Source organism: Chiloscyllium plagiosum, chromosome 31 (genome assembly GCF_004010195.1).
Source record: "Chiloscyllium plagiosum isolate BGI_BamShark_2017 chromosome 31, ASM401019v2, whole genome shotgun sequence".
NCBI classification, from domain to species: domain Eukaryota; kingdom Metazoa; phylum Chordata; class Chondrichthyes; order Orectolobiformes; family Hemiscylliidae; genus Chiloscyllium; species Chiloscyllium plagiosum.
Genome location: NC_057740.1, coordinates 24,388,550 through 24,460,638, shown reverse-complemented (window position 1 = coordinate 24,460,638; position 72,089 = coordinate 24,388,550). Strand labels below are relative to the sequence as shown.

General features: G+C 40.6%; 1 protein-coding gene across 2 annotated transcripts; it reads right to left on the bottom strand.

Moving 5' to 3' along the window:
• Positions 1–38,352: 38,352 nt before the first annotated feature.
• Positions 38,353–69,696, bottom strand: tbxa2r (thromboxane A2 receptor). 2 transcript variants are annotated; one of them, XM_043721174.1, is made up of 3 exons: positions 69,512–69,696; positions 46,020–46,867; positions 38,353–42,400 (listed from the first exon to the last, which is right to left on the bottom strand). In XM_043721174.1, the coding sequence occupies exons 2-3, from the start codon at positions 46,842–46,844 to the stop codon at positions 42,149–42,151; spliced, it is 1,077 nt and encodes a 358-aa protein (XP_043577109.1). In that variant the 5' UTR covers positions 46,845–46,867; positions 69,512–69,696; the 3' UTR covers positions 38,353–42,148. The 2 variants fall into 2 exon arrangements, with proteins under 2 accessions (XP_043577109.1, XP_043577110.1); XM_043721175.1 differs by lacking the exon at positions 69,512–69,696 and adding an exon at positions 68,951–69,084.
• Positions 69,697–72,089: the final 2,393 nt, after the last annotated feature.

The window sequence follows — 72,089 nt, the reverse complement described above, 5'->3', positions numbered from 1 at the left end:
TCAGCATCTTGCATGGTAAATACTGATACAAAGCAAGTATGAACTATTCTTACCTTGCTCTGCACCTCTCAATATTTTTGTCTCTAATAATGTCTACCCTTACTTTATAACCCACTATCTATGCATGCCGGTAGAAGATTTCTGGACAGACTTTACATCAATCAAAGCTATATTCTCTTTTTGTCAGCCATTGTGGGTGAATCTTCTGGGCCTGGCTGGAGTGGGTAGAAAGACTAATAGGGAGGATGGCCAATTGGGAGCTTAATTGGGAGCATGGTCAAAATTCAGATTTCTGATTGTAGTGATTGGAATGAGATCAGCCAGCCAGACCTCATCGAATATGAATTCCTTGATTGTGGCTGTTAATCTGGTCTAATCAGGGAAACCATATTGCATGATATCCATCTGGCTGACATTGCTACAATCACTATGCTAATGTCATGTTGAAGTTTTGCTATTAAGTTCTCAAAGCCTTCCAGGCAGGTTGTTCTCTGATGAGCGAAGACAAAAGAGGTTGAGACTTTACTCATGAGAGATTGGAAGACTGGGAAGTGATCTCATTGAAACATATTGGATTCTTGAGGAGCCTTGTCAAGGTAAGTGCTAAGAAGGTAAACACAGATTCATCAACTGCTCATTGTATGACAAGCCGTTCATCCCAGGATCATTCTTCTAAATGTCTTTCGACCCTCTCCAATGGCAATACACCTTTCCTCAGATACAAGATGTTTCCTCTCACAGGAGAGACTAGGGCCAGAAGGAAACTAAAGGGACATCAGTTTAAGACAGAGATGAAGGGGAACTCCTTCTCTCACATTCCAATTCTGAGAACATAAAACCTTGAAGCAGAATTAGGCCATTCAACTCATCGAATCTGCTCCTCCATTTGATCATGGCTGATATGTTGCTCAACCCCATTCTCCTGCCTTCCCTGTGTAACCCTTGATCCCCTTTACTAAACAAGAACCTATCACTGTCTTAAATATACTCAATATCTTGACCTCCACAGTCCTCTGTGGCAATGAGTTCTACAGATTAATCACCCAATGGTGGAAGAAATCCCTCGTTGTCTCAGTTCTAAAAGTTTGTCCCTTCTCTCTGAGGCTGCGCCTCTCTCCTACTAGTGAAAACATCATCACCATGTTCACACTATCTAGGCCACTCAGTATTCTGAGTGGTGCTGGAAAAGCACAGTAGGCCAGGCAGTGTCCAAGGATCAGTATCAAGAGTGTGGTGCTGGAAAAGCACAGCAAGTCAGGCAGCATCTGATCTCCAGCATCTGCAGACCTCATTTTCTCCTCTCAGTATTCTATACATTTCAATCAGACCCCCCTCATCCTTCTCAGCTCCGTCGAGTATAAACATAGTATCATCAACTGCTCCTTGTATGACAAGCCCTTCATCCAGGATCATTCTTCTAAATTCTTTGGACCCTCTCTAATGGCAGTACATCCTCCCTTTGATACAAGGCCCAAAACTGCTCAAAATATTACAGAAGCATTCTGATCAGAGCCGTATCCAGCTTTAGAAATACATCTCTGCTCATGTGTTCTGGCCCTCTTGAAATGAATGCTAACATTATATTTGTCTTCCTAACTGTCAACTGAACCTGCATGTTAACCTTAAGAGAATTCTGAACTGGGATTTCCAAGTCCCTTTGTGCTTCAGATTTCTGAAGCTTTTCCCCATTTAATAGAATATGCCTATATTCTTCCTACCTAAGTGTCTTGCACTTGCCTACATTGTATTCCACCTGCCACTTCTTTGTCCACTCTCCTAGCCTGTTTAGTTCTATCTGCAGCTTCCCCACTTCCTCCACACTAGCTGTCCCTCTTTGTGTCATCTGCAAACATAGCAACAATGCCCTCAGTTGTTTTGTCCAGATCATGAATGTATAATGTGCACAGTCATGATCCTATCACACATCCATGTGAAACTCCACTAGTCACCAGCTGCCGTCCTGAAAAAGACCCCTTCATCCCCATTCTTTGCCTTCAACCAATCATCTATCCATGCCAGTACCTTGCCGCTAACAGTGTGGGCTCTTATCGTATTTAACAGACTCCTGTGGGACACCTTGTCAAAGGTCTTCTGGAAATCTAAATAGATCATGTCCAGTGGTTCTCTTAGTCTAACTTCGTTGTTACCTCCTCAAACAATTCTAACAGATTTTTCAGGCATGACCTCACCTTGACAAAGTTATGTTGACTCAGCCCTTTTTTTACCATGCATTTCCAAAAATTCTGCAATCTCATCCTCAATAGTGGATTCCAAAATCTTATCAATGTCTGAGGTCAGGCTAACCAGCCGATAGGTTTTTGTTTTCTACCTCCCTCCCTTCAATAACAGAGGTGTTACATTTCCAGTCTTCTAGGATTCTCCCTGACTCCAGTAATTCCTAAAAGATCACCACAAATGCCTCTCCAACCTCTTCAGCTATCTCCTAGTGGGCGGCACGGTGGCACAGTGGTTAGCACTGCTGCCTCACAGCGCCAGAGACCTGGGTTCAATTCCCGCCTCAGGCGACTGACTGTGTGGAGTTTGCACGTTCCCCCCGTGTCTGCGTGGGTTTCCTCCGGGTGCTCCGGTTTCCTCCCACAGTCCAAAGATGTGCAGGTCAGGTGAATTGGCCATGCTAAATTGCCGGTAGTGTTAGGTAGGGTGTAAATGTAGGGGTATGGGTGGGTTGCGCATCGGCGGGGCGGTGTGGACTTGTTGGGCCGAAGGGCCTGTTTCCACACTGTAAGTAATCTAATCTAATCTCCTTTAGAAACTTGAGGTGCAGTCCATTTGGTCAGTGTGATTTATCCACCTTCAAACCTTTCAGCTTCCCCAGCATCTTCTCCTTTGTGATGGCAACTACACTTACCATTGGCCCCGACTCTCTTGAAGTTCTGATATGCTGCTGGTGTCTTCCACTATGAAAACTGATGCAAAGTACCCATTTAGTTCCTCCGTTTCTTTGTTCCTCATTACTACTTCTCCTGCCTCATTTTCTAATATTCACTCTTTCCACCTCAGCTTTTAGACATCTAATAAAGATCTTGCAATTTTTCGTTTATATTACTAGCTAGCATACTCCCATTCTATGTCTTCTCCCCCTTATTGCTTTTCTTTAGATATTCTCTGCTGTCCTAAAGGCTTCCCAATCCATTGGCTTTTCTCTAGTCTTCACCACATTGTATGCTTTTTCTTTCACTATTATGCTGTCACCGACTTCCCTTGTCAGCCACAGTTGCCTCATTTTCCTGTTTGTATGTTTTATCTTCCTTGGGATGAGTTTCTGCTGTACTACCTGAATTACCCCCAGAAATTCCTGTCATCTGTGTTCCAGTGTCTTCTCTGTTTGACTCCCCTTCCGGTCAACTCTGGCTAGCTCCTGCCTCATGTCTTTGTAGTTACCTTTACTCAATTGTAACCATAATATCTGATTTCAGTTTCTACCTCTCAAACTATATCATAAAATCTTTCATATTATAGTCACTGCCCCCAGAGGTTCATGCATCTTGAACTCCCTGATCATGTCTGTCTCATACACATCACCAAATCCAAAATGGCCTGTTTCCTAGTGGGCACTACCATAAAACACTCCAAAAAACATCATTGATATTCCATGAATTCCTTTTCTTGAGATCTGCTACCAACCTAATTTTCCCAGCCCACCTGCACATTGAAGTCCTCCATAATTATTATAATAGTGCCTTTTCTATCTCTGTTTATTTCCTGCCCCACATCCTGACTGCTGCTCAAAAGGCCTGTACATAATTCCCATCAGGGTCTTTTTCCTTTGCAGTCCCTCAACCCTACCCATACCCATATCGATTTAATTTAATTCCCTCCTAAGGCAACCATGCCCCCTCTGCCCATCTATCCTTTCGATATGTATCCTTGGATATTCAGTTCTGAGCCCTGATTCCTTTGCAGCCACATCTCTGGGGTACCCACAACATTGTACCTTCCAATTTCAATCTGCGCTACAAGCTCAATTATCTTGTTTTGTACACTTTGGAACTCCTTGCCACAGAGAGCTGTTGGTGCAGAGCCCTTGTATGTATTTAAGGCTGAGATAAATAAATTCTTTGTTCAGGAGAGGAATCAAAAGTTATGGGAAAAATGCAGGAAAGTGAACGTGAGGAATGTCAGATCAGCTATGATCCTATTGAACGGCACAGCAGGCTCGAGGGGCCAAATGGCCTATTCCTGTTCCTATTTCTTCTGGTTATGTTCTTATGGTCTTCAAACTGTGATGATAGGGAACCTCTTTTGCATCCATTCAAACCCAATCTATTGAAATGGGCACATGCTGTTGACTAAAAGTGAAAAAAAACACATGTTCACAAACCCAACTAAATATCCAAGGCATGAACCTGACAGAGCAGACTTCTTCCTGGAATCTCTGGTGAGTCGACATTTCTTCAGTTGCATGGATCCTTCCTGACTAAGACATCTCTTTGCTCATACTGTTAGAATTCAAGGAATGCAGATTGCCCAGTCTATCCAGAAGTATCTTACAAGCCATTCTAGTTGTTTAGTGTTAACAGTGCAAGGGAGGTGGACTGGATGACACCCCCTGCTGGTCAAAGGAAGGAAGCCACTTTGGCTGATGCCAGAAAACCAGCATGGGGCAGGCACAAGGAGTTACACGCTAATCAGGCTTTGCATAAAAGTAACTGATGGCAAAGGGTTGAATTTAAAGTCATGGTTGTTAGGGGCCCCAGAATTATCTTGTAAAATGGAAGTCAGCAACTATAAAGGGCAAATGGAAGAGTCAGAGCAATAGGGGCTGTGCAATTTTACCAAGTGACCATTCCTGACACTTTGTGGTATTGATGCATCGACCAGTGTGTGGTACATCAGCTCACGTCAGCTCCCTGGACAGTGCGAGTGCACGTCTGCAGGACTTGTTGTCTGTGGACATAAAGAGCTGGACTGAAATCTCTTGAGGAATCTGGCTACATGATGCCAGGGAATTCCGTGCAGCCCCACAGACATGAGGGAACGAAGCGGAGGCAAATTGGATAACGCAAGAAACTTGGCTCATTGCAACCATAGTGAGTTGCACAAACCCTGACATGCCTTCCTGAGAAGGACTTCGGTGAACTGATGAATGCATCTTTGGGTGACCGAATAGGAGATGCCATATAAGTCTTCCATTGTGGTTTGAAAGGAGCCAGTACTGAGGAAGTTTAGATCTGCTGTGCCATTGTAGATGTGCCTGCAGAAGGTGACAGATGTGGATGTTGACAGCCATAGCTAACCAAAGATGCCTACAGCATTGGCATTCCCTCATCTGTAGGTCGTTGCAATGCCTTCAGTAGACTCTCTTGTAGTACGCTGCTCAGCAGCACTCCCTCAATTATGCTTCAATATCTCCAATTAAGTGTGGTCTTGTTCATGGTTTCCTTTGACCTTCCTGACCTTCCCGCTGAGTCAACATGAATCAGTTCCCCATGCCCACTCATGCACCAGCTGTTTACCAGTATTCTTGCTCCATCTCCCTCATCCTTGTACAGGTCCTAGACTTGGCCTCCTTGTCCCTGTTGTATAAGATAATGATTCTGAAATCTCTTCCTGTCTAACCTATCAGTTCCTTCCAAGGTCTTAAAATTCTCAATAAAATTATTCTTAACACAACAAACTTAATTCATGTAATCTATCCTTATAATCTAACTCTTGGTGTCTTGAGGACTTTGTGATGGATCTGCAATATACTCCTTCCAAGACTAGTTTAGATTTTCTACGTTAAAAATCACACAACATTAGGTTATAGTCCAACAGGTTTATTTGGAAGTAGTAGCTTTCAGAGCGCTAATGCTTCCAAATAAACCTGTTGGACTATAACCCGGTGTGGTGTGATTTTTAACTTTGTCCACCCTAGTCCAAAACTGGCACCTCCACATCATGGATATTCTAAGGTGGCATTCCAAGAACAACACATATTAGCCCAGATGTGTTCTAAACAAGATATTATAGATTTGTTTTACAGCTTTGTCTCCTTTCTATTGTTGATCTATAAAGTCTTTTCAACCACTTTTTGTACCTAACTGCTACTGATTAGTGATCTGTGAAAATGGAACTCTAAATCCTAAACCATTTAAATGATTCTTGGATCATATTTGGTCCAAAGTAAGGTCATTTATTTGTCATACATTTGTTTGTTTATTCATTCATTTCTCACACTGTCATGCATTGAAATTTATCTGCTAAAGTTTTGATTGCTCATTTCATCTATCAATGTCTCTTTGTAATTTTATGCTTGCATTCAAGTGATTTATTATTTCATTAATCTTGGAGTCATCAGTAAACCTGAGTAAATGACTCTCTGTTATGTTAACTAAGTGATTAATAAATATACAGACTGGACTTTGCAGTCAGCAGGACAGCAAGATGCTTGCTGCTTACCTTGAAGCAAACTGTCCACAAAGGTCAAGTGACCTCTATGGATTTTCTTTGTCCCAATTTTTGTTTGAATCTGGCATCCAATCAATGAGACCTCCAGCTGTCATGCGACGTTGATGTCATCAGAGTAAGCAACCAATTACATTGCAGAACTCTTACCCTAAGGCACAATCTTCTTTAAAAACTGAAAAACAGCACCTGCAGTTCTACCAGAAACAAAAACAGAAATGCTGGAAAAGCTCAGCAGGTCTGGCAGCATCTGTGGAGAGAAATCAAAATTAATGTTTTGGGTCGAGTGACCCTTCCTCAGAACTGGACTTAACAGTAACTTGACTGTGACTTAATAGTAGCTGTTCTGATTTCTCTCCACAAATGCTGTCAGACCTGTGGAGCTTTTCCAGCAATTTCTGCTTTTGTTTCACATTCTTCTTTACTTTATAAATGAAGGTCCAGAAAGGTTGCATGTTTGAACAATGTACACATAAGAACATTCTTGATGTTTCCAGCTGCGCATCAAACAGATATTTCTACCATATTCACCCTGAAGTGGTGAATTTTGTTTTGGGAAAATTATATTGCAACGTGGCTCATAGCAAATCAGGTTTAAAGCTGTGTGCTTTCGGTGAACTTTGTGCACAAAAAAACAGATTGATGGAGAGGCAATTGAACTTCTGTCAAACAGAATACATTTGGATTATGACAAATAGGGAATCAGTTCGTGAACCTACATTGTTGGCATTAAACATCAAATCATGTTTTCAATCTCATTTTATAAGGGGAATAATTTTAAGACCTTGAAATTCCATCATTAGGATAGATAATGAGACTTTAAATAATAAAATTATAATAAAAACAGAAAATGCTGTAGAAACACAGCAGGTTTGGAGAGAAACAGAGTTAATGTTTGAAGTCCGGTGACTTTTCTTTGGACAAAGAAGGGTCATATTGGACTTGAAACAGTTGATGCTGCCAATGTGCTGAATTTCTCCAGAACTTTATGTTTTTGTTTTATTTCATTTAATTTATTATTGTCGCAGGTACCAAGATACAGTGAAAAATATTGTTTGCGTGCTAACCAGACAAATCATACCTTACACAAGTGCATCTGGGTAATGTAGGGTATTTCCAGTCATCCGCAGTAATTTGCTTTTCTTTAAATTTCCAAAGCTTCCAGTTAAAACATGTGTAAGCCAAGAATACACAACTGAAAGCAGCATTCTCAGTGAGTACAGGAGTGCTGCAGATGGAGGTAATGGCCAAACACTGCGAACATCTGCCTTTTATAATGCTTACCTTTGAGTGTTTCACCATTTTTCTATTCTCCGACATGAAATGCAAATGTATGTGTGCCACTGACAATATTTTGTGGGATTGAGAGGTAAGGTTCTAAATGTAACTCACTATATTATTCACGTCTTCAATGCTGTAGCAACAACAGATTATCAATTGAGTCACTTTTTAAACCACATTCTTCAGAAATATTAGATTTTAACTTGGAGACCTGATTTTGAATGCTGGCATTGATTGAAATAAATGCATTTTTGGTTTGAGGCATTTTGTAAACATTTACTGTAAGAAACATGACTTATCTTACTTAGTGTGAATTGTATTTATGTCATCATTTTCTTTTTATTGTTTGTATTTCCACCTCTGGTTTGCAATTCCAATGTAATGAATAACATGACTGCAATAAAACTGTTTAATTCAAAACATTGCAGTGATCTTATGTTTGGAAATATTTAAAGCAGATTGAAAATTATTCCAACCAATTAAAAGAAACCTTACATAATTTATTATAGATACACCAGAAAATATATCCATTTTTCACACAAATGTTCTTGTGAGGCATAATCTATTATTAACATTAGTTGATTAATGCAGATTTGGATTTAGTTCCATTGTATCTGTTAGTTATGACTTTTGAGCACATCAAGGCAAGGGAACACAACATTGTTCCATTTCAAGCATTCTATTATTGGCATCAAACAGTATGATACAGGGCAACAAAGTGTTCCACATTCTGTTACAATGTTGGCATTTATTTCAACAGAAAGTGAGGACTGCAGATGCTGGAGATCACAGCTGAAAATGTGTTGCTGGAAAAGCGCAGCAGGTCAGGCAGCATCCAAGGAGCAGGAGAATTGACGTTTCGGGCATGAGACCTTCTTCAGGAATCAAGAGGACAAGAATATAAAAACAGGAATGTATTCCTGAAGCTTTATAAGGTTCTGGTCAGACTACATTTAGAGTATTGTGGGCAATTTTGGCCTCATACCTTAAGAAGGATTTATTGGCCCTGGAGTGGGTTCAGAGCAGGTTCACGAGAATGAACTTTTGAGTAATGTTTGAGGACTCTGGGTCTATACTTGATGGAATTTAGAAGGATGAGGGGGGATCTAATTGAAGCATATAGAATACTGAATGGCTTGGGCAGAGTGGATGTTGGGAAGATGTTTCCATTAGCAGGAGAGACATAGCTTTAGAGTAAATGGAAGACTGTTTAGAATAGAGATGAGAAGAACCTTTTTCAGGCAGAGAATGATGAATCTATGGGATTCATTGCTACAGAAAGCTGTGGAGGGCAGGTCATTGACTATATTTAAGACAGAGATAGATAGGTTCTTGATTGTCAAGGGGATCAAAGGTTAAAGGGAGAAAGCAGGAGAATGGGGCAGAGAAACTTATCAGCTGTGATTGAATGGGCTAAATGGCCTAATTTCTGCTCCAATGCCCTTTGGTCATATTGTCTTGGCTCAAATCTCAACAATGCATCCCCTAATTCTGCATCTGCAGTATTTTGATTTTCTTTAGATTTCCAAAACTGCCAATTAAACCATAGAAACAGATGGAATTCAGTTTCCTATATCCTAATGTCAGAGTACGATTGGCAAATAGAAGTTGTTGCAGATTTTCACTCAGAACTTCTCAGGCTCATCACACACGACACCTATTCAACCTGGCAGAAAAGATACATTTTGATTAATTTTAGAAAGTCCGAATTGTGAACATCTAACATCTGATCTATTGCATTATCCAGTCCTCCACCACAATCATGTTGGTAACTTTCCTCTATGGGATCGACAATTTTTAAAAATGGCAACTTTGATTAAAAATGTCATAGTATCATGAGGCTGGCACATTCTGGCATGAGGGAAAACCCTCTCTCTGCCTAAACAAGAATAATTGGTTTTGGTGCTCCGTCGACACTTCCCATGCACTCCCAATGTGTTCACTGGTCGCATGAAGGCCAATTTTGGACAGCTGGCAGAGATGTGGAGGAGAACTAAACAAGGCTCAAGGACAGCCTAGAACCGTCTGTGGAGTCAGGAGTAGTACCTCTGCTTTGCTACTCTGACTTTGTGGATAGATAAGCTTAAAATATGGAGAAATATCCAAAATTAAAAGACATGATCTGGAGGTGCTGGTGTTGGACTGAGGTGGACAAAGTTAAAAATCACACAATACCAGGTTATAGTCCAACAGGTTTATTTGGAAGCACTAAGTTTCGGAGTGCTGCTCCTTCATCAGGTGGTTATGAAGAGGCGACACCTTGAAAGCTAGTGCTTCCAAATAAACCTGGTGTTGTGTGATTTTTAAACAAAGTTAAAAGGGTATGTTGCGCTTACCACACAGTATGTTTCAACTCTAATATCTTGCAAAAAAACTGTGAGTATTGCTATCACAACAAAACACACTATAAACTAATACTTTACTCCACAAAGCTATCCGTGCTTTAAGTTAACTCTGGATGATCATGTCCCACCACACTAGAATCTGGCCTTGTCCACGTGGTGAAGTTGTTTGATCTCCTCCCAATGATCTCAGGGTTGCCTTCTCTTCTTGGTAGTTATTCTCCACTTATTGTGCTCCAGTTACCGTCCTCGAGTTATCATTCTTGAGGGTGGTATTGCAGCGAATTATACTCCAAAATCTCCGCGTCCTTTTTGGGAGGGTCTTGAGTGTTCTCCAATACGTTGATCGGGCTTGATCACCCTGATTGATCGGACCCAACCAGGAGTTGGCATGTTGATGGCAGAGTGGCCCTTGGGCCTCCATTCCTGGACATGTTGGATGCAAGTAGCCTTCTCCAAATAAGTGTGTGAAGCATCAGTGTGTCTGGTACAAACCTCGATGTTTCCGATTGTCCTCAGAAAGATGTCCATTGCCTCCATTCAAACCTAAATTCAAGTGGGTATTATAGGGTCTGCAGCTACCAGGTTAGTTGCAAATTGTCTGGTGGTGCCTGCAGCCTGTCTGGATTCTGCAGCATGTTTATTTGCACAGTCACTTTAGTCAAATCTGGATTTCATTTTCCATCATGCTTTAATTAATGTCCATTTTTTGTAACTCCATGACAAGTCTATCATTTTCCATCATAAGTTTATTATTTTGAGTGGCCCATCAGGTCATAGGTGGGTCGTAAGGAACCCTGGCCATGTTGTATGTAGAATTAAAAAGCTAAGTGGAATTAATACAATGTCCCATTTCTGCTCCATTGGGCAACTACAAATGTCCATAAAGTCTTTAAATGATCAACAGGCCTTTACTAACACACTCAAGGAGCTTGTTGTCTGCTTGAGACAGTATCCAGGACACATGCACAACGGCATTAACCAGATGTGCTCATAGCACAAGCGAAGACACCTTACCCTTTTTAAATACAGTATTGAATATAATTCATAACATAGAAACTCTAGTGATACTAATAGAGGAACTTTTAAATGTTTGTTTGCAACTCTTCTGCCTATTTTTCTAACACAGGTTATTCATTTTAAATTAAACTTAATCAGGTTAACATTTTCATTATCAAAAGCATTTTGGCCGTAACACACATTAAGCAAGTATACACTCATATTTCCACATTCTAATATAGTTGGCTTATGAACATGCTTCATACTGTTGCTAGCTAAGTGCCATGCCAAACCATGGCTTCCCACCAACTACTCTTTGCCAGTCTACATGATCTGTAACAAGACCTAAAGAAAATCAAGTGATAGTTTTTATACCCGGACACACAGAATAATAAAGACACAGAGGCATCTCTGCTGTGTTGAGCAGACAGCAATCACTGCTGTGAATACAGGGGAAAACTTTTTTTTGCATTTGCAACTGAGCAGCATACTTTTAGGAAATGGTTCTCTTTTTGAAGTCATGGACTCATCGTGAATTAAGGAAGACGGAGTCATTGGAGTGGGCTTTACTGTTGGAAATTGGTTCAGGAATACTCAAAAGATTGAATGAAATTCGTTTCAGAGAACTAGAACACTTGATCTGGTGTGGCAGTGAGAAAGGCACCTGTTGAAAGGTTGGAGGGAATTGGAAATTTAGTCTTCATGGCTACATATCTTCCTGGGATGATGGAAAGTAAAATCATTGTCATAAACTATTTAAGATGCATTAGTCAATTGAAGGCAAATACTTTTCCTTTAATCTGATGTTCTAATTGCCTGTTTAGGAATTTCTGGTCAAATTGATTTTTGTTTGTTTGTTTTAAGATTTGAAATTTTGACTTCATTTAAAAATCAGCTTCTGGGAAAAATCATCTTTCATCTTAAAAGTTACTGGTTTTTCTCATGACTATACAGAGCAGCCAAGGTCTAATTAAAAGATGAAGCAGGCTTGAGGAGCCCTGTACATTGCTCTTAACCCTATGTTCCTTCTGAAGTTATTTTTAAAAGCAGGGTGGAAACAGATAATACAGGCAATGCATGTTTTACAACTTGTGACAAAACTTCAAGTGGAATCTTCCCAGCCCCTGAACAACATAGGCAAGACAGCAGTGTGGGGAGAGGAATGTTCCTCCTGCATGATGTTTGAGGTGAGGGATGACATTAGTGTCCCATCCAAGTACATCTGCAGGAAATGCACCCAACTCGCACTCCTCCAAGACCGTGTTAGGGAACTGGAGCGGGAGCTAGACGAACTTCGGATCATTCGGGAGGCAGAGTCTGTGATAGATAAGAGTTATAGGGAAGCAGTTACTCCTAGGCATGAAGAAAGCTGGGTAACTGTTAGAAGGGGGAAAACAGTCAGTGCAAGGATCCCCTGTGATTGTTCTCCTGAAAAAACAATTATACTGTTTGGCTACTGTTGGGGAGGTGACTTACCAGGGGCATGCAGAGGGGTGCAGGTCTCTGGCACAGAGTTTGTCCCTGTTGCATAGAAGGGAAGGAGGGAAAGGAGGAGAGTGTTGTGGACTCAATAGTGAGAGGGTCAGATAAAAGGTTTGTAGGGTACGAATGAGACTCACAGTTGGTGTGTTGCCCACCAGGTGCCAGGGTCCGTGATGTCTTGGATCATGTTTGAGGTCCTGAAGGGAGATGGTGACCAACCCCAAGTCATGGTCCACATAGATACCAACAACATAGGTAGACAGAGGGATAGGGATTTAAGCCAGGATTTCAGGGAGCTAGGGTGGAAGCTGAGAACAAGAACAAACAGACTTGTTATCACTGGATTGTTACCCATGCCATGTGATAGCGAAGTGAAGAACAGGGGGAGATATCAGCTGAACACATGGCTGCAGGGATGGTGCAGGAGGGAGGGTTTCAGGTACATGGATATTTGGGGGTCATTCTGGGGAAGGTGGCACCTCTACAAACAGGACGGTCTTCACTTGAACCAGAGGGTTACTAATATCCTGGGTGGGAAATTTGCTTGTGCTATTCGGGTGGTATTCGGGTGGAACAGGATGGTCAGTAAGGGGGACTTTAACTTTTCCACCATTGACTGGAAATGCTATAACTTTATTACGTTGGATGGATCAGTTTTTGTCCAATGTGTGCAGGAGGGTTTCCTGACACAGTATGTTGAAGGGCCGACAAAAGGGGACACCACACTGGATCTGGTACTTGGTATTGAACCAGGCCAGGTGTTTGCTTTAGTGGTAGGTGAGCACTTTGGAGAGAGTGACCACAATTCAGTTATGTTCAGTTTCGCTATGGAAAGGGATAGGTACATGCCACAGGGCAAGAGTTGTTGATGGGGGAAGGGCAATAAGCGATTAGGCAAGACTTAGGATGCATAGAATGGGGTAGCAAAATGCAGGGGATAGGAACAATCGAAATGTGGAGCTGGTTTAATGAACAGATATTGCGTGTCTTTGATAGGTATGTCCCTGTCAGGCAGTGAGGAAGTGACAAGGTAAGGGAACCGTGGTTTACTAAAGAAATTGTATCTCTTGTTAAGGAGAAGAGGGAGGCTTATATGACGTTGAAGCGAGATGGTTCAGATGAGGCGACGGAGAGTTATAGGTTAGCGAGGAAGGATTTAAAGAGAGAGTTAAGAAGAGCAAGGAAGGGACATGAGCATTCTTTATCAGGTAGAATAAAGGAGAACCCTAAAGTTTTCCACAGATATGTGAGGAATAAAAGGATGACTAGGGTAGTAACAGGGCCTGTCAAAGGCAGAAGTGGGAAGTTGTGAGTGGACCCTGTGGAGATTGGAGAGGTGCTAAACAAATATTTCTCGTCTGCTTTCATTCAGGAAAAGGAGAATATTGTAGAAGAGAAGACTGAAATACGGGCTATTAGACTTGTAAGGACTGACATTATTAAGGACGAGGTGATATCAATTCCAGAATTCTCTGGGAAGCTACAGAGGAGATGGCTGAGCCTTTGGCCTTGATCTTTGAATCGTCATTGTCTGCAGGCTTAGTACCAGAGGACTGGAGGATTGCAAATGTTTATGTCCTTGTTCAAGAAGGGCAGTAGAGATGATCCAGGTAATTATAGACCAGTGAACCTTATGTCTGTTGTAGGAAAAGTTTTGGAAAGGAGAATGAGAGATAGGATTTATAATCATCTAGCAAGCAACAACTTGATTGGAGACAGTCAACATGGATTCGTCACAGACATGTTGTGTCTCACAAACCTCGTTGGGCTTTTTGAGAAGGTGACCAAGCATGCGGATGAGGGTAGGGCAGTTAACATGGTGTACATGGACTTCAGTAAAGCCTTTGATAAGGTTCCACGTGGTAGGCTATTGGAGAAAATGTGGAGGCATGGGATTAAAGGTGATTTTGTTGTTTGGATTAGAAACTGGCTTTCTGTAAGAAGACAACGAGTGATGGTTGATGGAAAATATTCAGCCTGGAGTCCGATTACTAGTAGTGTGCCACAAGGATTTGTTTTGGGACCATTTCTGTTTGTCATTTTTATAAAAAATTTGGACGTAAGCATTGGTGGATGGGTGAGTAAGTTTGCAGATGACACTAAAGTCGGTGGAGTGGTGGACAGTGAAGAAGAATGTTGCAGATTGCAGGGAGACTTGGATAAACTGCAGAATTGAGCTGAGAGGTAGCAAATGGAGTTCAATGCAGATAAATTGTGAGGTGATTCACTTTGGGAAGAATAACAGGAAGACAGAATACCGGGTCAATGTAAAGAATCTTGGTAGTGTAGGTGTGCAGAGGGATCTTGGTGTCCATGTTCATAGATCCCTGAAAGTTGCCATCCAGGTTGATAGTGCTGTTAAGAAGGCATATGGTTTTATTGGTAGAGGAATTGAGTTCCGGAGCTGAGCTGTCATGCTGCAACTGTACAAAATGCTAGTGCGGCCTCACTTGGAATATTGTGTACAGTTCTGGTTGCCCCATTACAGGAAGGATGTGGAAGCATTGGAAAAGGTGCAGAGGAGATTTATCAGGATGTTGCATGGTCTGGAGGGAAGGTCTTATGAGGAAAGGCTGAGGGACTTGGATCTTTTCTCATTGTACAGAAGAAGGCTAAGAGGGGATTTAATAGAGACATACAAGGTGAACAGAGGATTAGATAGGGTGGACAGTGAGAGTCTTTTTCTAAGGATGATGACATCTGCTCGTACGAGGAGGCATAACTACAAATTGAGGGGTGATAGATTTAAAACAGATGTCAGAGGCAGGTTCTTTACTCAGAGAGTGGTAAGGGCGTAGAATGCCAAGCCTGCCAATGCAGTTAACTCAGCCATATTAGGGACATTGAAACCATCCTTGGATAAACACATGGATGATGATGGGGTATGTTCTATGTTGGCTTGTCAGTTGGGAAAATTTGGTGAGATCGTCTGCAATAAGATTCTTGGCATTGAGAAAAATAATCAGTTTTTGCAACCAAGGTTTGAAATGTGAGACAAAATTCTAACTAGTGAGCACATCAACATCTCATTAGTATCTGATCTCAGCTAATAATATGCATTTTCCCATACCCCTATGCATGGTAGAGAAACAAGATGGCAACAATTGCTGACATGAAGATCAGAGTTGTACCTGGCAGGTGCAGTTCACCATTGGGCCATCAGCTTACACAGCAGTCATCAACATCTCAGGTGAAGTCAGTGAACACACTATGCAACCTCACTGCATCATCATGGTACCTCCCTAACCCATTGACAGTACTGTACATCTCCACCAATGTTTAAAGACTCACAGTACTTCTGTCATGCCTTGCTGTTTAGTGCAGACACAAAGCCAGGCAACTTGTCATGGTTGTCAGTAGTGATCAGTCAAGGGGATGGGACATGTTGGATGGCACCATGCTATATCAGTCTCACACCAGCACCATGTGCCAGCAGTTTACGTGGCAAGTATACTATGTGATTCTCCAAATGGCATACTACCATGTCTAAGGAGCGAAGTCCTCAGTCAGGTCAAAGGAGATATTCTGCAGTTAGGGATCCCAGCAAAGTAAGTCAAAAGCATTTTCTGATTTTAGTCCAAGGACTTGGACACGTTCAGTCAGCCACTTGGGGTGGTAGGGTCAGGGGTTCTGTATTGATACAGTCATGGCAGTAGGCCATGGTCAGTCCTGCAGATCCAGTTTAACCAATCTGGGGATTCACGGAAAGTCAGTCAGGGGCTGAACTGAGATTGGTCAGCGACCTGGTCGCTTATCAGTCAGGGTTGTCTGACAAGTCAGCCAGGGGCAGTGTTGGCCACAGTCAGTGAACGATAACCAGTTCTGATTCTGATATTCCCAACAGAGGTACATTGGAACACTGAATAACTGGATCCAGCCACAGCAGGGCTCATCATCGCTGATGCTGCAATGACAGTGCAGAGAAATGAAGGAGGGTCAGATGTGTCAGTAAGCCCAGGGCCAGCAGCAACCTCCTGACGAACAGCCTCTACAGGAAGAGGTCACAGGTAAAGGTCCCCTCAGGATGTGTGGGAGGCATAAAAGGGCCAGCGTCTATCGTCCATGATGTCATTTCCTCCAGATGAGTGAGCTGCAGTGTCACTGCAGATTGTGGATGTCCTGGGATGGAGACACTTAACTATGCTGACTACTGGGACAAGACATGCAATCTGAAGAGCTGAATGGATATCCTTTCCCAAGGCAAAAGCTGCACTAAACTTTTATGCAACTGACTGCTTCCAAGGATCCACTGGGGACCTTTGTCAGATCCCACAACACCCAAACCACAAATGTATAAAGGCCCGTACTGATGTAATTTATGCCAGACCACACCGCCTCATCTGATTTTCCCGTGATGAGGTCAGACATGTAGCCTGAGCAGCAGGTTTTGCCAGTATAGCTGGCATTTTCCAGATGCAGTGTGCTATACAGTGTACACATGCTGCTTTGGGAGGGCCTTATCATAATGAGCTCGTCAGTAGAAAAGATTCCATTCCAATAAGTGCAAGCTTCCTGTGGCCATCAGTACCACAACTTCAAAGTGCGTGCCAGCTACCATGATCCCATGTCCTTGAGAATTTTCATATTCATGGCTCGAGTCAAGGACTTGGATGCCTGACAAAGATGGTCACTGGGAGAAAAGGGCACTCTTGACAATGTGAATGATGACTCCATTATGAAAACCTGTGACTGAGGCCCAACAGAGGTATTGTTCAGTCCATTTCTCACCAGGGCCATGATAGAGCAGACAATAGACCTGTTGAACATAAGGTTCCAATTTTTCAAAGATCATTCTGTGGGCACTTTCCAGGCAGAATATCTTGCATAACATGAGTGGTTCCACATAACTGGAGTGGGGAAGGAGGGTCTGCAATGGACACTGAGGAGGTGGAACAGGGGCTACTGTCATCCAAAGAGGAAAGTGACAATACTGAGCAGAAGGAACATCAGGATCTGCATGATAGATGCTGCAGCGCCAAGCCAGAGAGAGGGCTTAATAATAAACAGTTTCAATAGATGTGAGTCGGGTGCAGTAATCATTTATTGATTGTAAGTTTGTTGCTTCTCAAAAGGCAAGTAGTCCCATTTTGTTCTCAGAGCAAGAGTAGTTTTTGAGTTTGTTTTATCTTTGCTTTTGCTGTGCTAAATAAAAGTGAACAGTTTGAACTTCTTGAAAGCTTTCCAGTGTGTGCTGCTCCCACATTGAACAATGAGAAGATGTTATGCCACCCTGGGCTTTAGTGAAAAAACAACACCCCCTTTGACAATGTTCTGTGTTAGTATGATGCTAAGGAAGTGTAGTCTGGTTTGTTAATAGTAATGCATTTATAAACGTGCATTTGTCTTTGCAATGAGGTGACAGCTGATCACCCAGGTGTGCTCAGAAGCGTTTTTAAAAATTCCCCTCTCATTATGGGCCAGGAAGGGCATCCTTGGCTGGGAGCAATTGTATTGGTGCGTGGCTTGGTTTTAAAAATGGTACTGGTACCAGTAGACCCAAATGGTCCCAGATGTGACATGTTCTTCAGCTATTCCTGAGGATGAGCAGGGCATCATTGGGGTGTGGCACATAGCTAATGAGGTGAGCTGCAGAGAATAGTGAGGAAACCCTGCTAGAGCTCACTAAGATAAACACTCCACGAAACTTGTCAAAATTGACATTTAGCCAGTTTCTGGTAAGATTCAGCCCTTACTTTTGAACCTTTCCGAATAAAATTATAAATAAGATATTGATGAATATAAAGAGTTGTATGATCTGAAGGCTAATTGCACTGTTCAAAAAATGCATTGAATGATTAACTTCAAGGCCAGATGTATCTAAGCATCGGTCTTCATTACACACGGAATGCATATGGAAAGAATCTCCTGCTAAACCTCAACAAAATTGTTGAAAGAATTGATGGGCTTCCAGCTACATCTTTGTGCTATCGTTATAAGACAGCTTAATTCCATCTCCAGGATATTGCCTGATTCTGTCTCTCCTTAGTTTAGCTACTGCTGTTATGGACCAGACCAAACCATCTCAAAATGTATCAGGGAGATATCCTAGAACCCATACATGTCAATTGGTTAAACTACTAGCTTTTAAGCAAAACACACTGCAGTTAAAATACAAAAAGAAAAAAAGTTTGACTTTAACTCTATTAAAATACTTAATCAACTCATCAACTATTCCAACGTAGCAGGATCCCATGACCACACCCTTGGCAAAGGCGAATTCAGCAAAATAGATTTTCCTCACTTGCTACCTCCTCCAGTCCAAGAGAAGGAACACTGCCAGAATAAATCTAGCAGCAGAGACAGAACTCAAGTTTTTTTTTTCAGCAGCAGAAAGAGAGAGTTGTATCTGAATTAAATTGAAATTATTGTCACATGTACCGAGACACAGTGAAAAGCTTTGTCTTGTGAGCAATACAGGCATATCACAGAGTTAAGTAGCATAGATAAGTAAATATTAGGTAAACAGCAACAAAAACAAAAACACAGGTACAGGCGAATGTTAAGGGTTTGTGAGTCCATTCAGTATTCTAACAACAGTAGAGTAGAAACTGATACGAAACCGGCTGGTGCGTGTGTTCAGGCTTCTGTACCTTCTCCTCGATAGTAGAGGTTGTTGAAAAGCATTGTCAGGGTGGGATGGATCTTTGAGAATGCTGACGGCCTTTCCTTGACAGCAGGCCTGGTAGATTGATTCTGTAGATGGGAGGTTGGCTTTTGTGATGGTCCGGGCCGAGTTCACCACTCTCTGTAATCATCTCCGATCTTAAATGGTACAATTGCCATGTGATACATCCCGACAGAATGCTCTTGATGGCGCATCTATAAAAGATGGCAAGGGTATTTGCCGTCATGCCAAATTTCCTCAGCTGCCTGAGGAAGAAGAGACATTGTTGGGCCTTTGTAACATGTGCGTCCACATGAAGAGCCCAAGAAAGCTTGTTGTGGATGACCACTCCCAGGAGCTTGACCCTCTTCACTCATTCCACCTCTGTGCTGTTAATGTATAGGGGGCCATGAATAACATCCCACTGAAAGTCAATAATGAGTTCCTTGGTTTTGATGGTATGGAGAGCTAGGTTGTTCTCAGTGTATCATTTTTCCAGGTCTTCCAACTCCTGTCTCTAGTCTGTTTTGTCGCCATCTGAGAATCGACCGACTATGGTAGTGTTATCAGCGAACTTATAAATGGCATTAGTCTGGTATTTGGCGACACAGTCATTGGTATACAGAGAGTACAGTAGGGGCTGAGTACGCACCCCTGGGGGGCTCCAGTGTTGAGTGTTAGTGAGGATGAAATATTGTCCCCAATCTTCACTGGTTGTGGCCTGTGGGTCAGGAAACTGAGGATCCAGTTATAGAGAGTGGGGCTTAGTCTGACATCACTAAGCTTAGTAATCAGTCTTGAGGGGATAATAGTGTTGAAGGCTGAACTGTAGTCAATGAGTAGGATTCTTACGTAGCTGTTCTTGGTCTCAAGAGCAGTGAAGGGCAAGTGATATGGCACCAGGTGTGGATTTCTTGGTCCGATAAGCACATTGGAGTGGGTCAAGAGCAGTGGGAAGGCTGCAGTTGATTAATGCCATGACGAGCCTTTCAAAGCACTTCATGACCACCAAAGTTAGGGTGGTAGTCATTGAGACACGCTGCAGGAGCCTTCTTAGGCACAGGGATGACATTGGCCATCCTGAAACAGACAGGGACAGTGGCCTGCTGCAGGGAGAGGTTGAAGAATTCCGAGAAGCTAGCAGCTTCAAATCCAAAACCCCAACTTCAACAACTGAAAGTAAAAACCATGGGAGTGTGGGAGCCTGACTCCAACCACTTATGTTTTGCTTAATTAAAAACAAAATTATTTGCTCTGATTTCCATGCAACAGACACCTCACCAGCAGATTTACAGCAACCCTCTTCAAGAGAACCAGGACAAAACAAATCCTTTTTAAAAACACATATCGTCACACTGCTGATATCCTTCCCTATGCCTTTATCATTTCCAGAAGGTACTCCTCCAATGCATGCATGGCAGCATCCCACATGCCACCTTCTTTAACCTACAGGTTATACAAAGCTCTATTATTAGTTCACTCATCTCCCTTGTACAACATGACCTGCAAAGGCTTCTGGTTCTGCATTGCCGTGATGTCAAAACTCTCCTTGTTTCCTGCTACCAAATCCTTCCTCGCTCCTTGTGATGCCTTCCCAGTCCTCCAACTCACGGAAGTTATTGCCCACATGGATTTTTGAGTGCCCCAATTACAATCACTCTCATTTGTTTCCCTACCATCTACTCAAAGACAGTTAGAGTTGGTAATAACCTGGTTGGCTTAACCAGTGACACACACATGCCTTAATGAGTAGATCATGTTTAATAGTGACCCTGCCTTCAGCTGTCTATGTGCTAAGCTCTCCATTTCTCTCCATAAACCTCCCCAACTCTCTACCCTGAAAACAGTTACAGTTTTGTTTTTCCCAAGCTTTTAAACATCTATTGTAATCTTAATTTATATAGCTCAGTGTCAGATTTTCCATTACAAAGCACCTTGGGAAATGTTTTTACATTAAAGCTGTCAAATAAATTCTGGTCATTGTTGATAAATTGAACCTAAGCTAAAATGTCAGCCACCCATGCAACACTCTGCCTTCACTAATGAGGTCACAACATCAAACATATCTGGCATACAAACACTTGGCTCAGAACATAACGATCATTGGGAAACCGGAAAAGGAAATATGTCTAAATTATAGATTAAACACTCACACTGAGTACAGGATATGTGAAAATATAAATACTTTAAATCCTGTGGGAAAGTATGAAACACAGTCTTGACCTTTCTACAATCTGGGACAAGTTCAACAGTAAATTATCTGATAAATCTAAAATGCTGGTTAAAAGCATTCTTTGCTGCACGAGGAAGCGACGCCAAAATGCGAACCTCTTTTAAAATGTTTGGTAAATGCAGATATTTTCCATGTTACTTAATAAGACTAATTCAATTTAGTTCAGATAGTGTTTCCTGAACCTCAAATAATGGTCAGGTTGAAAGTGGGATATCAGTTTTCTCAGGCAAACTTCAAGCATGCCGAACTAGCACTGGTACTGTCTGTGACCAAACGATGCAAGCATGGTCCCCCCAGATCCTTTAATGAGACATTCCAAAGGCTTAAAACAGGCATTAGAACTTTACTACTAAACATTCAACCTATTTTTCTAATCAACCTGTTCCGAGAAGTTATTACATACCTCTGGAGCAGGTGGGACTTGAACCCAGGCTCTTGGTCTAGAGATCGAGAATTACCACTTCACTATAAGAACTTATTACAGGATTAATGTCTGTTGAAAAATGGCTTGGTAGATGCAGTGATTGTAATGAGGTCAGGCAGGTGGACCTCATAGAATATGATAACCCTGACTGGGCTGTTAACCTGGTCCAATCAGGGATCCCTGTGTCAGACATCCTGTTCACCCTGACTCTGAGGGAGCTGGATTATTGTCTGAGACCCACCACATGTAAATAAAGAGTGACTTGTGTGATGGGATACCGGCCTGTGTGGAGTGATTTCAGTAAAATTAGAATTTGATAGATACACCAGGTGTTGGGACGACAGGGCCCCCCAGCAGCCCACCCTTAAAGCCAACTCCTTAAAGTTTATGGTGCTTTCCAACAGGATCAGGAAATGCTGGAAATAGCTGGCATTTTCATCACCAGGTTCGGAGACAGGTGTTACATCTAACTTCTTCTAACTCTCATTAAACTCAGAGCATTGAAGAATAAACAGAGGTTTGCACTTTTGGGGCAAGATGCAACATTAAATACCCACAGGTCAGATTTTCATGAAGTAAGAAACAAAGTTTGCCCCATGTCAATTCAAACTGTAAGCAATCCAGTTTCCCTACATCATTCTCTATCATTATAATCGACTTTCTTCATGACATTGCCAATTTACCAGAGTCTATGCCACTTCATGAATCACTCATCCACATCATTCAGAATAGAACAGATTACGGCAAGGAAATGTACTGACAACTGAACAACCAGGAATACTACAGGCAACTATCGGCCGATCCGACCAAAGAACCCAACCATGAACTAAACACATTGATCAAGACTTTTGATCCAGTCCTTCAGAGTTCACTACGTGCCCTCATCCAAAGTACTTCGCATGTAGGGGACTTCCACTGCCTTCCCAAGATACACAAATCCAACACACCAGCACTTCCCATCCTATCAGGCAATGGGACCCTGTGTGAGAACCTCTCTGGCTATGTCGAAGGCATTTTGAAACTCATTGTATAGGGGAGCCCCAGCTTCTGTCGCAACACAACAGATTTCTTACAGAAACTCAGCGCCCACGGACCAGTTGAACCAGGAACATTCCTCTACACAATGGACGTTTCAGCACTCTACACCAGCATCCCCTACAATGATGGCATCGCGGCAACAGCCTCAGTACTCAATGCCAACAGCTGCCACTCTTTGAGCACCATCCTACAATTCACTTGCTTTATCCTCAACCACAATGTTTTCACTTTTGACAACTAGTTATTCATCCAGACACACAGAACAGCTATGGGAACCATATTTGCACCCTCAATATGCCAACATTTTCATGCACAGGTTCGAACAAGACTTCTTCTCTATGCAGGACCTCTAATCAACATTATACACCAGATAGACTGATGACATTTTCTTCCTCTGGATCCATGGTGAGGAGTCACTGAGAAACAACAGTAATATCAATGAGTTTCATCCCACAATCAAACTCACCATGGACTACTCTTTAGTATCTGTCTCATTCTTGGACACATGCATCTCCATCACGATGGGCACCTCAGCATCTCACTCTACTGCAAACACATGGATAACTTCACAATGCTACACTTCTCCAGCTTCCACCTGAAACATATTAAAACGGCCATCCCCTATAGAAAAGCCCTACGCATACACAGGATCTGTTCAGATGAGGAGGAACGCGATAGACACCTGGAGGAACTCAAGAATGCTCTCGTAAGAATGGGGTATGATGCTCAACTCATCGACCGCCAGTTCCAATGTGCCACAGTGAGAAACCCCCTTAGGAAACAGACACAAGCTGCAACCGACAGGGTACCCTTCATTGTCCAGTACTTCCCAGGAGCTGAAAACCAACACCATGCTCTTGGCAGCTTGCAACACATTATCAGTGAGGATGTGTACCACGCCAAGACCCTTCCCATGTCTCCACTTCTCACCTTTAAACAATCACGAAAGCTCAAACAGATCATTGTTCACAGCAAACTGCCCGGCTTTCAGGATAACACCATATAACCCTGTCACGGCGGATGCTGCAAGACGTGTCAGAGTGTCGACAAGGATACCACCATTATACGTGAGGATACCATCCACCATTTACGCAGCAGGTACTCATGTGACTCGGCCAACATTGTCTATCTCATACACTGCAGGAAAGGATGCCCTGAGGAATGGTATATTGGCGAGACCGAGCAGAGGCTACGACGAAGAATGAATGGGCACCGCACAACAATCAACAGACAGGAGTGTTCCCTCCCAGTCGGAGAACACCTCAGTGGGCGGAGACTTTCGGCCTTGGACCTTCAAGTGACCATCATCCAAAGCAGACTTTGGGACAGGCAGCAAATAAAAGTGGCCGAGCAGAGGCTGATAGCCACGTTCAGTACCCGTGGTGATGGCCTCAACTGGGATCTTGGGTACATGTCACACTACAGCTGACCCCACTGCACTACACACTCTCTTTCTCACACACACACACTCCTAAAGACCCTCTCTCATACACAAGCTCTTTCTCATATGCTCACATGCACACACCCACACACACACCCTCTCACAGACATATACCGCTTTACGCTCACACTCACACACTCTCTCACAGACACTCATACCCCGCCCCACACACAGACTCACACACTCACATGCACACACACGTGCGCGCACACACACACAGACACACACAGACCCTCTCTCATATACAAGCTCTCTCATACGCTCACACATAGTCACCGCCCATATTCACACTCACACACGCATCCTCTCACAGACTTACACCCCTTTACACTCACACACATACACATACTCTCTAACAGACACTCACACCCCGACACACACACACTCATATGCGCGCGCGCGCACACACACACACGTGTGATTGTTTAAAGGTGAGAAGTGGAGGCGTGGGAAGGGTCTTGGCGTGGTACACATCCTCACTGATAATGTGTTGCAAGCTGCCAAGAGCATGGTGTTGGTTTTCAGCTCCTGGGAAGTACTGGACAATGAAGGGTGAATGTATACTTGCAGAATTACATTTTACTTTCCTCAAAAACTACATGAATCCATGTACGATTCTGTAATTCCCTTTTTTAGATGAGAATCAGTCTGAATATTGGGGCATAGACATCTCACACAGGGCACCTCACACCTTCAATGCATTATGAGTTGATATGGCACCTATTGTTAAAGTTCACTTGCAAATGTAACTTTAAAAACATTTCTGGGATTTACGTATGAAAGAACTGAAACCAGCATGATTTGGAGATGGCAGTGTTGGACTGGGATGTACAAAGTTACAAATCACACAACACCAGGTTATAGTCCAACAGGTTTAATTGGAAGCACTAGCTTTTGGAGCGCCATTCCTGAGCGCAACCACCGAAAGTTAGTGCTTCCAATTAAACCTGTTGGACTATAACCTGGTGTTGTGTGATTTTTAATTTTGTCCACCCCAGCCCAACACCGACATCTCCAAATCATATCATCCACATCAGTTAGCTCTGGATAAAGGCTAATTAAACTTACTTCAATAAAGGCACTTATAGATGCCTAAGAGAAGACATTCATCCATCAGTCTGGCTTAGATTCAAGTCTCAACTCCAAAGGAGATGAGATTATTAACCTTGAGGAATCAGGCTTCTTGCCAATGTTTTAGATTTTATCTGAGCAGAAGAGTAAATTGCTTTGTAAAGTGTAGTTGCCTATGAAATGAAATGTGCAGTCGAATGTATGTGTGAATGTGTAGGTGTGACAAAGACTGAGGCCTACTTTTCATTATAAAATCAAAACAACAAGAACACCTTCATGTAAAAACAGGAGTATGCATTTGTAAGACGAGGTTAACACAGGAAAAAACACAGTGCGCTTTAGAGAAGCATAAAGGACCAAAGGAGATTGTAATCAGCCTGACTGAAATGTTGGTCAAAGGAAATGGTTTAAAGAACTGTCTTAATTGAGGAGTGGGAGGTATAGAAATAAAGGGTTGTAAGAAAGGTCCAAATGTTTGAAGGCAAGGCTATTAGTAATGGGAGAAGGATAGAGAGGGGTGAGCCAATGCAAAGAAACATACAAAAGAAAATAATTTTAATTCAAGAATAAATATTTTAATGTAATAATGGCCAATTAAGTATTTTCATGTAATGGGCGGCACGGTGGCACAGTGGTTAGCACTGCTGCCTCACAGCGCCTGAGACCCGGGTTCAATTCCCGCCTCAGGCGACTGACTGTGTGGAGTTTGCACGTTCTCCCCGTGTCTGCGTGGGTTTCCTCCGGGTGCTCCGGTTTCCTCCCACAGTCCAAAGATGTGCAGGTCAGGTGAATTGGCCATGCTAAATTGTCCGTAGTGTTAGGTAAGGGGTAAGTGTAGGGGTATGGGTGGGTTGCGCTTCGGCGGCTCGGTGTGGACTTGTTGGGCCGAAGGGCCTGTTTCCACGCTGTAGTGTAACCTAATCTAATCTAATCTAATCTAATTGAGATACAGGAGCTGTTGAGAGCACTTGGTCAACACTGGACAATTCTTATCACTTTCTCAACCTCCTCTTTTTGCGATTTGGAGATGCCGGTGTTGGACTGGGGTGTACAAAGTTACAAATCACACAACACCAGGTTATAGTCCAACAGGTTTAACTGGAAGCACGAGCTTTCGGAGCACCGCTCCTTCATCAGGTGGTTGTGGAGTACACAATTCTAAGACACAGAATTTATAGCAAAATAACCTACTCATTTTGCTGTAGCTATACATTTTACGAAAGCAAGGATTGCTAGCTTAGGAGAGAACATCTTATACAGAACTCACCTAATAATTGCCTACTGTAGCATTACTATGATAAGGTGAGGAATTCCATGCCAAATGCTCCTAATTAGGAACCTTTTAGCCTGGTGAAAAAGGCTATGTTTAAAGTTGGTGCAATGCAGTTTCACACTAATACTAAAATCCAAAGTGAGTTTCTATCCTAATCCCAGTGCAATTTGGGCCAAGAATTTCTGGAAGAAACTTTAAACTTTTATTAAGTACAGTTGGTTCTGCTATGAAATACATTTCTTCAATGTGAATTGGCTATAATCCGATTAAAGAATTTAGACTGTTATTTACAGAATGCAAACCTTCCTTACCTGTACTGGCTATAATGCGATTCCGGTCCCTCTGGTTTAAGCAGTGCTGCTATTATGCGATTTTCTTATAATGTAGGATTGCACGGGAATGGAACTATTGCGTTATGTCAGAACGGACTGTATTCTTATGGTTGGAGCTTAGCAAAATTGCTTTGCCACAAAAACCATTAAAATACAAATAGATACTTTAAAATATTTACAACTAAATGTCTACTCAGTAGAATGCACCTACTTTTTGTAGATGACAATGTTTTTGAATCTTACCAAACCTTTCTGTTTACTTAGCGAGTTTTGAGAAGATTTGTAGCTCAGGTTGAGGTTTTGAATGTAGGCTTGCTCGCTGAGCTGGAAGGTTCATTTCCAGACATTTTGTTATCCTACTAGGTAACATCTTCAGTGGGCCTCAGGCGAAGCCCACAGTTTACTTTTAATTTCTGACCATTTTGTTTATAGTTCGGAATCTAGGCTCTGGAATCTATTTACAAAGAGCCTCAGCGAACTTCTTAGCTGATTAAATATACTAGACATAGACAATATATCTAGGTGCTGTCAATCTTATAGAACATAGAACATAGAACACAGAATCTAGGCTCTGGAATCTATTTACAAAGAGCCTCAGCGAACTTCTTAGCTGATTAAATATACTAGACATAGACAATATTTCTAGGTGCTGTCAATCTTCTTCTTTCATCTTCTTCCATTTTACTTGAGGTGACTATATCGCTAGTTGACCACCCTGTTGGTCACTCATTCTTCTTTCAATCCTTTAGCATATACCTGTAAATCTTTCAACACCACATATACTTCAATCTGCTCAGAGGCCTTTGTTAGGCTTCTCTGTCCTGACAGTCTCAGATCACTAGCCTCACAACGTGTCCCCCCTCGGTGTAACAGATAACCAGCCATTTCAATCATCTACTTTCTTTGGTACTTCCCCACTCATCACAGATTCTCTGATGTGTTGGTTTCAGATCATGTATTTTCTCATTACTTCACACAGACACCTCAAGATCTGCATTTCATGCATACCTGGTTCCTCTCTTCTCGACATGGCCTGACATTTTGCACGGTACAACAAGGCTGCTCTCATAACTGTCTTGAACATTTATATGAAGTATGGCGATAGATTTCTGCAAGAACATTTTACAATTTGATGTATTTTAAAATGATACTTTGTCCACTTTATATCCACTTGCTCATGTTAATGTTCTGCACACTGAATACAAAACAGAACGGGTCAGCTAAATAATATGGTGCTTAATAGAAGCTGTACTATAATCCAGAACATTTCCCTTTGAACAAATTTTGTATTGTCAAGTGCAAAACTGCTCTTGGCTTTTAATTCTTGCTTTCTTTTTCTTTGTATAAACAACAGAAATAAAGACATCCTAAATAATCCAGGAATTGAACCAACCCAAAGTAACTGTTCAAATTGTTCCCTTCAAACAGTTACTCACATAAAACTTCCAGGTTTGCAGCTAAAACCAATCCAAATGTTATTGTTTTCCTGTGATATTTCTTAGAAAGAATCAGAGATAATCTACATCAGAATGTGGGCTCAGAAAATTCTAACTGGCCTTTGAACATAGAACATAGAACGTTACAGCGTAGTACAGACCCTTCGGCCCTCAATGTTGCACCGATCTATGAAATTAATCTGATGCCCATCTAACCTGCACTATTCTATTATTACCTATATGTATGTCCAATTCCCATTTAAATGCCCTTAATGCCGACGTCTACTACTGTTGCAGGCAGGTTGTTCCACGCCCCTACTACTCTCTGAGTAAAGACACTATCTTGATATCTGTCCAAAGTCTATCACACCTCAATTTAAAGCTATGTCCCCTTGTGTTAGCCTTCATCATCCGTGGAAAAAGGCTCTCACTGTCAACCTTATCTAACTTTCTGATTATCTTATTTGTCTCGATTAAGTCACTTTCTTCTCTCCAACAAAAACAGCCTCAGTTCCCTCAGCCTTTCCTATTAAGACCTTCCCTCCATACCAGGCAACCTCCTAGTAAAACTTCTCTGAACCCTTTCCAAAGCTTCCATATCCTTCCTATAAGGCGGTGACCAGAACTGGACACAATACTCCAGGTGCAGCCTTACCAGTGTCTTGTACAGCTGAAGCATGACCTCATGGCTCTGAAACTCAATCCCCGTACCAATAAATGCCAACACACCATATACCTTCTTAACAACTTATCAACCGGGTGGCAACTTTCAGGGATTTATGTACCTGGACACCGAGATCTCTCTGCTCATCTGCACTGCCAAGATTTTACCATTAGCCCAGTACTCTGCATTCCTGTTACTTCTTCCGAAGTGAACTACCTCATATTTTTCCACATTAAACTCCATTTGACACTTCTCAGCCCAGCTCTGCATCTTATCTATGTCCCTCTGTAACCCACAACATCCTTTAGCACTATCCACAACTCTGCTTACCTTAGTGTCATCTGCAAAGTTACTAACTCATCCTTCTATACCCACCTCCAGATCATTTATAAAAATGACAAAAATCATTGGCCCAAAACAGATCTTTGCAGCACGTCACTGGTAACTGAACTCCAGGATGAACATTTCCCATCAACCACCACCCTCTGTCTTTTTTCAGCTAGCCAATTTTAGATCCAAACTGCTAAATCACCTTCAATCCCAAAACTCCTTATTTTATGCAATAGCCTACTGTGTGGAACCTTATCAAATGCCTTACTGTAGTCCATATGCACTACATCAACTGCCTTACCTTCATCCACCCGTTTTCTCACCTTCTCAATAAAGTTAGTGAGGCATGACCTCACCTTCACAAAACTGTGTTGACTATTCCTAATCAAATTGTTCCTTTCCAGATTATTATAAATCCTATCTCTTATAACCTTTTCCAACACCTTACCCACAACCGAAGTAAGGCTCACTGGCCTATAATTACCAGGGTCGCCTATAATTACCAGGGTCACGACTCCCCTTCTTAAACAAGGGAACAACATTTGTTATCCTCCAGTCTTCTGGCACTACTCCTGTTGACAATGATGACATAAAGATCAAAGTCAAAGATTCTACAATCTCTTCCCTGGCTTCCCAGAGAATCCAAGGATAAATCCCACAGACCCCGAGGTTTTATCTACTTCCAGATCTTCCAAAATTGCAAAAACCTCCTTTTTGTCAACCTCAATCCCATCTAATCTAGTAGCCTGAATCTCTGTATTCTCACCAACATTGCCCTTTTCCAATGTGAATACTGATGGAAAGTATTCATTAAGTGCTTCCCCATGCCCTCAGATTCCACACACAAATTTCCACTACTATCTTTGATTGGTCCTAATCTTATTCTAGTCATTCTTTTATTTCTGATATACCTAAAGAAGGCCTCAGGGATTTCCTTGATCCTATCCAACAACAAGGTCTCATGTCTCCTCCTGGCTCTTCTTAGCCCTCTCTTTAGATCTTTTCTGCATAACTTATAACTCTCAAGCCTCCTAACTGAGCCTTCACACCTCATCCTCACATAAGCCTTCCTCTCCCTCTTGACAAGAGCTTCAACTTCTTTAGTAAACCATGGCTCCTTCTTTCGACAACTACCTCCCTGCCTGATAAGTATATACTTATCAAGCTACCTGCAGTAGCTGTTCCTTGAATAAGCTCCACAGTTCAAGAGTGTCCATCTCCTGCAGTTTCCTTCCCCACCCTATGCATCCTAAATCTTGCCTAATTGCATCATAATTGCCTTTCCCCCAGTTATACCTCTTTCCCTGCAGTACATACATATCCCTGCCCGTTGCTGTTGTAAACATAATCGAATTATGATCACTATCACTGAAGAGCTCACCTACCTCCAAATCTAACACCTGGCCAGGTTCATTCCCCAATACCAAATCCAATACGGTATCTCGCCTTGTTGGCCTGTCCACATATTGTGTCAGAAAACCTTCGTACATACATTGAACAAAAAGTGACCCATCTAAACTACTTGAACTATTGTATTCCCAGTCAATATTGGAGAAGTTAAAGTCCCCCATAACAACTATCCTGTTACTCTCGCTCCTATTGAGACTCACCTTTGCTATCCTTTTCTCTACATCCCTGGAACTTGTAGTTATAACAAGTCAGATATCCACATCTTCAGTACTCAAGAACGTCCCTCTGTTCTTCCTTTTCCCTTAAAAATGATCTTTCTGTTTCTCTCCTCTCTCCACCTTTCTTACTACTGTATGACTAACTTTGAAAGCATTTTTCCAGTTGCCTCTGCCGATTCCTACACCACTTTCCCAAGCCATAACTTTACATCTTCTTCAATTTCCTCTTTCATTTGCCCTCATGCCCTCTCTGAGCACGTTCTATCCCTGAGATCCACTTATTGCATCCTCAATGCTATTCCTGTTAAAGTATTCATCACACATCATCCCAGCTTCAGCCCTATGCTAGTGGATAACATGAATGGCCTATCTCCTCAGGGAAAGATCTCCCTACTCTACAAATCTGATGACATTAAACCCCCCTCTTAACAAGCCCATCCTACATCCTATGGTCCTTGTAAGCTATTGTATCATCTCCAATGTCCCTTTCATTTCTAATGAATTTGTCATATTGCCTCTGATATTGGTTTCTATCTGCATCGTTTTCCACCTTTGAATTTCTCCATCTTTACCACCATCAAAGTCATAAGTCACATCCCATGTAACTGTGACCATGGTAACTTATGCCTTTCATTCCTCTTGGTTTGCCTGCCGTTTTTGACACAGATGACCTCACCATCCTGATCCATCGTCTCTCCTCTGCTGTCTGGATGGCTGAGACTGGTTCCTCTTTTCGACAGAAAACTGGAGAATTAGTGACTTCTCTTCCAGCTCCCATGCATTGCTGTAAGATGTTTATTTGCTTCCTTCATATCTCTCAATGATGTGCTACCCCTCAGCCATATCATCGCAAAACCAAATCAAATTGTGCATGATGCCACCTGCTGTTGACTCTTCCACTGTCAATGATTTGCCATATTACTTTTCATCCAGTGTTGGATCAGCATTAATTTGGTCCAATTAAGTATTGGGAATACTGAAGCCATTTTCTTCTGTACCCACTGGAAATAGAGTTCTCTATATACCAGCTCCATTGCTCTCCCCTACTTCTGTCTGAACAGCCCATCTGGACTTAAAAATTCTCATTCTTGTTTTTAAATCTCACAATAACCTCATGCTTCATTAGTCTTCTAACCTCTTCTGGCCTTACAGTTCTCCAAGATCTCCATTCTCCTCCAAAACTGGCCTCTTGCAGACTCTCAATTTGCATTGCTCCACTGTTGCCAACTAGGCCTTTAGCTGCATGGGCCCATGCTCTAAACCTGTCCTCCTCTCCGTCTCTCTCTATAAGACCCTTAAGAAGTAAGACACTTGGGGCATTTTTACCTTGTTAAAGGAAAACCTGTTGCTGACCTTGTATCTCTCTGATCCTTTCTCTTCTCTCTGGTGAACCTGGGGCTCCACCACTTGTGAAGTAAATAAAGTGAGACTCTCACACAGTTTGAATTTAATTACTTATTTTGGCAACAGCGCTCAGAGTTGATATATTACAAATTGGGAGGGGGAGCCAAAACAGGATTGAGTCTCAAGAGCTTGACTGTGGCACCGTGGCTCAGGGGTTAGCTTTGCTGCCTTACAGTGCCAGGGACGTGGGTACAATTGCACCCCCTGTCTCTGTGGAGTTTACACATTGTCCCTGTCTCTGTGTAGGTTTGCTCCTTGTACCCTGGTTTCCACCACATTCCAAAGACGTGTAAGTTAGGTGGACTGGTCGTGCTAATTTGCCCATAATGTCCAGAGATGTGCAGACTAGGTGGATTAGCTATGGGAAATACAGTTACAGGAATAAAGTAGGCAGGTGGGTCTGGGTGGGATGCTTTTCAGAGGGTTGATGTGGACTCAATGGACTGAATGAGCTGCTTTCACATGGAGAGATTCTAAGATTCTATGATTGGATGACATACAGAGAGGTTCATAGGTGGCATGGTGGCTCACAGTGCCAGGGTCCTGGGTTTGATTCCAGCTTCAGGCAACTGTCTGTGTGGAGTTTGCACATTCTCCCTGTGTCTGTGTGGGTTTCCTTTGGATGCTCTTATTACCTCCCACAATGCAAGGATGAGCAGTTTTGCTGAATTGGGAGAAACCAAGGCTGTGCTAAATTGCCCATAGTGTTCAGGGATGTGGAGGTTAGGTGCATTAGTCAGGGGAAAATGTAAAATTGATAGTGTAGGGGAATGGGTCTGGATGGGATACTCTTTGGAGGGTCAGTGTATATTTGTTGGGCCAAATGGTCTGTTTCCACACTGTAGGGATTCTATGAAGATGGACTTCAGGTTGGCTGCATGCACTTCTTTATTTGTCAGGGCAACTGTTCATGTATGAAATAAAGCAACAGATGTCACCAAGAAGACATTTGGATCACTGTTCTCTTAGACTATCAACACTTTCGAAAACCTAGATATTTTGCTTCGGCTAAAAAAATCATTAATCAGCGTCGCTAGCTTTAGCAGTAGCCTCTCTGCGATTTCACTGCTTATTGTTACCAACACAGTTTACACTTTCACACAAGCACATCTGTTTTCCTACTGGAAATGGAACCTTCTTAAAGCTTTAAACATCTATCCTACTCATCTATCTTTTATTTTTACAACGAGCTCAAATGCAAGTGAATAAGAGCTCAAAAATAACTTGTGAATTTTGTGCTTATCATAGCAAGCTGCATTCACATATAAGGGTGTCCAATATGAATTTATAATGCAACTCAAAATCAGGTTCTGCATAGTCTGTAGTCCTCTCCCCTCGGAATACAAACCAACATCTGGCTTAGGTACATCTTCTTCTTGACCAGGTTGAATTTTACATCTCCTGCCCTGGTTTGTCTTTTCATAGAAGTTAGTGCAGAATGAGTTGCAATTTGGTAATGTGACCTCCCAGCCATTATGAACTGGAACAAAGCCACTCTATTAAACATGCCCCTTCAAACAGAGCAAATCTTTATTAAGTTAGGCTAAGCTAGACATTTAAATTCAGGACTCAGCGGTTAAAAATCATTTTGCAAAATATCCTGGCATTATTGTAGACTATTCAATCCAAGAAAAACCATTTAAAATTGTTCAGCTGAACTTTTACCAGAAATCAGCCAAGTTTCACTTTTGGCGATTTTCTTGGAGAGTTTCTCTGTGTGATTCTCGATGAAGTTTCTTACACCATCTCTGCAACTTGCCTCATTAATAATGCACCATGCCCCTAGGGAACCGCGCCTATGGCATTTTCCCAGTCACCACAGGTGGAAGCATTGGCCAATCCCAAACTACCTGAGATTCCTGGCATTGGTGCCATTTTTAAAGCCCAGCCTAGTCCTGGCAATCTGCAACTGCCCTGAATGATCAATGTCAATTGCTCCAGACATATTGGACAGACGGAAATTGACATCCCATTTTGCCAACAAGTTGGGTGATGGATGCGTGTGGTCACTACCACAGGGTGTGTGCCATAAGATATTGGTAAATATTGTCCATGATGAAGGTTTGGAGAAGCAAGCATGAGCTGAAGTTTGCTCTGACTTCCATGTTGGGAATTGTCACTATCTGGTTTCTATCCAGTGAATGGGAGAATTGAAAACTGCATATTAATCAGACAAGATGATGTAATAATGGAATTTTAATACATGCAAATAGGCCTCATTAATGCAAATCTCATCTGCCATTCCTTGTTGTACAGTATGTTGGAAAATGGGGCCTTTTGCTCTCAAAGGTGAGAATTCCCTTCCTGCCAATCTCACGATTCTCCCACCTTTCTTTCCAATGCCCACTTTGTTCAGTGGCTGAGAACATTCTGCCCATTGTTTATGATAGCCTTGATAAGAGAATAAAATTGTGAGGAATTCTGCTCGCCAGTAAATGCATTAAAAATTCAATTCAAGAACACATTGAATTGCCAAAGTCTTAAGGTGTTATTATGATGGATAAGATTAATGTGCTTGTTTAACATTCCATTTTTACCACAATATTTATGTTTGGTTTGGTTTTACTGATAGCCCTGTTGCCACTGAATTAGAGTTGAACATCAAAACCTCAGAATTTAAAAGCACTTTCTGGCTGACATTTGAATGCAGTCTTGCAGGAATGTTGCATTTTTAACTCAAACAAAATGAGTTTAACTACAACAATTGGTTTCATTTGTTGTTTATGAAATATTGTTGTATACAAACTGGCTCTCGTGTTTACTTACAGAACAAGGAGTAATTGCATTTCCACAGAAACTTATTGAATTGAGCATATCATAAAAGGTCTTAGAAAGTCTTCATTCATGTCTTTGTATTTTGAGTTTTTGGAACAAGTATTGGCTTGTGCCAATCTTAACATCGTCCTGGTGGAGAATTTTGGTGAAGCTGTGAAAAGCCTCCATCTTGTTCTGGATGGTCTGCTCAGCCATGTACAGCCTCTAGCCAAGATGTGGAGGAGCCAGTTTTGGACTGGGGTGGACAAAGTTAAAAATCACACAACACCGGGTTATAATCCAATAGGTCTATTTGGAAGAACTAGCTTTTGAAGCACTACTCCTTCATCAACTACCTGATGAAGGAGCAGTGCTCTGAAAGCTAGTGCTTCCAAATAAACCTGTTGGACTATAACCTGGTATTGTGTGATTTTTAACGTCTGGCCAAGACAATCAAGGGGCAGCTGATCATCTGCTATGCCTTCACCAGTGGTATAATCGACAGGGAAATAACATCAGGTACTTTTCAAAATGGCCTGCTCTTTTGAGCTCCAGTAAAACTTGGATTGGACATCTTTCATTTCAAACAAAGATTTAGTGCAAATTAAAGACAATAAATTGATACTGCTGGTTGTCAGAGCAACATTGTCAGCTTAAATCTCTGTTTTGGTAAGCTTTCAATTTTTTGACAGCAAAGGACATCCGGGGGAGCTTGTGAGGACAGAACAGTTGGAAAGCAGAGGAGATCATAGCTCATGTTATTCCACCTGTACTCAGAGGTGCACCTTTTCTCCTTCCAGACCCATATAATTTAAATCAAAGTACCATCTTGGGTATTGGTATCAACAAAGTTAAATTCAGACTTTGAGCCAATGGCACCCTATTCAAAATGGTAGGGGGCAAAAGCATCAGTGGTAATTGAGCAGTAACAAGAAGAACTTCAGAAATAGGTGCAGGAATAGACTAATCAGCCCTTTCCCTGCTCCCCAATTCAATAAAATTATTGGCCTTAACTCAACTTTCCCAACATTTCCCATAATTCTTGACAACTTTACAGATCAACAATTGGTCTATCTTAGCCCTGAATATAATCAATGATGCAGCTACCACAGCTCTGTGTGATAGAGAACTCCAATATTCATAACATTCTGATAGAAGATATACCTTTTCTGTCTGAAAGGGTTAATCCCTTATTCTGAAACTATGTGGCCAGGCAGTATTAATTATCAGGTGCTCCTCATCATATTTGGTTGGAAGGGATTAGTTAATCTGAATGCAAACCCTCTCAGTTTCCCTCAATCAGCCTAATCAAGTCTGTTCTAGGAAAGCCTTGAAGGATCCTTGCACCTCACCCCCACTGCAGGCCTTTATTCAATGCTCAAATGGCACTGAGTGCAATGGGGCTTTCTGAAAGGAAGCAGCAGGGGTCTCTGCAACTCTCCAGCACATGGATGAGACCACAGAAAGTATAACACCTGTTCCATTTCCTCCTTCTTCACACCTTCCAGGTGAAGCATCGATTCACCTGTACTTTCTTCAATCTGTCTACTGTATTCACTGTTCACAATGTAGTCTCAGAGATTCATAGATTCAACCCATCAAGTCTGCACTGACATAATTACCACTAAACGTACACTAATCCCAATTTCCTGCACTTGTCTCATATCCTTGAATGTTATGATATTTGAAGTGCATATCCATGTATTTTTTTTAAAGATTCCAGCCTCCACTACCTTCCCAAGCAGAGCATTCCAGATTCCCATCACCTGCTGAATAAAAAGGTTTTTTTCCCCAATCTCTTCTGAATCTCCTGTCCCTTATCCTAAAACTGTGCCCCCTCATGATTGACCTCTTGACCAAGGGGAACAGCTGTTCTCTATTCACCCTGTCCATGCCTCTCATAAACTTATACTCCTCATCATGTCTCCTCTCAGACTTTTCTGCTCTAACAAAAATAATTCAAGCCAATCTAGTCTCTCTTTAGAGCTCAATTTCTCCATTCCAGGCAACATCGTGGGGAACCTCCTCTGTACCCCCTCTAGTGTTATCTCATCCTTCCTGCAGTGAAGTGACGAGTACTGCACACAATACTCCAGCTGGGGCCTGACCAATGCTCTGCACAGTTCCAAGATTATCTCCTTGCTCTTCTACTCTATTCCATGACTGATGAAAACAAGTGTCCCATATGCCTTCTTAAATATCCTATTCACCTGGCCTGCCGACTTCAGGGATCCATGAATCATTATTTCAAGATTTCTCAGTTCCTCTAAGCTACCCAGTGTCCTGCCATTCATTAAATACATTCTTATCTTGTTTCTTCTTCCAAAGCGCGTCACCTCACACTTACCAAAGTTAAATGCCATCTGCCAGTGGCCTGTCCATTTGACTAACTCACCTCTAACTTACTGTAATCCACAGCAAACTTCTTTGCTGTTAACCATTTTACCATTCTTGGTGTCATCTGCAAATTTGCTTAATATTCTGCCCCCCCCCAACATTTTCATGTATATCAGTTATTTATATAACAAACAATAAGTGTCCCAGTACTGATCCTTGTGGTACACCACTGGACTCCAGTCTCCAGTCACTCAAACTGCCATCGACCTCTACCCTTTGTGTCCTAATACTAAGCCTATTTCTAATCTATCCCACCAAGTTTCTCTCAATTCCATGTGGTTTAACCTTCTCAGTCAGTCACTCATGCGGGACATTGCCAAAAACCTTGCTAAAATCCATATAACCAACATCAACTGAATTTCTCTCATCCACACACTTGATCACATTTTCAAAAAATTCTGACAAATTTGTTAGGCATAACCTCCCTCTGACAAAGCCATGCTGACTATCCCTCATTAACCCATGCCGTTCCAAGTAGACATTAATTCGCTCATTCCAAATTTTCTCCAATAGTTTCTCCAGCACTGACATGAGACTCACCAGTCCATAATTTGCTGGTTCATCTTTACCACCCCTCTTAAAACGTGGAACCACATTAGTCATCCTCCAGTCCTCTGGCACTTCCCCTGCAGCTGGAGAGAATTTAAAATTTTTTGTCAGAGCTCCAGCAATTTTCAGCCTCGCCTCCCACACTTTTTCTGGAGTGAAGACCAAAGTATTCTTTCAATACCCTTCCAATATCCTGCAGCTTCGCACACAGGGTGCCCCTTGGACCCCAATGGGCCCTACTCTTTCTCTGGTTAACCTTTTCCCTTCAAAGTATTTATAAAATATCTTAGGATTCTCTCTAATCCTGTTCGCAAGTCCTTTTCCATGTCTCTCATTGTTCTTCTTATTGTTTTCTCAAGTTCCCTCCTGTACTTACTGCATTCCTCTAGGGCTGCAGCTGAATTCCCTCTTTGGACTCACTGAAAGCCTTACTCTTCTTCTTTATCCAGTCCCGAATTGTCACAGACATGCAGGGTTCTCTGAATTTATTGTTCCTACATTTCCTCTAAGGGTACATATTGGACTTCATTCTCCCCAACTCCTGTTTGAATGCCTCACATTGCTTCGTGTAGACTTCCTCACAAGCAGCCGTTCCCAGTCTACTGTGGTCAGAGCCTGCTTTATTTTAATTCAATCCACATTCCCATCTTTTGAAGGCCATCTTTTCCTTTGTCCAGAATAAATTTGAAACGTCTCTTGTTGTGGTTGATATCGCCTAACGTTCCCCTACTGCCACATTCAACACTTGTCCAGCTTCTTTCCCCAGAATCTGATCCAGCACTGCACTGTCCCTAGTTGTCCCATGTATATATTAAAACAAAAAGCTCTCCTGGATACATTTCAAGAAATCTGCCCTCTCTAAATCCTTAACACTATGACTATTCCAGTAAATGCTGGGAAAGTTGAAATCGCCTTGGTATAATTACCCGCTTATTACTCTTACACACCTCTGTGAACTGTCTACATATTTGCTCCTCTATTTCTTGTTGACTCTTTGGGAGCCTAGAATACACTTCCAGTAAAGTGGCTGCCCTCTTTAACATTCCAAAGGTCTCTCCACAAAGCCTTGTTTGAGGACCCTTCCAAGACATCGTCTCTCCTTATTTCAGTAATTAAATCCTTAATTAACAGTACACCACCACCCTTTTTACACCCTCCTCTGTTTTGTCTAAAGATTTTATATCCCAGAACACTGAGTTGCCAGTTCAGACCTTCCCTCAAACATGATTTTGTGATGGCAACAGTGTTATACTTCCATGTGTCAATCTGCGCCAATAGCTCATCAGTCTTACCTGTTATACTCCTCACATTAAAGTAAAGACTATCCAGTCTTGCCTTACTTTCTTATCACTCAACATAGTTGAACTCACTGTGACTTGTTTCCTTTGCTGTAGCATGATGTATCTTAGTTTCATTGATGTCCTGTGTTCCATCCCTGTGCCAGACTAGTTTAAATTCCTTCGAACAGCACTAACAAATCTATCTGCAAGGATCTTGGTGCTAGTGCAGTGCAGGTGCAGATGGTCCTGTTTGTACCTTTCCCCCCTTCCCCAAAACCCAGGAATCCAAAACCCTCCCTCTTGCACCAGTTCTTGATCCATGCATTCATCTGTTTTATTTTCCTATTTCTAAACTCACTAGCACATGGCACTGGGAATAACCCAGAGATTACAACCATTGAGGTCCTGTTTTTTAATCTACTGCTTAGCTCCCTGAAATCTTGATGCAATACCTCATTCCTGACTTTGCCTATATTCTTGGTACCAACATATACCATGATCTCTAACTCATTGCCTTCCCCTTTCAGGATGCCCTGCAGCCATTCAGTGATACCCTTGACCCTGACACCAGAGAGGCAATGCATCACCCCGGTGTCACTTCTTCAGCTGCAGAAACGCCTGCCTGCTCCCCTGGCTAAAGAACCCCCTCCCATTATTGGTCTTGCTTTCTTCTTCCTCCACACAACCACCACACCCCCAATCCCCCTGCCTCCCGCCCCTGTATTGTCTAGCCGCTTGTGGTACCAAAAGCATACCTCTGACTACATTCCTCTGAGGTACCACACCTTAACCAGCATCCAAAATGGAATACCAGATAGTATGTGGGACCCCAGGGGACTCCTGCACTACTTGCCTGTTCTTTCTGGACTGACTCATTCCCTTCTTTCTACTAGTCCCTTGAGTTGCAGTGTGACCACCTCTTGAAAATTGCTCGCCACACAACTCTTAGCCTCGTGGATGTGCCACAGTGTCTCCAACCACTGATCGAGCTTCGAGATCCGGAACTCCAACTTCTGTAGCTGATAGCATTTCTTGCACAGGTGGTCACCTAGGACACTGTCAGCACCTAGGACTCCCCACATATGACAGACCATACATTCTGCATGATTGGCCTCTCCTGATATCTCTTAAAATTACAATTAGTGCCTTAGATGAGAATTATTAGCCTTATGTTGTTGGATTTCCTACTTTGTCACAAAGTTAAATGCAACTAAGTTCCCTAAGTTAACCAGTAATTGTGAGGTGCCCAGTACTCACTAATCGGGAGCCTTTCTCACCTTTTGAAGCTCTATGATGTCAACAGGAGCTACACAGAAGATTCTCACAGTGTTCCTGCAGCTTACCGTGTCCCTCTCTACCTCCCAGTTGCTGCTGCTGTTTTTGCTCCAAGCTAAGTGCCTGTAAAGACTAGGCCCGAATCCACACCATTTTAGTTTTATAGGATTACCTGTTACTGTGTCTCTCCCTGCACCCAGCAACTCTGCTGCTCCAAGCTAAGTTCTCTGTAAAGACTTTCCAGTTGCCTGCCACTTCAACATACCACCGTATTCCCACACCAACATTTCTGACGCAGGCCTACTCAGTATAACTCTCTTAGCTCTTTTATTATCACTTATTCAGCTTTTCTTCTGTCCTGGCCTGCTATACATAACCGCAATGTTTATTTATCCCTTACATATCTCTCTCTCTCTCTCTGGGCTGCATCTAATCCATTCTGCCTTCCTCTCCTTATTGATATTAGTCATCAGATCCTTTGGTCATCATTCATCAAACAGTATGTGACTGCCATCTTTGATGAAAATAATGATGTGAATCTTGTTATTCTTTCTCATGGGTGATTTTCAGATTGCCACGGGGCTTATGTCTTCTTCATACAGTCTGTTTAATAATAGAATTATAGAATCATAGAAACATATAGCACAGAATATAAATATGTGATCTCTTCAGTGTTACGTATATTTGAAAAACAATTAGATTTCTGGAAGATGACCACTAATAACTGTGATTTAAATATGAACTAAAATCAGCATTAAATGCCATGGAAATCTCAGTGTTGAGCAGGAACCAGGCAAGGGCAGTGGCTGAATAAATTTGTAATATTAATACTTAACTTTGTGTCTCAAGTGGTAACAAAATAATGATTTCCTTTATTTCAAACTCTCATTGATGTGTTAATGTATTTTTTTTACTGAAAGGTAGCTCACCAAGTTCATTTTTATGTTTCAAAACCCTCAAAATATATTTTCTTTTTAACCAGCATATTTAAGACATTCTCAATAGCCAATTGAACTTCAGCTGGTTTGAATGGACACAATGCAAGCTCAACATATGAACCAACATTTTCCTAGCTACCATCAGTTCTGAAGAAGAATCACTCAGCCCGAAATGTTAACTCTGATTTTTCTCCACAGATGCTGTCTGACCTCCTGAGCTTTTTCAGCTTTTGTTTCTGGTTTAAAACATTTGAAGTTCTTTTCATTCTTACAATGCAAGCTTCATTGGATTGCTAGCCAATTTAGCATAGCCTTGTATATATATAAAACCCAGAACTGAACACTGGATTTTAAGGGAATGAATTTATATAACAAGCATAGTTTGATGTAAAAAATATTTAGCATGTGCAATTCTGAAAATCAAGGTCAGGGCAGGAAGCCATTTTATGATTGACCCATATTTAGATGAAGTATGCTTTAATGTAATCTAAAATACACATTTACAGTTAAGTACAAATCAGTCTAATGTGGTGGCACCTCTGCTGAATTCAGCTGCAATAACAGACTATGTGGTTGTCATTGACGCTTGTGTAAATCTTCGAGTATATGATGCATTTACAGATGGATATAATGATGAGATTGAAGGCCTTGCTCGAAGACTTGGGCTGAATCTCCTCAAAACTGACCTTCTGAATAATATATAAACCCAAGGATCGAGGATCTGGTTCCATGTAGCAATTCGAATGCAAGTAACTAGAATTTTTTTCAGGGTTAAGCCATTTGGTGTATCTGTAAAAGCTTTCTTGAGGATAAGTACCTGTGAAAATCAACAAAAAGTGTTATTTTCTTTTGAATTTAAATTTTCATTGACTTTATATTTGTTGCAAATGTAGCTTGACTACACGAAAACAGTAAATGCACTTCAATAATGCAACATGAGACACAGAACAGACACAATCACAAAAAGCTAACAGATAAGTTCAGTGGATAATAGACAAATGGATTTTTGGCCTTTATTTCAAAGGAAGTGGAGTATAAAAATAGGGAATTTCTGCTAACACCAAAAAAGGGACTAGTTAGACCACACCAAAATGTTTGTGAACAGTTTTAGTCATATCTAAGGAACGATTACATGGCATTGATGACAGTTCACTAGGTTGATCCCAAGTACGGAGGGATTTTTTTATGAGAGAAGATTGAGTAGTTTGGGCCTATACTCATTGATATTTGGAACATATAAGATTGTGAGGGTGGATACTCTTGTGAGAGGTTCTAGGGTCATCGGACATAAACTCAGAAAAAAGGGTTGAGATGAAGAGGACTTTTTTACTCTCAGAAGATAGTGAATGTGTCATCGGGGTCAGTTAGCTTGGATGATTGGTGAGCAGTGCAAAAGAGTGGGGTTCAATTCCTGCCCTGGCTGAGGTTACTATGAAGGACTGTCCATCTCAACCTCTCCCTTCATCTGAGGTGCTGTGAACTTCAGGTTAAACCACCACCAGTTGTATTTCTCAAATGAGAGAGCAACCTTACAGTCCAGTCAGACTATGCCAACTTTACCCTTCAATGAAGCTGTGATTTCTTTGTCACAGAGGGCTATCAAGGTTGGCTCATTGAATATATTCAAGGCTGAGATGGACAGATTTTTAATCAACAAAGGAATCAAGATTTATAAGGATAAGGTAGGGACATGGAGTTGAGGTTTATCAATTCAGCCATGATTTCATTGAATGACAAAGCAGACCTGATGGGCTGAATAGCCTACATCTGCTTCGACATTTTATGGTCTTATAGAGGAGACTTTATAATAGTTTATGCATGGTGGCTCAGTGGTTAGCACTGCTGCCTCACAGTGACAGGGACCTGGGTTCCATTCCCAACTCGGGCGACTGCCTGTGTGGAGTTTACCCATTCTCCCCGTGTCTGCATGGGTTTCCTTCAGGCTCTGCACAATTCCTCCCACAATCCAAAATTGCACAGGTTAGGTGAATTGGCCATGCTAAATTGCCCATAGTGTTGGTGCATTAGTCAGAGGTGAATGGGTTTGGGTGGGTTACTCTTCATAGGGTTGGTGTGGACTTGTTGGGCCAGTGGCCTGTTTCCACACTATAGGGAATCTAATCTATTGTTATTAATATTTGCATCCTTTCATATATAATACTCTCTGTGAATAGTGTCAAATAATATTAATTTACAGAACTTCATAATTCATATAATTTTCAATTCCTTGAATATTTTTCATAATCTCAGTTCAATTTTTATTTTTATCAAGACAGGCATTGTTACATAAAACAAATGGAATAGACCACATTATGAAACCAGACAATAAACCACCTTGTAATCCCATTAGCTTTGACTGGCAAAACATAACAAGTGCTCACTAGAGCTAATTCGAATAACTTAGGTTCATTCACTGTTTATCAATCATGTGGAAATGCCTGAATGTGGTTCACAGGCAGTGATCTGTTTGAAGTGCAATGACTCTTTGAGTGCACGCAAAGCAACCAATTTTTGTGAAAAGCAAAACTCCACAAACAGCAATGAGATGCATGGTTCGTTAACAGTTGATATTGATTTGGGAAGACATTTTAGATGGACCAAAAGCACTCTACAAGTGTTGCCATGTCATCAATTGGTTACATCTCAATAAGTAGAGGAGCTAAGTCTGGATTCTTATCTCCATTTCAGAGATTTGCATGCACAATTCTGGCTAACACTGAAACAAATATTATTGGTGAAACTCAGCAAATCTTGCAGCATTTGTGAGGAGAAGGCAGAGTTGATATTTCAAGTTCAGTGACTCTTCATCAGAACAGAAAGCAGGTAGGAAAAGGTGAAGATGAGGTTGTGTTAGGGGTGTGTTGGGCTGAGGGTAGTGGTGGTAATGGTGGTAAAGGTTAATTGGAGATAGAGCCCAGAGAAAGAGAGAGATATGAAAAGAATAGGAAGATGAGGGGATTATTGATATATTCATAATAGGCCAGGACAGAAGAGAAGCTGAATAAGTGGTAATGAGACCTGAGAATAGTAGTTTATTATTGTAGGATTGGAACCAGGACCAGGTGGATCTCGCTGACTATGAGATCCTTGACTGGAGTTGTTAATCTGGGCTAATTATTCAGAAGATCTTCTCAGTCTAGGGACTGGCTTTGAGCTGGCTGGTCACAGCCCATGCACAATCCACCTGTGAATAAAGATTGACTTGGTGATGGGATACCAGTATCTGTGCAGTTATTTCAATTATCCTAGCTCACACTTCATTGGAGTATTGAGCGATTGCTGTACTTTTAGGGATGTTGCCTTCTTCAAAAGAGACATTAAATCACAGCTATGTAGTTCTCTGAGGTAGATATAATGTATTAGCACTATTCATAGTATAACAAGGATTGCAACCAATGTTCTGCCAATATTTACCTATTGACAATATGACCAAAAATTAGATTGTCTGCTCCCTCATTGGTGTTCAAGGAAGTTGTGTACAAATTGGTTGCACCATTCCCCTAGATTATAACAGTCAGGAAATTTTTGGGGTACTTAATTAGTTGTGAAGTACTTTGTGATGTCTTGAGATTATGAAAAGTTATATAATTCCTTCTTTCCTGGCTTTAGTTCAAAATCTTGCAGCTGTGTCATTCCGAGTTTAGAGTGATTGTGGTAAATGGTATGCCAGAAACATTGATAACACAGAGCAATTTTAGACAGCCACAAGTTAGCAACAAGAATTATGCCTCCATATTTCTGTAATTATATTTTGAAGAGTTTTGATAATATGTCTGGATTAGCAAGGAACATTGGAAAATAAAGTCTCAGGTTTGTGAGTGCAAACTCAATGATATCCTGAAGCAAAGCAGAAATTGCTGGAAAAGCTCAGCTGATCTGGCAATATCTGTGGAGATAAATCAGAGTTAATGCTTTGGGTCCAGTGACCCTTTCTCAGAACTGGACCCGAAGCATTAACCCTGATTTCTCTCCACATATGTGGCCAAACTGCTGAGCTTTTCCCGCAATTTCTGTTTTTGTTTCTGATTTACAGCATCCACATTTCTTTCGGTTTATATTCTGAAACTACTGGACATCAGGCTTGTATTTCACTATTTCCATGAGTATCAGAATTGGTTCCTTTCACTTAGTTAACTGTGTCCAGTTAGATAGCAAGATGAAGCTTCCACCCTCATAAACTCACATTTTAAACACATCAAAAATCTGATGGAAAAAAACACAAGGGAAAGAATCACCAGGGCTAATTTCACTAAAGAACTACACAGTGAAGTTAATACTTAATCTGAGTAGCTGAAATATGTGGTCCATCACATTTACCTGTGCTTCACCAATGGGCCCTTCTATTACTAACTTGTACGTAGTATTTGAAAGGTCAGTTAGCAAGTTATTCAGTGGTTAACAATGTTAAAACAGAATTTGAATGAATTTGTACTTACTAACAATGGTGCCCAGCAGACTGTTGCAATAACCATTATACCCAACAGTTGTACCATCATCTCCACTTCATAGTCTCTCCTCCTTTCAACACTTAATCGATTGAAGCAAACTTTGAACAGTGTTACCACACTGATTGTATTCAGAAAAACAGATATTGCCAGAGACAACAATCCCACGCTAGAAAACAATATTGAAAATCCAACATCGCCTGGACTGTTTGTCATGTTAAAGAAACACCAGGAATTCGGCCATTGGTGTGTGTAATGTCCAAGTCCACAAATGGGAAGCAGTGCAATACAACAAGAAAATAGCCAAATAATAAACACAGTACACCAAGCACGTCGTTTTGAGGAATTGGTAGAACGTAAAAATGGCTTGTTTATTCCTAAAAACCGTTCTACTGCCATGGTTGCCCCAAGCAACAGAGGGCTGAGTCCAAAGAACACCATTGAAAATCCCAAAAATCGGCAAAGGTGACACTGAGGATCAACTTCATCCCACTTGAAATCCAAATGATGATAAGTAACAACTATAGATGCAGTTGTAGCAAGACCTAAAAAATCTGTCACAACCAAGCCACATAGGAAAATCAAAAAGGATGATCTTGATCTGCTTTGTGCTTTTCTGTATGCACTTATTAGCACCACAAAAGCAATCAGGTTCGACATAAGTCCGACAGCTGCAAACGCGGTTGAGAACCAAGGGGAAGCATGTGTGCTATTAGAACTGTTCTGGCTCAGCCTCGTAAAACGGCACATAGTTGGCATCACAGTGGTTTCATTCATGATGTTTAAGATTCGGTTTAGTTTCTTGGAACTGTGCATTGGTTGATTTATTTTTAGGAACCCTACAAAACAAGAAACCAAAGTTAGCGTCTGTAAATATAAGATGCCTTCACTGATAACAATTCTAACAAATCTCCAATTTGCCAAAAGCATCTCACTCCAAACTGTTATAAAATTATATACGTAAAACAATGGAAATATTATGTCTATATTGATATTATTTTCTAATGTGGGATTATAATGTTTAATTTGGACCAGAATACAGATAAGCTAATGGGACAATTATTGTTAGTAAGGTTGAAAAATCTTTTAAATATCGTGAATGGCACAAACAGTGATACTATTTTAGGCAAGATGCATTTTTATTATTCTCCTGTACAAAGTAATTGTTGCATTAGAATCATAGAATCCCTCTAGTCTGGAAGTGGGCCATTTGGTATATCAAGACCACGCAAACCCACCCAGACTCAACCCTGCATTTCCCATGCTTAATCCATGTAAACTACACATCCCTGGACACAATGGACAATTTAGCATGGCCAATCCACCTAACCTGCACATCTTTGAACTGTGGGAGGTAAACAGAACACCTGGAGAAAACCCACACAAACACAAGGACAACTTGCAAACTCCACGCAGTCACCCAAGTCTGGAATCAAACCTAGATTGCTGACACAGTGACCCAGTTCAACCTGCTAACTCAGAACCTCATAACATCCAATTTACATTTCGTTCCAGCTTAGGCGATTCATGTTTTCTGAATTACAGTAAAGTTTACAGTATTCATTCCTAGTTCCACCTTAGCATCTTGAAATAGAAATTAAAAATTGCCAATTGCCTAACACGAGAATGTAAATGTCCTTAGGGTAAAAAAAATTTAGAAACTGATTTTGGATGACAAGTTGCAGCTTATCAATCACAAACTTCTAAGAAATTTTCATTTATTTCTTTCAAAGTCTAAATAAACTATGCAATATAGTATTTAGGCTGAACTGCAAAAAGATATTGAGAGATATCTGAACAACCAAGCACAATGACATTCTTCAGAATTCAATTATTCTAGTCAGTTATTCGACATAAAACCCGAAAAAGTGTCATCTTTCTTTTTTCTTCCCATTTAAATTTTAGTTACATTTTAGAAACATACATATAATACACTTCTGAAAGGAATCACCATCCTCCAACTATTTTTAAAATTATTCCAAAATTATAAAAATCCATAATTTTTCATCACTAAGATGAAGATAATAGAAGGTTGTATCAATTTTGCCCCGATACACCAGGCAGTCTAAACAAAGAAACTGCAAATATATCATCTCACTTGGAAAGGCAAACTTAATTTTAACGAGGAGAAAGTGAGAACTGCAGATGCTGGAGAGTCAGAGTCAAAAAGGGTAGTGCTGGAAAAGCACAGCAGGTCAGGTAGCAACCGAGGAGTGGGAGAGTAGATGTTTCTGGCATAAGCCCTTCATCAGGAATGTGGAGGAGTAAGGGTTATGAGAGATAAATAGGGCAAGTAGTTAGAGTCAAAACGTGGGCCGCTGGAAAAACGCAGCAGGACAGGCAGCATCTGAGCAGGCATAAGCCCTTCCTTAGGAATATGCAGGGGAAGGGTGCTGAGAGATAAATAGAGGATGGGGTGTTATGGCTAGGGGAAAGGTAGGTGGGAAGGTGATAGGTAAATCAAGTGGGGGTAATTGTGATAGGGAGGGTGGAATGCAATTCTTAAAAAAGTATTTTAAATTACTTTTCCATTTATCATCTTTCTTTAAACTCTCTTGCCTCGTGTACTGGCTAAAAAAGTAATCAAGTCTCTATATTCCTGCTCGATAACTAAATTATAAATCATGCATTGATGTCAACTATGAGGAAATAATGAATGATTAGTTTAAGACATGACAGAGAAGACAAGCCACTCAATATTACTGTGCTTGTTGCATGGAGTGGAATTAATCCATGCTGATTTTAATCAAAATAAATGACCATTTATACTCCATTGAAAAATAACTTACAAATTATGCAACTCCATCTGAATAGGATATTGTCAACTATCTAACAGGTTAACATGTATTTATTTCCATTTTTGTTATTTATTCCACATAGTCATAGCCAACGTTAGTACTTTTCTTACTTGCTATTAGCACAATAATCTCAACATATTTGAAACATATTCTTTATAAAGCATAATGTAAGTTTGATTGCTTGATATATTTCACAGTGTTAGCAACCTCGAACCATGAATATGTCTGACATTAACACATGTATATTGTAGAGATATGTTTTGTACACAAGATTTCTGATATCATCAAAATATTATGAATGACATTTTCTGTCAGATACATGGCAAAAGAAATAACTGAGGTCATGAGATTATGACCAGCAGTGAAACAGGACAAATATTGCTTCTCCTAAGAATGGCCATAGCTCTCTCACCTTTTTATTTAAATTGCAAATATTTATCTTATCTCACGGTGACAATGATGCATATTTCATATACTTCATGACAGCTTAAACTGGTCTCTAATAAGAGGCAGAAATTTAAAAAGTTTAAGTATCACATTATTTCTGAAAGCAAAATGAAACATCCTTAATCCTATACAAGTCTCCTGCCTTTTAAATTTAGAATCATATTAAAAATGAAGATTTTTAAAAATCATACTTAAATTTTCATTTTGGTTGATCATGTTATTCCAAATGGATATATTTATACACTGTTGCATATGTACTGGAAATTGTGTGGAACAACAATACTTGAGCTTATTTAGCACCTCTAACCTAAATATACCAAAATGTAACTTACATTTTTGTAATCAATAGTCAAAAACAGTAATGTTCAATGTATGAAGGTAAATGTCAAATAGTTGAAAGCTTAACCAGAAAGATTTACCTTGAAGAAAACTTTCAAAGGTCAATTAGAAGTAAAAACTTGAATAAATTCAGAGAGGCAATTCCCAAGAGGCTAGGATGAGGAAAGTGAAGGCTAGGAAACCTTGAATAATGTTATGATTTGGAAAGCAGTGCGTCAAAAGGTAGTGGTAGCAGATCAATGTTATCCTTCAAAGTGTATTGACTTTATAATTGAACTGAAATAAATTGAAGGACCAAAGGGAAAGATCAAGGGAGTGAGACTAATTGGATAGCTCTTTCAAGAGTTAGCAAAGGGCAGACAAGGTGAATAACCATCTTCCAGGCTGTATGAACATGCAGGCAAAAAGATGAATACATGAATGGTGTGGGAAGAGATGCAAGGCTGGTGGAAATTGGAAGGAAGGTTGAATGAGGCAATGGATGGATATGAAGGTAAGGCTGAAAACTTTAAATCAAATGTGGACCAGTGACAGTGGGGATAATGACTGATTCCTAACATTCATATTTGTGATGTAATGTAGATTGCATTGGAGATTGGGAGTGATCGATTGAACCAAATGTTAAAAGTAATTGTGCTTTATCATTTTAAGATAAAATTTTAAAGATATTTTAACATGTCATCAATATTGTCAATATTCAGTAGAAAATGATGTCATCACTCTTACTGAAGTTATGGTACGCCACCACACTTTAAAAGGTGTAGGGTATCATTATTTGGCAATATCTTGCAAAAGTAAAATAATGTAAAGGCTGGACACTTAAAAGAAAATAAAACAAAAAATGCTGTAAATACACAGAAAGTCAGACAGCATTTACAGAAACAGAAACATAACTAGTGTTTCACCAGGACTGGAAAAACAGCAATTACAAAGCAGAGAAAGGACAAAAAGAGAAGAACAAAATAGTGTTTTGCCCAGACCTCATGCAAGGTTCCTAAATATGTTCCAGATGGCATATGAACTGACTTGATTAGTTAACAAATGGAACCTTTGCCTTGTAGATTCCTTGCTCCCAGATCCCAGTGGACTTGTGTTTTAAAAGCATTCAACCCAAACAGGCTCTCATTTTAACAAAGCATGAGTTAATTAATTGCTAAGGATAATAATGATTAGTAACAATGTATGTACACACAGATTAGATATGAGTTGAGTCCAAAAGAATAAACATTTTAAAAAAGATATACTGATCAGTATATTGGCATCATTTTCAATGACCAGATAGTTGTGGCCATAGTAGAGGAGGTTACTAGTAATGTTGGCATTGGTAGTTAGTTGGTTTCAGTTAGTTTCACACTCCTTAGATTTTTAGATTGGTTCAGATTCTCTAATTCTGATTCCTTTTGACTGCGATCGAATTGCAGCATTCAGGGTGAAAGAGAAGCCTTCTGTTGTTCTGTTTTCCTTTGTCTGGCTGTTAGCTCACTGATTTTGAGAACTCAAGAATCAGACAGGAGAATCTACGTTTCAGGCATTAGCCCTTCTTTCCTGAAGAAGGGCTAATGCCCGAAACGTAGATTCTCCTGTTCCCTAGATGCTGCCTGACCTGCTGCGCTTTTCCAGCAACACATTTCCATCTCTGATCTCCAGCATCTGCAGACCTCACTTTCTCCGGCAAGATACTATAGTCAAGTCTAGTCTCTTCCCTCCCAACCTTTGAAATGTTATGTTTTTGAAGCTTCCATTGCATCTGTAGGTGGGATATTCCATGATGCTTCTCTCTTCAGAGCCATGTAATTTATATTCATAGCCATTTTTGGCTGTATCAGCCTCTTTTTAAAAAAAATATAGTTTGGAATTACAAGTTAAAAATATCCAAAAAAACGATGGGCTTCTGTCCCATGGTCATAACGACGTCTTTGATAGAGTGGAAGGCAAGAAAGACTGGATGACAAAAGGGATACTAGTGCAAGGCAAAACAGGACAGTAATAGGACAAATGAAGAAATGAAATATGGACTTAAAGTGTAAGTCAGAATAGCCTTATCATTTCCAACAACTCCTGTCCAAAAGGTACATGGTCAATTTTAACCTCCTCCAGTGCTTCCCACCATCACTTCAGCCACATTTCAGTCAATTTCTTTCATTCCACATGAGAGCAAGAAATGGCCCAGTGTGCTGTGAAGTGGGGCAGACATGCCACGCTGAGCGTTGGGAACATAGGGGTAAAAGATAGCTTTAGAGTGTTTGCGTTAAGAAAACATTGTGTGACTGAATGTTTGATTGAGTAAACAATCATGGTCACAATTTCAAGGCTGAGTTGGATTGAGCTTGGCTGGTTGTTAGCTCGCTGATTTTGAGAACTCGAGAATCAGACAGTGTCTTCACCTACAACACAGGGGTGACTAGAGGATTAGCACAGTTCTTTGACTGTGACCTCTACAGTACACTAATTTTTTGAACCCAGGCAATGACATATGAAAATATCCTATCCCAATAGCACCTAGTAGTAGAGTTAAAACTAATATTTTAACCCCTGTCCTTGTGCATTTTGTAAAGGGAAAACACACAAAATATGTATGCAGTTTGGGAGATAATCCATGGGGGTGGGTGGATGTCCACTTGATGGACATTGCAACACTGCTGTTAGAAATTGCAGTGTTCAGCAGTTGCAGTAGCATGTCTTGATCATGTGTGTGCATGAGATCTGGAGGCATAGCTGTAGGTGGGTGCATCCAGCCATGTTAAACTGTGCAGCTGTATGATGTATGAAACTTCCAGCTGAAATTAGTCTTTCTGCCTTTCACTCTTATCAAAGACTTTGTCATGACATGGAACAGAAGCCCATCATTTTTTGGATATTTTAACTTAACTTTTAAGGAAGGAGAGGATCAAATATGAAGGTAGGCTAGCCAGTAACATTAGAAATGATAATAAAAGTTTCTTTCAATATATAAGAAATAAACGAGTGGCAAAAGTAGAGATTGGGCCGCTCCAAATTGATGCTGGAAAGCTAGGGGTGGGAGATAAGGAAATAGCTGAAGAACTTAATAAGTACTTTGTTTCAGTGTTCACAGTGGAAGACATGAGTAATATCCTAACAATTAAGGAGAGTCAGGGGGCAGAGTTGAGTATGGTTGCCATTACAAAAGAGAAAGTGTCAGAAAAGCTAAAAGGTCTAAAAATTGATAAATCTCCTGGCCCCAAGGGGCTACATCCTAGAGTTCTGATGGAGGTGGCTGAGGAAATAGTGGAGGTGTGAAGGCGTTGATTGTGATCTTTCAAAGATCACTGGAGTCAGGCAAAGTCCCAGATAATTGGAAAATCGTTGTTGTAACTCCTTGTTCATGAAAGGATCAAGACAAAAGATGGAAAATTATGGTCGATTAGCCTAATCTCTGTTGTTGGTAAAATTCTAGAATCCATCGTTAAGGATGAGATTTCTAAATTCTTGGAAGTGCAGGGTCAGATTAGAATAAGTCAACATGGAGTTAGTAAGGGAAGGTCATGCCTGACAAACCTGTTAGAATTCTTTTGAAGAGTTAACAAGTAGTTTAGACCAGGGAAACCCAGTGAATGTTATCTGTCTAGACTTCCAAAAGGCCTTTGATAAAGTGCCTCACTGTAGACTGCTAAGTAAGGTGAGGGCCCATGGTGTTTGAGGTGAGCTACTAGCATGGATTGAGGATTGGCTGTCTGACAGAAGGCAGAGAGTTGGGATAAAAGGTTCTTTTTTGGAAGTGCAAGTGGAGGGTTCAGTTTTGGGGCCACAGCTGTTCACTTCACATATTAATGATCTGGATGAAGGGACAGGGGCATTCTGGCGAAGTTTGCTGATGATATAAAGTTAGATGGACAGGCAGGTAGTACTGAGGAGGTGGTGAGGCTGCAGAAAGATTTAGACAGTTTAGGAGAGTGGTCCAGGAAATGGCTGATGAAATTCAACGTGAGCAAATGTGAGGTCTTGCACTTTTGAAAAAAGAACACAGGCATGTACTATTTTCTAAACGGTGAGAAAGTTCATAAAGCCATGGTACAAAGGGATCTGGGAGTGCTAATCCAGGATTCTCTAAAGGTAACTTGCAGGTTGAGCCCATGATTAAGAAAGCGAATGTAATGCTGTAATTTATTTCAAGAGGGTTGGAATATAAAAGCAGTGATGTGCTTCTGAGACTTTATAAAGCTCTAGTTAGGCCCGATTAAGAATATTGTGTCCAATTTTGGGCCCCACACCTCAGGAAGGGCATACTGACACTGGAGCGTGTCCAGTGGAGATTCACATGGATGATCCCTGGAATGGTAGGTCTAACATACGAGGAATGGCTGAGGATCCTGAGATTGTATTCATTAGAGTTTAAAAGGTTCAGTGGAGATCTAATAGAAAGTTACAAGATAATGCATGGCTTAGAAAGGGTGGGCGCTGGGAAGTTGTTTCCGTTACACGGGGAGATTAGAACCCGTGGGCACAGCCTTAAACTTAGAAGGAGTCAATTTAGAATGGAAATGAGGAGACATTTCTAAAGCTAGAGAGTGGTGGAATTCATTGCCACGGAGTGCAGTGGAGGCCAGGATGCTAAATTTCTTCAAGGCAGAGATTGATAAATTCTTGATATCGCAAGGAATTAAAGGCTTCGGGGAGAGTTTGGGTAAGTGGAGCTGAAATGCCCATCAGCCATGATTAAATGGCGGAGTGGACTCGATGGGCCAAATGGCCTTACTTCCACTCCTATGTCTAATGGTCTTATGCAAATGGGCTGAGTAAAAAATCTATGAAAGCTTGTAATTCGGGGAGAGCGAGAGTGGAGAGCTCAGCAGAGGCTGATGAGAAATAAACTTGTGTTAACTGAAATATATTGGGTTGAGGTTATATTTTGATCTTCACAATATGCCAAATGCAACAAAGACAATGAGTGCAAACAAACTTCTGGCTATAGTCTTGTCGCCTTTGCTCCAGCAGTAGCCTTCTCCAGTAAAGCTACAACACTGACATCTACCTGACAATGTGGAAAATTGTTTGAGTACATCCTGCCCACAAATAAATAAAAATGACAAATCTAATCAGGCAAGTCTCAGTCTTCCACTGAAAAATGACTCAGTTTAGATTCTACTATGACCACTTGCTCAAGACCTCAATAGAGTCCAAAATGGAGCAGCATTTGACTGGGTGTGGTATCAAGATGCCCATACAAAACTAAATTCCACGAGAATCAGGCAGAAATTCTTCAATAGTCACAGTCATACCTTTCACAGGGAAAGAATGATTGTCATTGTTGAACATCAATCAACCCAGACCCAAGATGTCGCTGCAGGTGTTCCTCTGAACTCAAGGTCCTATTAGTTACCATCCAATTTGAATCCAAACTTAGAATATTTGCTGATGATTGCACTGTATTCAGTTGCAAATGTAATTCCTCAGCTAATGAAATATCCATGGCCTGCATGGAGCGGGATAACACTCAGGATGGGAAAATATGGTTGAAATAACATTCATACCATGCCTGCATGGAGCGGGATAACACTCAGGATGGGAAAATATGGTTGAAATAACATTCATACCACTCAATAACTATCTCCAACAGAAAAATCTCTAAACAGTTCCCCTTGGTAGTCAAAGGCATTTACCATTGTTGAATTGCCGATGATCAGCATCCTGGAGTCAGTAGATTCTGAACTCCCCAAAATCTGTCTCCCATGTTCAAGGCACAGGTCAGGCATGTGATACATTGCCCTTCACTTGTTCACAAGAGTACAGATCAGCATTACACCGGATAATTGATAGCATCTCGCACAAACATACATATTCATTGACATCTCTCAACTTAAACATTCACTCTCTCTGCATCTCCCCAACCAACTTTAATGATGAAGGTTTTACTCTGGAGTGCTGAGCTTGCCTTGTAGCTGCTTCTATGGCTGCTACAGTCTGTCACTGTTAGTCACTGTGTTTAAGCTGCTGTTTATGTTTTCTTTAAGCCATATGCTCATAAAATAGTATATTTACTTTTATTGAAAATGTGTTTTTTTCTTCTGAATCTTCTAGATACCTTTCATCATTGAAATTTTGGGTTCACAACAACAATGTCCACTGTAGATCACCACGTGCTATTACCCTGATTGCCATTGCTGTCAATTTGTGGTATTAGCCACTTTTTATAGGTTTACAAAATTATGAGAGGCATGGATGGGATAAATAGACAAAATCTTCTCCCTGGGGTCAGGGAGTCTAGAACTAGAGGGCATAGGTTTAGGGTGAGAGGGGAAAGATATAAAAGAGACCTAAGGGGCAACTTTTTCACACAGAAGGTGGTACGTGTATGGAATGCGCTGCCAGAGGATGTGGTGGAGGTTGGTATAATTGCAACATTTAAGGGGCATTTGGATGGGTATATAATAGGAAGGGTTTGGAGGGATATGGGCTGGGTGCTGGCAGGTGAGACTAGATTGGGTTGGGATGTCTGGTTGGCATAGACGGGTTGGACCAAAGGGTCTGTTTCCATGCTGTACATCTCTATGACTCTATATCAAAGTATACTGGTGTCAAAGTTATTTAAATCAGTTTGCTGCCATCGATCCTCCAGCCCCATGTAATGATTAGTGGTAGAAGATATGCTGGTGTACAATCTTGACGGAGGAGGCATTGATCTTAGTTACCAAAATAGTTTATTGCCTATAGCAATAAGTACAACTTCATTACTAGGCAGGCATAATTACCATGAGTATCAGGAGCAGTACTGAACACAGCTGCCTCATGTGAAGGTTAAGTGTGCAATTACTTGTGTCCACCCCTGGACTCGGTGTGACACCTGCAAAATGGGAGGAGCTCAATGAGCATTGTCTCCTTCAGGACCATTAATTTGCACAAAATCCATTCAGAGCACAGTCGTTCATTTCCGACAGACCGATACCACCACTGAATTAAGGATCTGGAGCTGAGTTCAAATGCCATCATAGCAGTTGGAGGATATAAATTCCATTCAAAACATCTGGAATAAAAAATGATTGCAAGTGATAGTGATCATGAGACTATTGGATTATTCTGATCAAAAGGTTTCTCCAGGGCCATGATAAGGTGGCTGACTCTGAAATAGCATGACAGCTGTGTTCGAAAAGATCGCTCACCAACATCTTCTCAATGGGCAGTTAGTGATGAGCACTAAATACTGGCTTGACCAGTGATGCCTTCATTCCATGAATAAATAAAGATAAGAAAAATTATGGCTATGTCCTTGGGTGGAGACGAGTAGTTGTACATAACCTTCACAGGAAGCAGGCAGCTGTATTCAGTACTACTACTGATACTCCTAGTAATTATGCTTGCCTAGTAATAGAATTGTACTTTTTGCTACCAAGCTATCTAGGTAGCTAAGAACAGTACCTCCTCTGTCTTCAGTTTGTGGGAGGTTGCTGTGCACAAATTAGCTGAATTTCCTACAACAGTGAATGCACTTCAAAAATACCTAAGTGGTTATAAAGTCTAATGATATTATCTGGCTTGGCAATTCACTACAGGCATTTAAATAGAAGACTTTCTTTCTTTTTTCACCATGTCCCATACCTCTCTACCTCTGATCCTTACACCCTTCTGTTCTTGTTCCCCAATTCCATTGTGTTGCTTTTCTTGCCCTTACAGTCAAATTAACCTTGATTTCTCCCATGCCACCACTGTGATCACTTTCAATTCTGTGTCTCAGCACAAACTCAATGACTCTGCAATACTATGTACGGCCTGACTTTGATTCTACCAACGGTAACAAAACCAACAAGCTAAACATATCAGCCATTCTGCCTGAACGCTATGGAACTCTCTTCTTCAAGCGGATTTCAGTGCTACCTTTAGCAACTTTTTCAATCTGTCCTCAAAAGTTACATCTCTGTTATTGCCAAGAGATTTAAAAAAGTACAAATTTCTCCATAGGGGATAGCATGAACGTTAATGGGTTTGAGTATGCCTTTTTAAAAAACTTTCCTGCACTTAACAGAAGTAGTTTAAAATGACTTAATATTTTTGAGGAAGTCCAAAAAAACTTGAAACTGAAAACTAGAGAGACAGAGGGTATCTAAGAACATGATATCATCAAATTGCAATGCTTTGTTTATATACAGAAGTATTGAATTATGTGGATGTATTACATCGTTGTACAATCTCAGGAGATAATTTGTATACTTGATACAAGCTTTTATAACCATGTTGTTTTATTTTGTTGACTTTGAACTCTGTTAATGCACAATGCCAATCATATTATCTTATTTTAAATGGACTGCGATACAAAACTAAGAGGCTAGATATCAAATATCAACATAATTATTACTATTCCAGTTAGTGGATTTGATGCTCCCTAGCCCCATAGAATTTAACCAAAAGAAATTACTTGTTTCCATTTATGGAAGGGGCACCATTTGAAAAGAAAAATAAATGATCCTGTCATGCTCAGTAAGGGAAGTCATATCCATAACATTTTAAACATGAACTGTACTCACTAATGTATCTTTGGAACTGACTTTTCATTTTAAAATGAATAATGATAGCTTGCAAAAGATAACTGCTGAGGATCACATGATGGATTCATAGAAACATAGAAATGTAGAGGATTGGAGCAGGAGGAGGCCATTCGGCCCTTCGAGCTTGCTCCACCATTCATCACAATCACAGCTGATCATCTAACTCAATAGCCTAATCCTGCTTTCTCCCTGTAACCTTTGGTCCCATTCGCCTCAAATGCTCTATCTAGCCACCCCTTGAATACATTCAATAATCTGCCTCATTGTCCTAAGAGGATAAAAGGACACATGCCAGCTTAGAAGTGTCACTACTTATCAACCATCCAAAATAGTATCTCCTGAATTGAATGGCTGTTCGGAAACCAAGATGGTGACCGTCCTAAAGCCACATGGTGTATGTGCAATAAATGTTTGCTCAATGACTGCCTGCAAACAATAATCTCAAATGTGGCTATCATTCTGGATATATGGAAAGAGGAACAGTGAGAAAGCATGTTGCATAGCAGCCATGGTGTTCTTATTTATTTCATAAATCATGAGTGTAAAATATGCAAATTACAACAATGTTAGACACAACTGCACACCGTGTTTGAGGAGATGGAAATTGTAACAGTGTTATAAGCTTCAAATCAGTCAATAGATCAAACTGAACTTCTGGTAAAACATTGCATGTAAATAACTTCATGACTTGCAGGAAGTCCATCTCTTCAAGAGAATCCTGCATCAAGTGTGGCACATGGTTTTGATTATTAAACTACATAACTACTATGAGACTAAAAACCATCTTTTCCATTTGGGTACTTTTCCAAAGGAGCAAATCATGTGAATTACAAACTATACTTTTGTTCATAACTTGGAAAAACAAACTATTCTCTTTAACTGTATATTCTACATAACATTAAAAATCACACAACACCAGGTCACAGTTCAACAGGTTTTGTGTGTGTGTGTGTGTGCATGTACACGTGTGCGTGTAGTTGTGCGAATGATAGTCAATAAGTCATAAATGTCTACAGAATAAAAAAAGGCCTTTCAGCCCATTGAGTCTGCATTGGTCAAGAACAACACTTAACAATTCTAATCATGTAATGATGTAGTGTTAGATATTTGCGATGAGTACACCATCCTCTTTATGTAAACCCACAAAAATCTTTCTGCTGTTTGACAAATAGACCAGATATTCAGTGGTTGAGAAACACATAGCTCTTTCTTTTCAAAAGACACAGAGGTTATGGCAGTTAGAGAAGGGTCAGAGATTTCAATTCCTTCTCATCTCTGTCTGCAATCCAATGTATCCAATAGTACATATGAGACAACTATGATGAAAGTTGCAGCTAAAAAATGCCACGTAAATATTTTAACTCTCAGGAAACACCACATAGAGATTATCTGTTCACAACTGATGTAAAAATTAAAACAGGTTAATTAATATATTGAACTTGATGCCAAATATTTAAAAACAGTGCTTTAGAAGTAAATAGAAATTATTAGTACCAATTTTAATGCTTGGATGTTTAATGGGTTTGCATAATATTCTTCCCTGTTTCAAGTAGTGGGTATTATGCCTTGCAAAATAGCTCTGGTAAAGACGATACTAAAGACTTCTTACGTGAACACTGAGTAATCACATTTATTTAACCATGATAATCTCCTGCCTCATTTTCAAAACTGTATACTCAAGAACTGAACCAATTTGTTTACACATTTATGGGCCTCCCCTTCAGAAGAAAAAAGAAAAGTAGGTTAGTGAAAGTTTGGAAAAAGCATGGAGAAAAACAATTATTTACAAAAGAATTATAAAGTCAGTTGTGGCAAACAAAGAACCTCTGGGAGGTGTAGGCATAGGATATCTGGGAAAAATGAAAGCAGTAATTGAGATTGAGGAAAAGGGACTCAGGACGTAAAATAAAAAAGTTATGGAAACTCATAATTTTAGCGAGTCATTATCAATCAGCATTTAAATGAAAGCAAAACAATGTTGTTCTACTGACATATGAATGAGCTGTCACAGTTGAACTGGATAGCCAGGCAGAACAGACTGAAAATGAATGGAAAGCATAAACTAGTCTGCCACTTAGCTCAGGTTCAATGGTTTAGTCAATGGTTCTATCCTGAATTAAAAATAGAAAATAGCAGAAGAAAACTCAGCAGGTCTTGCAGACTCTATGAAGAGAGAAACCGAGTTAATGTTTCGCGATTGATGAGTCGTCTTTCATCCTTAATCTTGACTCGGCAAAAAAACTGAACCAGATTTTGTTTTATTATTATTTGTCATGTTCAAATTCAGACACTTGCACAAAGTCCATGTAAAAGACGGGCCTTAATTATGGAGGCAACAGGAGAAGAAAAGCTACAGTTTTGCCAGAGTGGCACACAAAAACCCTACAATGGGAATAGCAGCAGGTGCCAAGGAAGGTGGATTCAAGTGCTCTGGCCTCAGGGATCCAGCAGCAGTGGCATAAGAAGTTTGACAATCTCACAAGGGTGGTAAAGGCAATTGAGTGCATCTTTAAAGGACCTCATACCCACCTCACTGCTAACCTCCCATTTTGCACCACATCCCATCATTCAGCAGCAGCATGCATGCCTCTCACCCAAACTGACTGCCTCACTCACACACACAGCCCATGCTGCTTCCATCCATCACTGACTGCAGAACAAAGGCTGACACATCACCCAAGCACAATGCCATACAATCAATCAAGCCATTTCATGTTTTGAAAGATAAGGTCTTCTGTAACTATAGGGAGCAAGGAAAAGCTGACAGAGAAAAGGACACCTGAGACCTATGGAAGAGATGACTCTCCAAATCATAGGATCGGCTGTAATGGAATCCATGGCACCCTTTGTCACTGACAATATCCAGAATGATGGTATGCTCCTGTTTTATGCTTCCTCTCAACTCCTTGCTCTCTGTCAAATGGTTATTTAGCATGCTGAACAAACTGCTGATGGTGTGATGATAGACTATTGACTTAAACACACCCAACGTCTCTCATCCCTTCCAGCCCTTTTCCTGTTTCCTGCTTCATTCTCTCAAAACTGCCACCTGTCCAACCAATGAAGCTCCAGGAAGAGAAAAGAGAAACCAAACTTTTCTCATGCTAGCTACAGTTCCAGCCCAGACTATCTGCGTTTCCATTTTTTGGGCAGATTTCAAGATTTGAAACAATATAAATAAAACCAGGTCTACCTGACTTTAACATGGGATGGATGAATTACAAAAAAAAACTGATGTGGTTTAACAAGACCTCATGAATAACTGAAGCTCCATTTGGAAATTATTTCAAGGTAAAAGTTTGATAAAAGTGAACCAGTTCCTTTCAGACAGCCAGTTCATTTCAAATCCTTTAAATGTGTTCACTTTGTCAGGCAGGGTAACCATGAAAAGTGAACTCGCCTAGCAACAGCTCACGTGACTGATATGTGAAGTATGAACTCAAAACTGAAACACAAGTTAATAGTCTCCAGTAAGATTGACTTGGATTCAACTTGGACAGTTGCGTTCAATTTCAAAACAATATAAAATGTCAGCCAAGTCAACTGGTTTATGTCCTGAAACCATACAAGCATTGTAATTCATAACACACACGCTCCATCTGTTTCTCATTCAAACAAATCACAGCATTACCATCCTTATTGTACTTGCTGCAATCCTGTTAAATATCATGTCCAGTATTCAATGGTGTTGGAATGTTATTTGTTTGATAATAGCTACTCGCCAACACAAAAAATGAAATTAATAGCATTGATTTACAAGTCAGACGCAAACTATTGTTTTTATGTGTAATACTTCAATTATTACCTGTTAAGATGCTTTATTCTCCAGATAAAGTCACATAGGGCACAGTGGCCATGACAGTGTCCCTACCTGTGAGCCAGGACAGCCAGGTTCTTGTCCCACCTGCTTCAGAGAGGTATCATAATATGTTTAACCAGGATGGTTAAAAATAACTCAAAGAAACACTGAACATTGTGAAGAGAAATGACTGAACAACTTTCAGTCTTGTTGCTGTTTTCAGAAGAAAGTAAGTTCCTTACTGAAAAATAAATCATGACCTGGAAAGTTTCACTTTTTTAAAGTCAGTAATTTGGCTGGCTGTGTTTTCTCAACTGGGTCCATCTGTAATGTTATACACTTCAATTAATAACATTAAAAAAAACTGATCTTGCTGCACTTAAAGATGATGCATTATTAACATTTCTGCAAAAAGACATAATTTGTAGGTATATTCCATTATTTCAAGATGTGTTTAGATCTAATTTGTACATTTCCTGCCAATGATTTCCATTTTAGGCTGATTTAAGTAATGTGGACTTTAATATATAATAATTTAGTAAAGTACTATGATTTGGAGTTATATGAATGATTAAAATGCTCCTCAATCTAGCGAAAAGAATTTGACTGGTTCCTCATTCTCTGCTTCCAGAACTAATGCTATTATTCACAAAACTGGGATTTCCACCAACCTTCCCTGAAGTTACAGTAACCATTGAAGAAATTCCACAAAAGGATTCACCTCCAACAATTGCTGTCCATGCACATACATCTTCTTAAAGTTTGCCAATTTTTAAAAATCATAACCAAATCCACATCTCCAACTTTATTATGGAGCAGTAACATTTCATGCAAATAGCCTGGGCTTAGCAACATGAGGCATGCCAATGTCCAGAGAGATTTCATCTCTCAGGCTCTATTTCTATATGTGGGCCTGTCTCCTCTCGCTTCAAAATCTGGTCAAAATCACTGGCTAGATTGACAGACAGGAAAGGTGGTTTGGTTGAAACAGATCACTGCCTCCATAGACTTCAAAACGCATGACCTCTACTTCTGAGACCAACGAGGGCAATAGTCACATAGGAATGCCACTGATTGTAATGCTGATGGGTTACAATCCTGGAATTTTCACCCCATCAGCACATGTGGATACCTAAACCATATAGATTATGGTGGTTGAAGAAAACAGCTCACCACTGCCATCTCAAAGGCATTAGGAATGGACAATAAATATTGGCTCACATTACACAAGTAAAGGTCTGATGTTTCCACTTAGAGGCCAAAGGATCAACCCTGTTTCCCCGGTCCAGGCAAAACTCTAGAAGATAAAGTAGTTTACCTGGCTGGATCTCTTCTGACCCACAATCCTACTTCCACCAAATTTGGCAATAATATATTAGATGACCAAACTCACATATTTGAGGCAAATTATTGACAGCTTTGGGCACCTACAATTTTAAATCATAGGCTATCAGATCGGGGCAATAAAGGACTGGGTAAGCCCACCACTCCATTTTAATTGGCTCTTGCCTGACTTTCATCAGGTATTGCACGTTAAAATCACTCAATATTAACTCACTGATGACTAATGGAGACACATTGTCAGTGAACATTCTGAATATGTCTTTACATTTAACTGACAAATGTCCATTTGAAAAAAGAAATATTGCTTTATTGCATTTTTCCATTTTTTTACTGGTTCCGCGCTCTGAATAGTCATGCAACTCTTTTCAAAATAAACATGTAGGGCATTGAGTGATGCTATCTGTGTTTGGTTAGTCTGATATTTAGTATCATGATTCTCATTTGGATAAGAGCTATTTTGGCAAGTTGCCATAGGATGACCAGTGCCCCTGGCAGGAAGACAACATTTTGAGAAAAGGACTGGTGATAAATGATAGCGTACTGAGTAACATAGCGTAGTTTCAACTATTAAAGGTCATGTTATTTCACCAGTTATAATAATTTTCTTTCCTTTGCCAGTCGTCCTTATGATTTCCAATTTGGTGCTATATTGGAGTGTTCCACATATACATCCGTATTTCTACCTTGCTAACATTGCCCAATTCTGTCCTTGCCTCTGCTCATTTATGAAGGAAACCTTCACTTGTCTATTCCAACACATTTCTTCCTGGCTTCTAATGTTCTACCCTCTATAACTCTGACACCATCCAAAATTCTGCCTCTCATGTCCTAACCCTGCCCTGTTCACCCATCATCCTTGCACTTGCTACATTAGTCTAACTTCTAGTTAAGCAATAGTTCAATTTTCAAATTGGGGAGAAAGTGAGGTCTGCAGATGCTGGAGATCAAAGTTGAAACTTTATTGCTGGAACAGCACAGCAGGTCAGGCAGCATCCAGGGAACAGGAGATTCGACGTTTCGGGCACAGGCCCTTCTTCAGGAATGAGCAGAGAGTGTTCAGCAGGAGAAGATAAAAGGTAGGGCTGGTTTCACAGGTCAGCACAACATTGAGGGTCAGAGAGCCTGGACTGTGCTGTAATGTTCTGTGTTCTTTGAAAGCAAGATAATATTTCGAGTCTGGCGATTCTTCATCAGAACTGTTAACAGCTCAGGAAAGGTGGTAATATATTGAAGTGACGTTTGTGGGAAGGGGTTGGTCTTGCACAAGGTGACTTACTTGCCGATTTACTTCCTCCAACCTCAGTATCCAAGGCCTCAGGCACACCTTCCAGGTGAAGCAGCAGCTTACCTGCACTTCTCTCAACTCATTTATTTCATTCACTGCTCAGAATGTGGTCTCCTGTATATCGGGGGAGATGAAACACAGATTTGATGACCGCTTTGCTGAACACCTACACTCTGTCTGTAAAACATGACCCAGAGTTTCCCACTGCCTCCACTTCAACACACCACTGTGTTCCTACACCAACATTTCTGTCCCAGATCTGTTGCAGTGTTCCTTAACGCAAGTTCAAAGAACAACACTTCATTTTCCACTTGGGGATTCTGAACACTCTCTGCTCATTCCTGAAGAAGGGCCTGTGCCCGAAACGTCGAATCTCCTGTTCCCTGGATGCTGCCTGACCTGCTGTGCTGTTCCAGCAATAAAGTTTCAACTTCAATTTTCAAATTCACATTCTTGTTTTCAAATCCATCCACTGTATCTCTGTAATCTCCTCCAGCTCCCGTGAAGGGCCTGGGTGCATTTTACTACATAAAAGGTGCTACCTAAATTCACTGTTGTTGTATTATGATTCCATGCTCACTCGAGATCAGGTACTTACACATCTCAGGATTTGCACAATAATCAGATTGTAATGTTGACCTTACCAGCTCAAATTGGTGTCAAATACCAGAGGGGGGGAAGACAGTATATTAACTTATTCATCCAGTGACTGGTTTCTTGTTATTATAAGTTTTTTTGGTGATTGTGAAATAAGAAATTCATCACCACTCTTTCTTTATAGAATGAGAAATTGCTTACGATCATCACATTTAATGTTCAAGATGAAGTGATTGTTATTTTGAGAAGCATTTCCATGTTTGCTTTCCTACCACTACCTAGATAACACATTAATGCATTTGAAAGTTGCTACACTAGTTTAACATGTCATCTTGCCCAGCTAATATAACACAATTTTTAGCCAAGATTTTACAAAGCGTTGGCGCATGTTGGAAGTTTGGGTCTGTTCACAAATCATTTGCCGAACACTGGTTTAAATTATCATGAAATCTAACAGCAGCAAATTGCCAAATTTCCAATGTGGGTTGGCAGCTGATAAGAGGTAGAAAATATTTAAATAATCCTTTCAAAAGTAACATGCTGTGCCCTGCAGAAACAGAATGGTTGATTTAATCTAATTTGTATTATATTGTAAATAACTCAATGGTTAGTCAATACCACAGCAGAGTTTTCCAGTAATTGCCATTGAAATACAAACTGATTCGCTGCAAGTGCTGACATTGTGACTGTCCTTGTGTTTAGATGTAATCCTCAAATTCTGATGGAACAATTCAAGAATCAGTAAAAATTATTTGCACATTACTTGACTCTAGAGATATAATGTTATCATGTTTAACTGTAAAAAAAACTTCTAGAAATACATTGAAAGCCGATTAACATTGAAAAAGCCAGTCATGCTGAGGGACCTGCATTTTAGAAACTTTGAACTTTGGACCATCTAGTCAAGAGACATAAACATTGTTCCTATGTTTTGAGTTGTTTTGATGTCATTTTTACTTAAAGCTTTGAATATCCATTATGCTGTCTAATGCATATAATTTAAGTGTTGTCACTTGTTTGCTGTGTCTGCAGTGAACCATCATGTAGAACGGTATATCTTGAAAGCTCAAACAAACTTGAACACTCAGAAAGTGGCAAACTTAATTCCTTACCAATCCCATTTTATTAAAGCTACTGAAATATATCAGTTATCAATTGCCATCAGATTGTTTAGATACAGTCTAGATACTTTCCACAAAGAAGTGGTAGGGGAAGGAAGGAAGTAGGAGAAGCAAAACCAGAGCTCCCTTGATGATGAAAGAGATGGAAAGAAAGATCCAGCAGGAAAGGAGGTCATGTGACAGCTGGCAGGTTGATAATGCATAGAACAATAGAATGATAACAACACAGAAGAGGTTTATCTGGCTCATCATGTCCATGCTTCTTCTCTTTTAAGAGCTTTTATTCAGTTTTCCCGTAAATTATTTTCTCTTCAGATAATTACCCAATTACCCAATTCAAGTTAGAGCTGAAAATGTGTTGCTGGAAAAGCGCAGCAGGTCAGGCAGCATCCAAGGAGCAGGAGAATCGACGTTTCGGGCATAAGCCCTTCTTCAGGAATGACAAGTTAGAACCAGGATGAATATAAGATGCTCAGAGGGAAGTGAAAAAGGAAATGGGAGTATGAGAATAGAAGCAAAAAGGAATTCAAAAGTATTCTATGGGCATACAAATAGTAAATGGGTTGTATGATGATGATATACATGGAGGCAGAAGGTATATCTGAGAATCTAACCAAGTGCTCTCCCAAGGTAAAAGAGCTTGTCACAGGCATAATATTGGACACACTGGATGGGTTAAAATAATTGAGAAAAGGAAGGCACTGGAAAGGTTATTTGACTTAAAGTAGATGTTCCATCAAGTCTCAATAGGATGGCCTGTCAAGGTTACTGAGCTGCTGGACACAATCTTACTATCTCCCTGGACAAACTGGCTAGAAGCAGAGTATTAGAAAATTGCAAGTATTAAACCCTTACTCAAGAAAGGGTTAAGGACAAAAATGTAAGGAGAAACCTAGTAATTATAAGTCAGTCAGTTTGACTTCAGTTATGGGATGATTTTAGAAATGATAATCGGGGACAAATTAACACTAACTTGGACCATTGCATTTTAATTAATGTGTATGTTGAAAGTGAATTGTGTTTAATTAATTGATTTTCTTGATGAGCTAACAGGAAGGGTTGATGTGAATGAGTTTGATGTGGTGTGTGGACATCCAACAGGCATTTGATAGATGCCACTTAATAAGTTTGTTTATCACAAAGCATGAGGTATATGGAATAGCAGGTGCAGGAGCAGATGAATATGAAATTTGGTAAAAGACAAAAAAAAGGGATTGATGGTGGTTGTTTACAGACTGGAAAAATTACACAGTCAGGTTCCTCAGGGGTCAGGACCAGGATAACTACATTTCGGGATATCTATTAATGATCTAGTGCTTGATATACAGAGTACAATTTTAAAATTGGAAGATGGCACAAAATATTGCAAACTGTGAGAATGTTTGTGATAGACTGTGAGGACGTAGACAAACTTGCAAGCATGTGGCAGATGAAATTTTACCCATAGAACTGTAAAATTATACTTTTCAGTAGAGGAAATGAGGAGAGACAATATAAAATAAAAGGTGCAGTCATAAATGCAGTAATGGAATAAAGAAACTTGGTGGTATATGTATGTACCGATCATTGAATATGGCCGGCTAGGTTAAAAAATTGGTGAAATAAACACCTAATTCTGGGTCTTACAAGTAGAGGCAATAAAAAAGCAAACAAAATTATTAAGAGCATCTCTAAATTCTTGTTCAGCCATGTAGGTGCACAGTGTTCTTGGGTCCACACTTTAAGAATGATGTGAATAGCTAAGAGATGATGGAGAAAAGATTTACTGGAATGATTCTAGGGATTAGGGGCTTCAATTGTGTGGCAGAACAGATCAGCTGTGGTGGTTCTCCCTAGAGCTAGAGATGATGTGAGGAGATTTGATAGAGATGCTCAAAACCATTAGGGGTAAACACAGAGAGAATAGAAAGAAACTGTTCCCATAGACAGAAAGATCAAGAACTTGAAGCGACCCATTCTGGCTAAGAACCAAAAGCCGAGATGTAAATAATGAATGGTTATGATCTTGAAGACAATTGCAGAAAGGATGGAGGAGGCATGTTAAGCCTGTTTTTCTAGAAAGGAATTGGATTCACATTTGAAAGTGAAAAAATGACTTGGAACGTTCCAGAGAAAAGGCATAGAGTTCATGGCTGGCATGGACTTGATGGTCTGGATGCCCTCTTTCGGTGCTGTTATGATCCCATGACAGATAGCAGGCACATCACATTGGCACAGTCCTGACTATTATAAACATTGGCATTAGTAAAGCTAAATTAAATCATTGTTTGACTATATACCAGTTGATTTCTGATGGCACTGCTAATGGAGTGGTATTTTTCATATGTCTGTCTCCTAATTTACATTAGAATATGAGCCAGAAGACAAACAGCCTTTTTTTAACCCATTGGTATGCAGATTTGATTTTCAAAATGGATAGCAGAACTGATCTCTACATTTAAGACATACTTGAATGTGCACTTGAACAGGGAAATCTACAAGGGAAGGGCCCAGGAGTGGGAAAGAGACAAGATTGTATTTTCTGCCGACATGACACAATGGCCCGACTGATTCCTTTCTGTGCTGTAAATACCCACGATTCTAGGTTTCACATTAAAAGAGAACATAACATACGGTGACCATAATAAATGAGCGAAGCTATCCAAGTGTTTGTTTCCAATTCAATGATTAGAGTGATGCTTGAAATGTCGAACTCACCTCAGCCTAGTCAGTACCGTCAGCTGCATCTCTGAGGCTCGTTGTATCGCTCTAAACTCAACAGTTCCGGAATAACAATATAGATACACACACACGCGCGCGCACACACATATCTGTACCCGTCCCGCATCCTGTCATTCTGGGAAGCATTCTCACAGACAACGCTGCTTCAGTCTTGACAGATAACCGCGAAAAACCACTTGCATCTCCGCCCTTCCACGTCCCTGCTTGTAAACACAATGAAACTCGCTGCTAAATCCCAACATCTATCAACCTCGATTATAATGCAGTATCTGTGGCATCTCATAGTGCACCCCACCAGACTCATCTTTAATGGCCACGCCGCTTTTGTTTTTGTGATCGAGTAGCAAAAAATGCAAATATGAATGACACCAGTTTGCACATTATGTGGGCGAACTTTAACCGGGGAGACAAAGCGACTCTCGCTGGCTCCTAACTTATTGTGACCGTTAGCAACTACATTCAACTTCCAGGGGTCTCAGTAACAGCACATTTCCCAATGTCATCTTCGCTTTTTAACTTAAAAAAAAAAGACTTTACCTTGGTCTGACTGTTTGAAGATGCGATCCCTCGGAGTTGCAGCCTTTGTCCCCACTGACTGTGCATCCGAGGAAGCTGAAGAGGATGTTTAATTGCCCAGACTTGCAGACGTCAGCTTCCACTCCATGTTATGAGCTCAGTGGTTGGCGGAACGATTCCAAAGGAACATTCCTCAGATTATATAGCTTCTTTGAAATCGTTGCTCTTGCATTCCTCTAACCGCGCCCCCCTCCCCCTGAAAATTGAGGTCCTTCCCAGTGAGAGTAGGGGGTACAGCAAGATCCCACAACCCGGGGGAGTTCCGGTTGCGAGTCTCAAAGCAAGTCCCCAATAGCTGGCGCTCGTCCCTTTCCGAAGAGAAACCATTCTTGACAACCACCTGATGAAGGAGCGACGCTCCGAAAGCTAGTGCTTCCAAATAACCCTGTTGGACTATAACCTGGTGTTGTGTGATTTTTAACTTTGCCCCTTTCTGGTCGCCCTACCTCCTCACAGCAGGTTGTACCAACAGGAACATGTCACACAGGATTGATACCAGCATCCAGGGGGAAGCAGGCAGGTTAAATCCTCGGATATAGACCGTTTCCCAATGACCATTCTTGTTACAATTAGTAACTACAAAAAAAAAATTAGAAAGTCCGTCAGAATTCCAGAATTTTGTTTACGGATCCGTTTTGGAGAACCTGAGGGAATTATTGACGTTTATCCCCAAAATGACGGAAAAAAAGACCTGATTGGTTTACTTGTTTCTGAAACGTGAACAGAGCACAGTCATCAATGTTCATATAACGTCCATAATGTCCTGGAGTTCAAAAACAATTCTTAAACCACCTACCATTCATATTGCATACCTCTGGGGTGGAGATTGGGTAGACAGGCTTGCGGTTTGAATTCTCAATATTCATATTTCATCAAGTGATTTGCCAGGTTCTGATGTTCCCTGACATTTGTAAAACCCTAAGTTTCGCTCGAGGTAGTGGATTGTGGAGGAGTTAATATATCGCCCAGAAAGTCGACCATTATGATTGACTTGTAGAATTGATCATTGACCTATAGAATTCATAAATACACAATGCCCCTTCCATGAAAAGTTAAAGCACCATGCAGTTAATATGTTCGCTGACTACCCCAATATAATTTCTCCAAAAAGCAGGCAGACCAATTGAAGCAGATTTTCGGTCCACTGTATTAGGTATCTTCCAACGCTCTCTCTTTGGAGGAATAAGGAAGGAAGAATGGCTGTTCATACAATAAAAACTGAAAGAACTACGGATGCTGTCAATCAGGAACAAAACCAGAAATTGTTGGAAAAGCTCAGCAGATTTAGCAGCAGAAATCAAAGTTTCGGGACCAGTTCTGAGGAAGGGGGACTGGACCCGAAATGTCAACTCTGATTTCTCTCCACAGTTGCTGCTAGACCTGCTGAGCTTTTCCAGTAATTTCTGGTTTTGTTTCTGCATTTGGATAGTGATTTATTAGATATGCAGGATGAACCCAACATTTATAGTTAATGCATTATTGTTGAAGTGGTGTTATGTAGTTAAACTCACACTATGTTAGGTCACTGGGAGATCTCCTTCCTGTCTTCAATCATTGAAATGGGTTCTTTTACATTCAATTGAATAGGCAATTGTGGCATTAATGTCACATGCCATCAAAAAGATGGTATCATTGACAATGCCCATTCATAACGGCAGCTGCACTTAAGTGATTAAGCACCAGCTGATGGAATGGTTAATTTGGAATCTGGAACATGACTCTAAATTATTTATATTTATTAGTGACTACGTTACCAAAGACAATGTAACTGGGGTCAGTAAATCGCTTCCAAGTTTCCTACTCCATGCTAAGGTCTGCTTTCTCTTTTACTTTAAGATTGTCTCCTATCAGTAATAAAATTAGACACTTTAAGATGTGATTTATGTTGTAGAACTCTTGATTCATAAATATTATAATATATGTATGTGTGCAAGTGTATGGAAATTTAAATTGGTTGCTGGAATATGTAATCTGCATGAGGGTGGGACAATATGCATGAGATAAAGACTTATTGATTAGTTCTTTAAAAATAAACAATTAATATTTATCAGATTATTTCATTAATTATTTTGGGTAAATTGCAATTATTTTCCCCACAAATACAATGCTAATATGTACATTTTTAAAAAGCTTTTGCACTTGAAATGGGGAGCAGTTCATTACTTGATGTTAGCTGTAAGTCGGTTTCTTATAACGAGTGGACATAGTGGAGTGTTGCATGTTGGACTTGATGAGACGTGAGGGTTATAAGTTAAGTTTTTTGTATGATTGAACAACAGATATTTTCAAGATAAATGAGATGGCTTTGAAGTGCTGTGAGAAGAAAACAAACTTTGTCTTTTGCTTTCGGAATCTGAAGTGCTCTGTAAAAAAATACTTATACAGGGAAAAACGTGACAGTAGTAAAGTCAACCGTGAGTGAGGTATAGTCCCCCTTTAGAAACGGGAGTATTAAATATGGTTGGAGGGATCCCTAACTGTGGAAAAGAAAGGTAATGCTATCTAAAAACTATTCTTCAAAGAGATTGAGAATAGTTAC

Coding starts and splice junctions, on each gene's coding strand:
- tbxa2r (XM_043721174.1), bottom strand. CDS start 46,844: ATGCACAGTTCCAAGAAACTAAACCGAATCTTAAACATCATGAATGAA. Junction 42,401..46,019: donor TCTGCTGGGCACCATTGTTA/GTAAGTACAAAT, acceptor TGATTTTCACAG/GTACTTATCCTCAAGAAAGC.